Genomic DNA, 72,089 nt, shown 5'->3' with positions numbered 1-72,089 from the left:
TGTGAATTCAATTTCTTTAATAATCAAACCTAAGTCCCTAGCAGCTCCAGCTGTCATGTCTATTTATAGCTTCTACAGGCACTTTATCAGCCTTTACATCCAGAGCTGATGTCACACAAGCTGGTTATTGCTGTGAAAGTGCCCCCAGTTTCACACCTTCCCAAAGGCAGATCCTCCAAAATCTTGCACTACAACATCCAAGTGCCTCTTGACAGCCTCTACAGCAATAAGTAGGCACAGTTCTAGAAAAACTGAATGTATCTTGCAAGCCTTCCTCTCTCATCACATCTGTGTCTTTTCCTGACAAATAGTTCACCCTGTCCTCCCCTCTACAGCCTTTCTCTTATCCATACAAACAACCCCCTCTTTGGTAAAGAAGAGGCTTTCATAATCCACTTGCTGATGAAGGAAAACAGAAATAGAAGTAAGTACACATGCCTTTTTCCTTGCTTACTTTAAAGATGTCATAGACTTTTTCTTCAACTCTGACTAGATTGATCTGAACAATGAAAAGACACAGACAAGCATTTGGGGTGCCTGCTGTAACAAAACAAGCATTGACGGTTAGTGTGGAAATTATGGAAGAAGCTAAGTCACGTTAATTACCAAAACTCAAATTCCCTGGGATTTTACAGGTTTTTTTGTCTCAGCATATGTCATAGTTGAGACAGCCACAATACACGGAGAATCGCTGTAAAATTTCAGAAGACTTTAAGCATCCCCAAACAGAGCAACACCAAACCACATCAGAAGGCTTCAGGCATCTGCCCATACAGAGCAACATCACGTCAGAAGGCTGCAAGCATCTACCCTTCTTGTTCTTTAGCCCAGCCTTTTACACCCCTCATGTTCATGCATTGCACCTGGGTGCCCTCTGTTCCCTTTGGTGATTGGTCAGTGCACCTGGGCACTCCAGGTCTCATTGCTTTCAATGCTCTTTACCTGCTTCTCACAGATGTAGCCCATTAGGAATGAGGCTCGGCCACAGCCCCACTCTCAATGACCACAAACTGTATACCTACATTAAGAATCCTGGGCTACAGGGTGCTGAGCATCTCTGCAAACTTCATTTGCCTGGGAATAGCCAGTGAAAGAGATGAGGAACACAGTTTGTGGGATTAGGCCCTGAGATTGGTAGCACAATGCAGACTACCAGACCAAAAGACTGTCCAAGGCAGTAAGTCTCCTCCTTCAGGCATAGTAAACAAGCTTTAGTACAGTCTGAGATGCCAGGGAGTGGCATCAAAACACATACTTGCCATTAAGGATTTTACACATCTCGCTGTTGCTGTCCAACATTTTGCTCCTGACAAGCCAACAGTTCCATGACCTTAAAGGCATTTGTGAGCCACTCAAGTTCATGAGTCCATGTAGTCCAGTTGCTTGAAAGACAAACATTTGCTGGTGTAAAGGAAGGAAAGGGAAGCAGGGAAGTGGCAAGAAACCCTCTTTCCTATGGGACAATCATTCTGGATTAGTAATGAGTGTTAAAAGAGAAAACTGCATTGCTAGTCATCCTCTCTGGAAAAAAATGAAAATGCACATTCCCATCTTGCTTCTGCAAATGCAGAGCCTGCAGTGACTTTTCGGATTAGGAGACTATAGCCTCACCATACCCTTACCAATTAGCCTCCAAATGATTTCCCAGGTGCAAGGAACCAAAGCAGAGTTATCATTAGCGCTTAGCACTAATACAGCATTTCAGCACTCTAAATGTCTAATAGGAGAAATTACCTAAATAATTATAAGAACAACTCTACTGATTCTTAGCCTTGCTAAAATAAACAGTATGATTTGTTATCTTATTATAATACAAAGACTTTGCATTTCATATTTCATTCTGGTGCCATTTTCCCTTCTTCTAAATGATCATGAGGTCAAGCTGGAAGGAGGGAAAAGAATCTTGTAAAATGCTAAATCTAAAGGAACTGAGGTTGCTTAGCACTCCAGAAAGTGCAGAAAAATTACAGTAAAACAAATAGATACAAAGGAAGAAATTGGAGTTGTTATGCAGTCCTTACCCAGTCTTACTGGTTTCCATTGGATTTTCATCACTGAAAGATTGAACAAAGGCATAAAAGGACTTGCTCCTGAATAGTCACAGAATTTGCAGGGTAACAACCAAAACAATTCTCTTAACATTGCTACTTCCCAAAGTGTTTGGTCACATCCAGCCTGATCAGAAGCAATTCTGCTCACAAATCCCACTGATGATGCAAAAAGGCAGCGCCCTGCAGAAGGATCAAACCCAAAGTGGGATACAAACTCAAGGGCTTGCAGAGGAAAATTAGAAGCTCCACATAAATGAGGCCCAGCTTAATGCCTTGTCTCCCTGGGTGATCAAACTGCAGTTTAGACAGAAGATGAGTGCAGAAATAAGTAGTGAGATTTCTGTGAGAGCAGAAATCTCACTACTTATGAAATATGTTACTTTTTGCCTACACGTGGGTATAAAAGAAAAAGATGGGGAGAGACCAGACAACTATGGGACTTGCTCAGAAAGGCAGAGTGGCAGAAAAACCCATTCACATCATCCTGTGAGTACAGCTCAACAGAAATCTGGAGAGAAGATGGAGATGTGTCCAAGAAACAGTAGTTCTGCACAACCAAAAAGCACTAACCCAGAAACAAACAAGGTTTGAAATATTTTTCTTTCTTTTATGACTCAACCGTGCACTCCAGACCATGTATTGACATTACGTGTAACAGTCTGAAACTACTCTTAAAACTTACCAGGTTTGACCACAGCATCATTCCTGAGAATAAAACCTCAGTAGATTAAAGATCTGAACCCGGTCACCTTTTCCCTGATCACAGGGCTGCCTCCACAAAGGCCACTGAGAGTCCAGACCAGTCTCTGCACCCCAGCCTCATCCTGAACAACTCCAAAATGCCTGAGCATCCAGAAACACACACAACCACATCATCAGAGAAAGTGAAAATCACTAAGTGAAGACAAGAAATTAGAAATGAAGTTTGAATTGATCCTATGATGAATGTGATGCTTTTAAGGGGAGTTTTTTGTTGATCTTTGATATTGATGTGGACTGTTTTATTTGATCATGGTTTTATAAATGACTGTTTTGTCAGTACACATGACTGACTGATTGCAGGGTATTCTATTACACTCTAAAAGGTTATTCCCCACAACAACAGAGATAGAAATTACCTTCTGATGAGATTTAGGAGGTTTTCCCCACTCCCTTTGTTTTACAAAAAATGAAGCTTTAAAGCCTATCTGCTCATGACACTACTAAAAACACACCTACAAAGATATTATTAAAATAACCAAGAGTTAAAAAAATATATATATACAGTTATGAGAAAGAGCAGCACTCAGTTATCCAAAAGGGCATATGGTAATCACCAGCCCAAGTTAACTAAGCGTCTCATGACATACATATTTTCAACATTTTGCTACACCAAGTACTTAGAAAGCTGTTCCTCCAAAGCTTTACATTACCTCACCTTGCACTGGACTAAGTGATAGCTATAAACTTTTCATTCCGACATGGTCCTTGGCCACATACACTCATAACATTTTAATAGTGAAGTTTAACTAAATGTTTTCATGATTTTAAACTCAGTAAGAATGAATTGCTTACTCCTTTTTTTACTCAGTATTTCTGAATTTGGAGTTTCTTGCTGGGTTTGGAATTCTGAATCTATCAACATTTCAAAGATAAACATATTAAAAAAACATATTAATAGCCTACACTGCCCAGGCAACCTGCCTATGAAAAAAATGTCTTTTAAATGGGTAGACTGACTGCTCTCAGGGTTATATACAAGAACTAGATCAAAGTAGACAGACAGGATGTTACTCAAAATAATTTTCTCATCTAACTGTACTCACTACTCAAGCAGGGAATAGTAGGGTTTCTACAGATCGGTTTTTATCTTCTTATCTAATATCCTGCAGGGGAAATAAGCTTTCTGCATTCTTCAGAGTATGGCTATAGTAAAGAGATTTCAAGATATATCTCATGAAAGGATCTCATGGAGGCATGAGAGCCTTGAAGCTGTCTACATTTATGCATCAACATTTTATTTCTTCATGGCAGATGGGTTGTAAATATCTTTATGCAGGTTCAGGTGTGGATTCACTGCTTGAATTATATTCAGACATGATGATTATTATCACATGCTGAGGGTTTTTTCCTTCCTTTCCTAGAGGAAAGGACCATGCAGAGTCCTCAAAGTGTAGGAAGGAAAAAGCATTGTTTGCAAAACAGCTGATGCAGGCTAATATGCTTTTATTTTATAGCATATTTCTACACAAGTAACAGAATAATAAAAAAAATGCAGTGGAAAACGTCTTCAAAAAATTATATAATCCATATTCTGCCCCTTGGAGGCGTCAGCTCTACTTTTATCCTTTTTGACAAAGTCTAGTAGGTCTTCATTGTATTCCAATAGCCCCAGTGCCTTCTCATGCAACATCTCAGTTTGCTCCATTTCCTTGATTATCCAGTACCTGTCCTAAGTCTTTCTCGTTGCCAATTAAACCCGCTCATCTAGAGAAAAAATTATTCCCTTCTTCTTTTAAGAGTGTCATTATTTCCTCATTACATGGATGGCTCATACTCTCCCTTCATCCCTTTCTCAACAGATGTCTGGATAGCTCAGATTCCCTCAAATTCCCTTACCACCAACCTTGTGCTTCAACCAATTCTCCTCATTTTTCAACAAGCTCCACAAATCTTCAGCTATCTCATCTTGGTTGTGTGCTAAGCTGGAGAAGGTCCTCATCACAAAGTTGTCCACGTTCTTCTCCCTTTCCATACCCATGAGTCTAACTCATATTTTGGATTCCAAAGCAAGTAAGCATATGTTGATAAAAGGAGAAACCCCACTTCTTTATTTATCTCTCACTGCTCTGAGCAAGCGATGTTCCCTTTTATCCCAATTCACATATAACTCTCCAAAGAGGTTTCAGATAGGCAGGTAAGTCTTAAGGTTTATCACATATCAAAACTTCCAGTTCCTTTTATTTATTCACTCACTTTAGTATATTCTTCATCTAAGAGACCATTTGTTCCAGGCTTTATTCCTAGCATGTGTCATACTGATAGAAATTTTTCCTTAGGATGTTCAATATTCCATCTTTTAAATAGCTTCAATTTTATGTGACTTGGTTCAGAGAAAGAAAAAGGTTTTAAAAATCTGCCTTGTTATAACATGCTCACCTCCAGTCCACCCTATGTAAACAGAAAGTTATAAAAAGCCTGATTTACACACAGTACTTTTTGTCTGTCTGTTCAATGTCATTACAGAGTTATCATCTATAATGCTGTTGAAAGGCAGGTGTTGCCAGCAATGGGCTAAGTGGAAACCTTAATGTGACAGTTTATTAATCAATTCCATCTCACAAACCCTAATGTAACAAAAAGAAGCATAAATAAATGCCTGATCTGTTAAAGTAATATATGGCCTTCACACTGAGACCTGTTTTAGGGGTGGGCTCACATTGGGCCCACTTTAAATTTCTTGGCAATTTGAAGTTCAGGCTGCTAACACTTTGGAGGATAATATACTAGCTGAAGGCATTAATCGTTTAAAGGTGGTTTGTGTTTACATTTAATTTCAGTGAAGTGCAGTACTGTTGAAAAGTGCTGGATCAATAGTGCCAGTTTTGAGCATATTTATCTTGAACTTTTCCCTATGGTCTTATCCACATGAAATGGGATTCAGCTTAGCTAGTACCTAGTTAGACCCCTGGTTTCTCAGTTTGTGAGGACCAATCCTAATTAAAAAGTAATATGGAAGATAGTAGGAATAAGTCTGTTGACTTACAGGAAGAGCTCAAAAGTAATCCTCCAGCTTTAAGCTGGAATATTTACAGCTCTGTGCCCTCTTGACCATCCTCAGTCCCATGCTGTCCCTTCCCTTGTGCTGACAGACCAAATGTCCATGTACTGCCTAAACTCAGACAGGATGAATCCAGGTCTCCCTCATTTCCTCTCTCCTGTGCATACACAAACTGATGAGGAACTGCACAGTTCAGCTTGGACAACATTTTTGCATGGGGTGAAAGAGAACTGAGTGAGATAAAATCTGTCACATGCCTTGTCATAATCATGCACAGATGTTCCATATTAAAAACTAATATTTACTGAAAAACTTTCAAAGTTGCATCAGAGCTCCTCAGAGTGTGTTAAAAATAAGCACATGCAAAATATTACATTTAGTTGAGAGCCAGATTCCTTCACCAAAACTACAGACAATGACACAACTGTTTCTCTGCTAATACAGTGAGCCAAATCAATCCCCTTCATCTAAACACCTCTGAACTCTGGGACTGGTTTTATTTGAGCCTGTATTTGGCCAAGTAATTGTTACCCTCCAGTGAGTACATGACCACATACAAAAAGTTCATGGCATGATCAGTTTATTACATGAAGAAATGTAATAAACTGTGATTTAAATTTAATAGCCTGAGACAAATTTGCCTGTTTGTTCAACAGAGTGAACTCTCGACCTACACTCATTTACAGAGATCCAAGACTCCTGCACTGCACACAGAAATCCAAATTACACAGCAATTCACAGAATTATAAAATGGTTTGGGTTGCAAGGGACCTTAAGGACTATCTAATTACAATCCACTGCCATGGGCAGGGACACCTTCCACTAGGCCAAGTCGCTCAAAGCCCCATCCAACCTGGCCTTGAACACTTCCAGGGATAGGGCATCCACACCTTCTCTGGGCAACCTGTTCCAGTGCCTCACCACCCCATAAGAAGTATTTGTTTCCCCTAATAATGATAAGTCACAAAAACAACAACAACAATAATAATACAGCACATAGTTCTGGTAAGACTGAACCTTAAATTCCTATTTGTTTAAGAGATTATCATATGACAAATTCAGCAAAATCAAGTATCTGTCTGAAACCCAGGGAAAGTGCTTGATTTACAGCCTTAAGTGGATTGTCTGCCATGATTTTTGCACACTTTGCTATCTTGGCTGACCTCTTCCAGATGTATTTTCTGCAAACCAACAGATTTTACATGTTTTTAAATACGGCGACAGCCGGGAATTCATAAATAATATATCTCCACTGAAATATAACTGCCATGTCTGAGCAGTTCTGGCTCCAGGCTGGATCTGCAGCAAAGCCAGACAGCTCAAGTTTATAGCAGCTCTCCCCATTCTGCAGCTATGCCATTAAAACAGCTCCACTTGCACGCAGCTGCCCAGATATGGACAGCTCAAGCTAATGGTACCTAAATACAAGCAGGAAATCTTGCCTCTTGTCAGGAGAAGTTACAGTCATGCATGACAAATTTAGGTAGGAAAAAGTGCACAAAGTACATCAGACAAAGTGTTTGTGAACACTTTGTTTCAAAAAACAAAGATGAACTTGTGGGATTCGTGTTCATTTCGTCAATTTGTCTTCAGTGTCATTCCTGCCCATCAGATGAGAATGTCAAACAGCATCCATGGACTGGAAGAACACTTCACTCCTGGAACCCAGGCCATGCCCCTTGCACCCATTACACAATACTTTAGGAACTACTCATTTTCTCTTTGGGCACTAAATATAAAAGTCAAGCTTTCTGGAAAGCCCTCTATTCCTTCTTGCTTCTGAAATTGTCTGAACTGTTATCCTGAGTCAAAAATCATAGGAAAAACAAGATTTGCTCTAGACCCCAAATTTGCCATTCTTACCTTCAGCATGAAAAAGTAAAAAATAACAAACATTTCACAGAGGCAAGTACACATTACCAGATACTTTGGTCACCATCTCCCTAAACTATTTTCATTTTCCTTCTGAATGTTTTCCTATGTTTCCTGAACACCTACACTAAAGACGCTGTATGCTGCTTGGGACACCTCAAACCTTCTGATCTGAAATCACCAGTCCCAGACTGACTCACGCTAAAAATCTTCTTCTCTGCCCATACACATACACACACCCTGCACTGAAAATCATCAGAATCCACCATGTTCTGCCTGGTTACAGCCTTAAGGCAGCATCTGAGATATCAACTGAGACCAGACTCCCTTGTTACCCATCTCATATTTAACAGATTTGCAAATAAAAATGTTCCATCTCTCTGCCCTGTAAGATATGTCATAGTTCACACAAGAAATACTGCTGAAAAGCCTAAATCATTCCCCAAACAGCCATGTGAGATAAGACTTCTCAGTATGCATGGAAAATCTTAGCATCTTCAGTATCTTGGGTGCTTGGAGCAACTTATAAATTTACTTTAAATATTCCATGTAAGCACCCATACACAGATGATTTATAACTATCCTAAAAGTTTTTTAAATACTTGGAGAAAAGTTACAGCAGTCACCAAGGTACCTTCACCACAAGCAAGGGCCTGATATTCTGTGGGTGTGAGAGCCACAGCAGGCAGCCAAGACCTTTTGGCACCAAGAAAGGGAATCCTGGGACTCACTTCACTCAAAGGTACAGAAATGAGAGATGGGAAAGTCCAAGACATCTCCCAGCCTAACAAGAAGGATCATTTCCCCGAGCTTTTCCACCCACCAGTTTCCAATTACTCAAGAGATGTATTCTTCTACCTCCCATCCTGGGAAAGTATCTGTTGGTATAATGAATCTTACAGCTATGCACATTTTCTAGTTGCTCAGCTGAAATTTGTGTTTCCTTTGTCTCATTCCATTACTCCTAAAAACCATTCTCAGAACATGCTTCTTTTGGAAAATATATAACTTTCCTCATTAACTTTATTATTTATTTCTTTTAATTAACTCTTCTAATTAATTGTTTTAATTAATTATAATAATAAGCTGTGTAATCTTCCACTTTAGCCAGCACATAGCAAAGTTTTTTTCACAGACTGCTGGGGTTAGAACAGTTTGGGAAAAGCACTGAAACTTTTAAGTTTTGTTAAATCAACCGTGGTATGCTTTCATGAACAAAGCCTGAGGGAGAGATGTATGGCTGAAAACTGCACACCAGGAATGCAGAAGTTATAGACCACAAGGACATGGTGCAAAAATCAGAGATAAAGGAGAGACCAAAGAAGACAGTTCAGCATTTGTACTGAAAACTCTATCAGGGAAAAAGATAGTAAAAAGGCTTAAAATGTGTATCATAAGAAGTGCCAAATCAATAACCAAGAGAAGACAGAATACTAATTAAGAGAATTATGTACTTTGGAACCAATAAACATTGATTTCTTTGTTTGCTAAAGATATACAAAACATGAAAAAGTTTTTAAGTGGGTGTGCATCCAGGTGGAGCTATCACCATGGTGCTGTGAATGAAGTAATGTTTACTTTCTAGTGCCAAAAAATAGTGTCAGAGAGTTGATCACAATGTTTCCAGCAACACTTCTAGGAGGAGTTGTTGATTCCCCTTCTAAACATTACATTTGCATTTCTAATGAATCACACAGTCCATTTCCTACAATGATGTTGTACTTTGGCCATTTCAACCTTTCACTTCTGTTACCAATGATATCATTTCCCACTCCAGCTAAGTGGAACTAGGGGGAAGAAAACTTTGTTAGAATAGGTAGAGAGAGTCTCCAGGTTGTTGCTACACTGACAAGATGAAATGTTCTGCCTTCTGAGAACATTACAATGAAAGGAGAGTACATTTTCCTAAGCACTAGAAAAATTCTGGTTATTTCTCCCTCCTGTGGTGTGTCCTTCCATCCCTATTACAGAAAGAACCATGATATAGGAGGCAGCAATGTGTTGGTAGGACTTGTGGTCTTGTCTGCTGACATGGATATGGATGAGTTAAGGAAATGCCTCTTGGAGTAGAGAGCAAGATGGTCTGTAAGAATTATGCAAAAGCTCAGGGTCATCATCAGATGGACAGTTAGGGCAGATCTGTGAAATTCAGGGAAAGGCCAGGCACAGGGAGTGAGTTACAAAACACTCCCCTCCTCCAGTGAGGGCAGAACAGCTCTGGAGGCTCAGCCATGTGCCTGGCTGAGAGCAGTTAAGTGCTTGCTCATACCCTATGCACAGTGGGAGCTGTAATGGCTCTTGGTGAGATGTTTTCCAGACATGCCTGTATCTTCCACAGTCAGCAGCTCTTATTAAAATTTTAATAAATTGGGTCAATAATTGCAGCCAAAGCCCCAATGCTCTGACATAGTGCTAGGCTGAAAAAGGACAGGGAACAGCACTGATCTGGAGCACATCTCAGTGCTACACAGGGCCACCTCTGCACTTGCAAATTCAGTCAGTCTAAAGGTCTTAGCTATCTTTCTGAGGGATCCCATTACTGTCAGAGTTGCATTCACCAGGGACAGGAATGTTTCATGGTGTGCTCCTAACAAACAGTCAATGAGCTGCCCCAGAGCAGCAAAAGCAGGCAGAAATCCCAGGAGCACAGCAGGTGTGTACAGCCCATCAGCACATCCCCATAGCTGGCAGCTCTCAGGGAGGTCCAAAAAGCAAATGTGCCAGTGGGCACACAGGTCTGAAAGGGCTAGGTCCTGCTCTCCTCTCATTCACCAATGCCTTGTTCATTCCTGTGATGGGCCCCAGGCCAGAAAGACACATCCTAAATCTCATCTTTATCTTGAGACAGACCAATCTAACTTAACATGATAAACTCTTCCCAGCATTGAAACCCTTTTCTTCTGTAGGATATAGGTAAAATATGAATGTGTTTTGAAACAAAAAATAGTTCTTTCTGCTCTTTGAAACCAAATCTTTTCTTCTTCTTTACACAGATCATTCAAAGGAGTCCCAGCTCAGATTGAAAGGCCAGATAATTCTACAGCACACATAATAGCATCAGAATTGGCTGTGAACCTGCGGATAACTATTTGCCCTGTGCTGCACTTCTTCCAACAGCTGTGTTTTGCCTTATTGATCTGGTATATTACCATGCACAGTCTTCTCTGTTGCGTAGCTTCTTCCCTCACTGGCTCTGAAATCAGATGCTGAGGAACAGAGAAGTCTTGAATGTCCAGCCCATATAGATGACTGCACCAGCGAGCACCTCTTCCACAGAGACATTCTTCTTTGATTGAGGGTACAGTATGAGAGGAAAGCTTATGTCCTTACAAACAATTTGATGGGTGAAAGTGTTAATGTCTTTGAAATGGGGCTTAATGTCTCTACTAACTTTGGGCAGCAGGTTCCTTGCAGAGCCCAGACAAGCCTGAATTTCTGAGCTTTGGGGTAAATTAGTAGGTTCAAGGGGGGGAATATGTGGCAGACATTTAGGGAAGGCTGTCCCTTCCTAGTACCTCAGCCAATGGGGAAAGGAAGGGGGCAACATGCAGCCGGGAGTTTAGGATAAAAGGAGGGTGCACCCTCTGAAACCTCAAGAGAGAAAACCCCACCAGCTTTCTCTCTGTGCCCCGGGGAGACTCTCTCCCTTTATTCGAATAAAGTCGCAGGACTCCTCTGTCTCCTTTTTGGACATAAACATCGGGCATTTATGGATTTTCCTGACAAGTATGTCCAATCAAATCTGCTGTCATTATGAAGAGCTAATTGAGCCAATTATGTAAGCATTCCACAGCATTCCACAGAATATTTTTCTTATTTTTTAATGTAGGCAAACATTTAAAATTTTTAAATCTATTCTCCATATGCAAATCTCCATCACTAGTTTGTTTCTTCCATTTTATTTCTTGTTTTTGAGTTTAAATCATTCTGTAAGAAAAATAACTGTTGGTGTTTTTTTAAAGCTAGAGTAGTTCAATTTTATGGGAGGCTATTTTAGAAGTGTACAAAGGGATGACCTGATCTTTTAAAAGTGCACAAAGTTGAGATTTAGACTTGTACCCTCAAAGTCCCCTATCAAACTATTAATCAGTTTAAACTATTTCTCAGACTGTCAAACATCTCTTCTGTGAACAGTTCAGGTTGCAGAAATGGTCAGCCATCTTCTGCTGTAGATTTGCAAAATTTCCACTGTAATCTCACTACAAAACGGGGCAGAGTTCAAACTCTTTGAAGCAACAACCAAAGAACCTCACAAAGAACATCCCTCTGACCAAAAGTTTTGCTTTTCTGAGTATTGCTTCTCTGCAGTGCAAAATACTTCAAAAAGAGTAGCAGAAATTGTGACATCTAAAAAGATAATGCCTCCTGTCAGGCAAACAGTTTTTAAAAAATTCATGCTGTCCAGTATGTTGAGTTGGGGTTTTTTTGTGGTTTTAGTTTGGTTTTTTTTGTTGGCCTTTTTTTGGGGTTTTTTTGACAGAGGAAAATTTCTTTGTTTTAAAGCATCTGATGATGTCTGCTCTCTTTTGTTTTCTAACATCTGCTCTGACATTCCAGTACTTTGGCCATTGTGTGACAAAATTAGTTTCTGACAAAAGCAAAGGCATCCTTTAAGGAAATTCACTCCTTCCATCAAGAATAAAACCAAGCTTCTACAGCTGCAGCTATACTGGACTTTCACCATCACAGACTAAGTGCCCTCAACTGAAATTCTGATTTGGAAGTTTAAAAACAGGCTTATCTCTCCAACAAAAAATGGGTATGAACAAATACATAAAATGTATAGAATAAGTGTATAGCAATGCTTTTTGTGTTTTACTTTCACATAAGCTTCTTATTATCGTAGGACAAAACAGGAATATAGGTTGAAGGCCCCTGAAAACATCAGTGACAAGGATAAACAACAACTCAGTTGCTGGTGATGAGAAAGACATGCAAAAAATAAGAAAAAACAAAACCAAATGTTTTTACTGCAGCAACGTATTTTTTTTTATTTTTGATAGCTTATCAGAAGTTAGTCCAAATAGCAACTCAAATTGTGTTTTTATATGAGTTCTTTTTAGTGATAAGGAGTAAATGGTAAAAAAAAAAAAAGGTAATGTAAAAGAGGTTCATATTCATTCATGTTGGATCACAGCCAAACTCAGCTGTAGACTTGGACTCCAAATATGCCAAAGTTTAGACATAGAAAAAACAACATTATTCATTCTAATTTTAATAAAATTCTTTCTAATTCACTTCTCTGGCTTCTGCTGGGAACTGAACAAAGAAATCCCAAAGTAGGCATGTGCTGTACCATCCATTTATACACTGCACAGGAAGGGAAAATACTATACTGAACTCTGCCATGTGCAACAGGACTGTAAGTCAAAACTGCAACTGGAATCCCAATTCTGTGCTTCCAGACCTGTAGCTATTTTAAATGTGCAGTCTATACACTAAGCTGGCACGAGATTTTGCATTTGTACTCAAACACAACACTATTTTCAGGAGCTGGGTAAGGAAGCAAAAGCTCTCCTGGAGCCTTGCTACTACTGCTTGCCTGTATTTCTTTTGTGGGTAGCTGAAGAAGGGATGTCTGGCCTTGCTGGGCAGGATCCTTGCACATCCCAGCTTTGTGCTGCTCCTCCCCTGCCCCTGCTTCTCCCTGGCACTGCTCATGAGCTCCCGGGCAGCCCCAGGGCTTTCCACCTCAGTTCTGATCCCAGGTCATCCCACATAGCATGCAGGGCTTAACAGGGTTTTGCCATAACAGCAAGGTGGCTTAGGAGTCTTCCTTCCATCCATTACTATTTTTCCAGGGATTCACTTTCTCTCGATATAATGAGCAAGCAGGAAGAATGCAGCTTTTGCAAACAAGGCTGTCAAATCCTGTAGTCATCTAAATGACCACAGCACTGAGCTCTAGGACTGAAAGCCACTCCACTGCTGCCTAAAATAGAACATCTTAGGATCTCCTTTTCTGCTGTTGCTTAACAACTTCCATGAAAGATTAAGTACCTCAGAGAGCAAACCAGGTACAGGAAGGATGATGGAAACACATCCAGCAAGAACCTTTCATACCACTTCCCTCTCCCTCTTGGCATTGAAGCAACCATATGCTCTGTGTTTTAAGGGGGAAAAAATCAAGCCCAAATCAAAACCCCAAGCATATTATTTTCATGTCTCATTTGCATAACAGATTAATAGTTTCTAAGCCAAATTACATCAGTAAGCCCGTTACCATCCACAGTAAGACATTGGGAGGACACACTCCACAATACGAAAGAGGAAAAACTCTTGCTTCTCAAAGATATGTCCCTCCCTTGACCTTGCCTACACTAGAGTAAGGGTAAAACCACACATCTCATGGCATGGAGCAGACACACATCTATGTTCACTGAGATCATTTATATCCACCAGAAGGGTGTCTAGCTGGCAAGGACTGTCTAGAGGCAGGAAAGATGTGACAACTAGAATTGGTGCAGAACACAGGACTTTATAGCCAGCACCTGCCTTCTGAGATACCTGGTGGATACTAAAACATGTTGCATTTGTAAGGAGCTGGGGCTGCTCACAGTGCTGCACAAGCTGCAGGAGGATATAAACTGATACAAGTCAGCATAAAAGTTCTGCTGATTTATATTGCCTGAAAACTGGCCCCAAAGATTTTGTTACCTAGACAACCAGAAGGCAACTAATTCTTCCAGTACCACAGGAATTGGCAAGATTGAGCTGTTTACAAAGTCTGCTCTTAAACAACTTTTTTTTGTTTGTTTGTTTGTTTTTGTTTTTAAATTATTTGGGCCCTTCCATAGTAAGCTGAATTTGATCTATCATGGTTAGCACAGATACAAATCATCTCCTTAAGGAGGGGTACAAACTTATTTTCTAATGAATTCTCCAGGCTTGCTAAGCAAAATAAGGCATTTGGTGCTCAAAGCACGTTACAAACTGTTGTATTGCACTAAATAGTTATTTAGTTGTTTGCACTGGGCGTTTGGTAATTTGCCCTGTTCACATGACTTGTATCCTATGACCACATGGTCTTCCCCTTTCACCCCCCCACAAGTGTCAGTGTTGGTGGTCTCTTCCTGGGTTACCCCTCCCCTCACCCCTCCTCACTGGTATCCCATTGGCTGTGGTCCTCTTCATCTGCCCCCCATTCCCTGGGGATAAATGTCTCCAGACATGAGACAATGCCTTCTTTTCTACCTGGAGTGTCGCCTGACTCTGAGGTGTCTCCTCACAAGTCAATAAACAGAGGACATTTGTCCCCACCTGGAGAAGAGCGCTTCTGGTCTTTTGCTTTTGTCCATGTAAGATTGTGTGGGCTGGGGTCCATAGCTGGCTGGGTTGGACCTGAACAGCCTGCCCAGACATGGAGTCTTACAACAAACAACCCCATGGTTAAAGCATTATCAGTATTGGTCTGTACCAGATTCCTCAGTCTTTTTTCAGACAGACGCAGCTCAGAAGGTGCCTGTTCAAATGCACTGTGTAGCTGGAACATGTAGAGATGGGGCCCTAGAGCTCTGAAGTGCTGTGACATCATGGCCACAACCCAGGCTGCCCCCAAGACAGGGAGGTTTCTGCCTGGGGTTGGTTCTGCTGCAAGAAGGAGGAAACTGGTTTCCTTTAGCTGGCTTTATTTACCAGCTATGCAAAGGATGCCCTGGCATTTCTGAAGCCCATAGCACACCTTGTCCTGAAAGGCTAGACCATGCATTCTTCCACAAAGTAAATAATATGACTGACTTCAGTTGTGCTTCAGAAACTGGAATGGCCTTCTCTGAACTCCCCTGAGAACTCACATCTGCAGACAGTGAAAGACAAGACTTGGCTGGTTCACTCCTCATCACTACCTGACTTCACCTTGTGCCCTTGTATCACCACTGGCTTCAGCAGGGCCTGAACTGAACTGCAAAGAATTCAGCACCTGCTACAAAACTCACAGCAGCCTTTGCATGGGGAGAGGCCAGCTTAGAGTTCTGTGGGATCTCAATGATTTTAGGAGGAAATTCCCCATTTCAGCTATAAGGGACATTGTCCAGCTATCCTGGTCAAAAGATGGGTATGAAAAACACCAATCACTTGTGTTCAAATTTTAGAAGTTCAATAGTAATAAAATAGTAATAAAAATTAGGACAATAAGAATTTGGACAATCAAAGTTAGGACAATAAAAGACAATAAAAAGCAAAGAATTACGGACATCTAGGCACTTTGCTCTGCCACAAAGCATGTTTTGCTAACAAAGGATTAACCTTAAAAGCCATAGCCTATTGAATATTCATATATCTCATACATGATTCAAACATTCCTTTCAACCTAAGGGTGCTTCTGTTTAATGTCTGCTTTCCCCCGTCATCTTGTAAATCAATTGTCTCAGTCCCTACAAAGTCTAGGTTTTCCCAGTAAGGAGGCAAGAATTCTTCTCAGAAGATCCTGGTGTCTTGTTGCTGTAGTCTCTATGCAAAGAATTTCTTGATTATCTTATCCATTCCTTGAGTTACAAAAAGTATCTTACATCACATAGTTTCTATTTTAATATTATGCTATAGCCTGAAAACTATATTTATCACACTACTTAAAAGATATTAATACAGCATAATTTTCTAACAAAACACATATAGTATTCATTTTAATATTTGCAAAGAGATAACCATATAATGTGCATTTTTCACAATTGGGAAAAGATATTTCTAAATTAGTGCCTTCTTAGTCCCTTGCATGCTCATTTCTGGGGGATAAAACAATTAAATCCTTGATATTTAGATCAGTAGTCCATTTTCTCTCTTTCAGTTGAGAAAATACATCATAAACATTAAAAAAAAAACTTCCTTGTGAGGTTAAGGAAAAACTAGAAAATTCAATACTCAGAACAAAAAAATACAAGAAATAAATTTGTTTGTGGGTCTAAGTGGAAAATTAGAAGTTTTCAACTTTCTAGTCCAGCAATAGATCTATCTGCTTTCTGTATTTATACAAAAAAATTATATAAAAATTAAGTAAAAATGGAGAGGCAATCAGAGTAGCACAGTCCCTGCTGGAAAACTGTTCCAAGCAGCCCACAACCTTTACTAGAGTGTCTACACCTTGGAAAAGCAGCTTCACTGTGGAGAAGGCACAAACAATATGCAGCTTGGGAGACCTTTAGCCTCCTGGGGAAAGTCTGTGCTAATTACCTGGGGCATCGGGAGGCACAGCTTTCTTCCTCTTCATTGGGAAGAGGAATCGTGTTTGATATGGACAATACACACTTCACTGAAGCAGTGAGGCTACTAAAATAAAAGTTGTCTGGAGCACCAGCTCATCTTGCTGGCTGCTCCTGCAATTCACCAGGAAAAGTAGAAAAACCTTGAGGAGGCTTTTCATGTGTTGTAGGTTGCAAGACGTAGCTGGGAGTGTGTAGATTTGCCATCTGTTAGAGGTGGGGCAGTTATCTTCTGTTAATTGGGCAGTTTTCTTTATCTCTTCCACAAACCAATCCTCCCTCCAGGAAATATCTTCTGTTAATGGGCCATTGAGTGTCACTGCATGACTGATGAAAATTATATCATCCCATTGTGAGGTGCTCTGCCCAGGAGGAAGAGACAAGCATTCCTACCTTGATATAATCTGAGATATGGAACACCTGAGACAGCCTTACCCACTGGATTCCCAGAGGAGAAGCTGCCTTTTCTACTGGATACCCAGAGGAAGACCAGGCCTGTCTACACCACCACTGGACCTTCAGAGGAAAACTACACCTTTCTACAGGATCACTGCTTCAACAGAACCACATCCACCACCGCAGGAGGACTGCAGCCACCGTTTAATCAGACTGCTACCAACACCCTAACCAACAGGGTATCGGGTCATATTCTGACTCTGTCAGTAGGGGATTTTTTTGGTACAATTGCATTTGTATTTTTAATTTTTGCTAGTAAAGAACTGTTATTCCTATTCCCATATCTTTGCCTGAGAGCCCCTTAATTTCAAAATTATAATAATTCAGAGGGAGAGGGTTTACATTTTCCATTTCAAGGGAGGCTCCTGCCTTTTCTTAGCAGACCTGTCTTTTCAAACATCATTACACCCCTCATCTGTGGGATTGCAAGAGATCAGTTTTCGCTCCCTTATGCCTGTGACACACAGTAGATAACCAGGCCTATGAAATGAGAGGGGTTCAGTGTTCTGATGAACCAGGGTAGTGCTGATGCTTCATGTTCAGGTAGGATGTTTCAGAGACCCACATCACACCACATGAATATTGAATTCAAAACCCCATTACATGCCTCTGTAATGGAAAATTTCTTTTATTGCACAGAACTATAGGGGCTTGAGTGAAGGAAAGCCCAGTTAGTTATAAATAATTCACCCAAATAATGAAGCCATTTTAAGACCTGAAAGGAATGGTTCATGTGCCATTCTTTCATGAAAAAAGGTCTCTTTTTGTTTTTCTCTGCAATTAAGATTTTTTTAAAGCAATTCCTATTTTCTGTCAAAATACCCCATAAAATTATTGAATGCCAAGTTTTCTTAGCCAACCAAAATGCTATTTTTTTTTTTAAGGAATTGGCCCATATAAACACAATCTTTGGCTGACTTTCCCAAAAACCTTTGAAGAACCTATTTTGCTATCAAGATCATCCACTTAAGGAATGGGTGGGAAGCTGAGCAACGTATGCATGGCTTCTACGTCCAGCTTCCCACCACTGGCATTGCTACACTGGGACACACAGCAAGGTCTTAGTTACATGCTGGGCTAGACAAACTCACAAGAATTCACGTGTAGCTGGAATGCCTCCACCCTGATTTCTGCCTCTATGGGACACAAACTAAACTTGCCCCCAACATATTAAAATTTAGGTTCTGTAACACCAAAACTCATAGACTCCGACCCTTGCAACACCCTGAAGAAATAAAATAAACATTTCAGAGAACAGAGACACATTTTTGGCCTTCAGACACTGTTCCTGCAATACAGCAGCTGCTCTGGAGCATCACAAAGCCTGTATTTGTACAGTGCCACCATCTCTGTCCTTGGCACAGGGGCAAAGTCAGGGATAGGGATGTAACTGAGGCATTCTGTGCTCCAGAAACAAGAACAGCTGGATACAGCATCTGCAGGAGCACCCACAGGGGCTGCTCTAATTTAAACTGGCCCCTGAGCAGCTCAGAAACTAAGGAACAGAAGCAGAGATGCCTCAAGCCACTGTTGTACTCTCTTCCTGAAGTTGCACCTTTGGAAGCATGTTAGAAAGTAACAGCAGATTGTAAGAGGGCCAGGAATAAAGCTGGGCAGAAGTCTCCTCACCCAACAGTATCTTTTACCCACACACCAACAACCCTAAAATTGCCCCCTGCTGCAGGTCAGCATTGCTTGCTGTGTCACCTAAGAGGAAGAGGGAAATGCCTCAGCTTCTGCTCATGTTTATCCCAGCTCTAGTACTGACTAATGTCATTTCACTTCCACAGCATTGCTTTGGAATTACCCTCTGGAAACCAGGAGCAATCAGCCTCTCTTAGCATAAAAAACTAATCAAAATTTGAGTTTTGGTCTTGGGATCATACCAGATGGAGCAATCAGGCTTGAGGCTTTTCCTAATCAGAAGAAGAGGGTTAAACAGGTAATGAGCAAAGAACTTTGCTGTCATACAAATAATGAATCTTACTCAAGAAAAGTGCTCTGATAGCAGACTGTCTGATGGATGACATTGGCTGCCAGAGAAACTTCTCTTCCTAAAAATACATGGTCTCAATGGGGAGATCTGGGAAGAGGGAGAGAGAGGGGAGCAAAAGGGAATTAAAAAAGCAATTCAGCATTTATCCGACAGTATGGTGAACACACAGAAGCTGAAGCAGGAAGCAGGGAAGTCTCTCATAATCCACACAAGTTATAAGATGTTCAGCCCTGCAGTTGAAAGACTTTGGCAAAGCTAGACAGGAGAAAAGCATTCTTATCTGCCACTGCTGACTGCTTATATCTGATGGCAGGGCACAAGTTCTAGCTGAGCAGACTTAATTTCTCATCTGGACTCACTCACTTCATATCTGGAACTGGGAGAAATGGGATGGCTTCCAGATATGTCTCCAGATACAATTGAGGTTCAAGTTAATTGAATGTTGAGGATTTTATTTCAAACCAAATCAGCTTCTCCTGTAAATTCAAAAGTGATTCTCTGGAGATACAGGTTTGTGGCCCTAGCTCTCTTCACAGAGAGCAGCAGGCAAAACTTCCCCAGGATTTTTCCTGGGGAAGGCAGTGAGAAAGCTCAGAGAAGAAGAAAAACAATCCTTATCTCTACTTGCTGCATCTGTTGTTTGGCATATGTGGAATGTGTTATGGAGATTGTTTACCGAAGAGGGATTTGTTAATTGGACTCTGGTGATGCAGGTTTAGAGAGCCTTCTGTGATCCATAGCATTTCTGGGAAATATGATGTATTCTTGGGCCTAATTACTGACAGATTCAATCACACAAACAGATCCCTGGTCTTCAAATAATGTTAAACTGAAAATCTTTGCTTATTGGACAAAATGATCTCAAAAACTGAGTCTGCAGTGGTTACAGCGTGCAAATGAAAGCATTTCTCTAACCACCTCTCTTGCCCTTCAGTAGTGGCCACCCTGCCTCTCCTTGCCAGCTACAAAGAGAATGAAAACCTGTTCCTGAGTTTTCAGATATGGAAAGGCAGCATCCTCAACCTCCCTGAGCTGGCCAGTACAGGGCACACTGACCAAATGATGAGAGGGCATTAATAAGTTCCCCGCTGAAACAGGACCGTTCCTAAGCCCACTACACACTGTGTCTGCACACTTGGCCTGGGCTGGCCCATGTCACCTCAGGAATCGCTCAGCAAGTTATTTACACTCTCTGCCTCAGGGGAAGAGAGTGAGTGTCACCATCATATTTTCTGGGAAAATCCCCTTGCCCAGGATTTCGCTCCTGGGAAGCTGAGAAGCCTCAGATAAAAAGGAAAACAATATTATCTCATTTGCTTTTCCTCTGTTTTGCTGCTTTGGAATGTGGTTGGAGATTGTTTATCCAACATGTGAATTGTTTTGATTTAATGACCAATCACAGTCAGGCTGTGTCAGGACTCTGGAAAGAGTCACGAGTTTTCGTTATTATCTTTTAGCTTTCTGTCTACATCCTTACTCTATTCTTTAGTATAGTTTTAGTATGGTATTCTTTAGTAGAAAATAGATCATAAAATAATAAATTAGCCTTCTAAGAACATGGAGTCAGATTCATCATTCCTCCCTTCGATGAGGGACCCCAAAAATACCACAAGTGAGCACACAGGAGCTAATAGCTGTGAAATCAGCACTAAAGCATTTTTCATGCAGCTCATGTAGTCCTCAGTGAGAGGCAGCTTCTCCTACATGACCTTACTTCTGCGGATCCTCCCATTGCTGCTGTGAAGGTAGCCATACACCCTACCTCATGTGGGTGTTACAAGTGCAACAAAGTCTTCCAAGTGCTGTGTAATCAAGTAATCCAGTAAAACACAAGAATTTGTTTTGAAAGCAGACTCATTTGTGTATTTATAACAACAAATGAAAAGAAACTAACATAATGCCAATTTTTATGGTTTGGATTGGAGGGTAGCTAGTAATTTTGCAAAGACAAGAAGGGCAAGAAAGCTGTATTTTAGCCTAATTAATCAGAACTAATGAGCCCCTAAAACCTTGTTTCTCTCAATCAGCACACTATCAGCAGTGACACTATAGTAGCCTGTTCTACTTCAAAGAGCAGCTCATGGGACATCTAATGACACTCAAATGTGACTGTCTCTGAGTTTTTCATGAAGTGAAGTTTGCCTAAATTTCCAGACCAGATGGTGGAACTGTGAGACAAAATGTCAGATGGCTCTGAAGTGTTTAATACAATTAAGGATATGCAATCTGTAAACGCCCTGGGCTCACACAATTTGTCCGCAGATTTCTGTAAAGCTTTCAGAAACAAATCCACACAGCCTCCTTCTGAGCAAGCTTAATGATTTTTTAGCCAACAGCAAGGGAATCAGGGATCACAGGAAGCAAACAGAACCCCTTGCTGATGCCTTCTCACCCCCATAATGGGTGGGGCAGCAAAGGAGCAGAACATCATCTCAGGAAGAACTGCACTGAAAGAGTTTTTAAGCATTTCAATGCTTTGCCCAGTGTGGTGATGGAGTTGCCATCCCTGTGTTCAAGAAACAGCTGGATGTGGCACTTTGTGCTGTGATCTAATTGACAAGATGGTGACTCGTCAAAGGTTGGACTTGATGATCTTAGAGGCCTTTTCCAACGTAAATAATTCTGTGATCAACAGTTGACAAACATCATGAAATAGAATCAGTTTCTCAATAGTAAACATTTTATGCTCATAATGCTTTTCATCTAAGCAAAGGAAACATTATTTCTCTCTCATGCTCCTCAAAGACTTGCAATTACACCACTGCACAGAGAGGGAAACTGAGGCACATTGCTTCACAGCTCATCTCCATCCAGCAGACCAGTGGGAGAACAGCACATACTGGGCCTGCCTTCTCTTTACTCACCCTGTCCTCCCTTTCTTTGCTTTCCATCTACACCAGCATCAGCCTAAGGAAGCAGCTCCCAAACCCCTAACATTTCCACAAGTTCAGGAAGACAGCTTGCCTTTGACACCAAGCAAGACAGAGGACACCCACAGAATAGGAAAAGCCCAAAGCCCACACCTCCCACTTCAGAGCAGCAGGGCTGAGTGGAGAGTGACTGTGAACAGAATCACACAAATACATGGCCCCAGCGACCCTGTCAATTGTTTCACCACACATACATATCCCAGTACCAGGAGCACCCAATAGCAAACGTCCCACATGTGACATTTCTCACTGAAATATTTTCTTTACTCTGGAGTAAAGGGAGAGAGCTACTGCCTAAAACACACACTCACAGGTGGAGGAAGAAAGGAAAAGGTTGGAGGAGAGGCTGAGTTCTGTAGTACAGAAAGCAGAAAATTAGTGCCCATAGCAGAGTTCAAGATCTCCCATTTCCCAGTGTGCTTTGTGATCTGTTAAAGGGCAACAGGGAGATGATCACAACACCGTAGTGGGTGATGTAAATCACAGAATCACAGAATTGTTAGTGTTGAAAAGGACCTCTGGAAATCATCTAGTCCAACCCCCCTGCCCAAACAGGGTTACCTCACATCAAATCCACTCTAAGCAGGAATTTTTCCTCTTTGATGTCCAAACAGAAATACATGAAGGGTTTGAGAGAGCTTAAAGCAACTTGAGGTACACTGTACATAAGGCATATTACCTGTGTTTCCAAAACAAGCAGAGAAAGCCCAAGATATTCAGTTTAATAAAATTTGTGTTAGATCTGGAAAAAATCCTACATATAATTGCATGGCTAAAACTAAAATCTGTGAGTGCCCAGAGCCATAAGCTCTTGCTCCATGGCTACTTTAAGCCAACATAACCACCAACTGCTGCCAAAATTCAACTTTCCCACTTCACACTCTTGTCACTCCTTCCCATTCACACCAGCAACTGGGATCTGCCTCAAGCTGTACTCGTTTATGAATGCCAGTAAGACTGAAGAAGTAGAGGTAGGAGTAAAACTCTGGAAGTAATTGTGGCATTGTCATCCCAAATTAAATTCACCTGCCTTTAAAAGATTCATGTGACCGTTTTTCCTACTCCTCACACTAACCTTGCAGCCCATGTCTGACTCTTCCTGCCAAAATGCTGTGTGCCTCCTCCCTGGGCTGAGCTTCACAGCCCATAACATTTCCTTTGGACCCTGCAGCTCATGGAAGAGGCGGCTGTGCAGCCACACAAGCCCCGTATTTCCTACTGCTCAACAGCCAGGTGGGAAAACATGTCACTGCACAGCTGAAAATTGGATTACTATATTTGCTGTACATGCTCAGATGAACAAACAAAGGCCTTACAGGTAACCTTCAGCTCCTGCTCCACCAACTCCTGGGCACTTGTTTTCACACATTTCTTTTCTGGTTCAGGTATTTGATTGTGATATATTTAGCCATACAGGGAATATACTTTTCCACTATGCAAGATTCCTTATGTAGCTATTCCTCCTTAAATGGCCACACATGCCTAAAAAAGCCAGTGAAAACTTGCTACTACATTTTTGAGTATGTATAATAAATGGAAATTGTGCCTGCAAAAGCAGAGCAGGGAATCTGATGCTAGAGTACAACCAAAGAGAAAACAGGCTGCAAAAAGGTATTTCAGGCTGGAAGACCCCATCTACGAAACATGCCAGAAGATGGGAACTCAGCCAGTGTCTTCTTAATAAAGGGGAACAAACCTAAAGCCTGCAAATGCTAGTCAGAGGCACCTTACAACTTTTAAAACCAGGTGGTTGTGGCATACCAAAACTAAAAAGATCACATGCATTCCTGCCTTAAATATCTTGGTTTCTTGTTGTAGTGTGTTTTTATACTTTGTAATAGTTTTGGTTTTGTATCCCTGTATTTTTCCCAAATGGTTTACCCCAGATTGTACTCCCTCCCTTTACCTGTGTAATCCCTTTCCTTGCTGAGATCATTCCCAAATCTTCACACTAGCTCTCTGTCAATCACTCAGCATCCCATCCCCTCCATCTAGAAGTTTTGGTCCAGGTCATTGAGTGATTAGCCAGAGACTAGGGGTCAACCCCCCCAAGTGTTTCTCCATATGCTGTCCTAAATGTCCATCCCCCAGTATCCATCCCTCAGGGTCACTTATTGGTTAGTAAAATGTTATCTACTTTAGGTTTCCACCTCCCTTTAAATGTAACCTTGGCACCTCTCCCGGGGCTCTCAGCAGGAGGCCCCCTGAGGTGTAGGGGCTCCTCGGAGCTCTTAGAATAAACCTTGGATTAACCTCTGCTAAGAGTCGACCCCTTCATCTTCCACTGTTGTTCCAGCATCTCCTCTGCTGCAGGCGGTCAGCCTAGCTGCCTTCCACACCCCTGGGGCACAGGAGAGTGCCCCCTCCTCCCACTGTTCACCATCTCGGGGCTGGCTGGGGTTCCCTCAGTGGCATTCAGAGGGACTCAGTGGCATTCAGAAGGACCAGAATTTTATATCTCTCAGAAAGCTGGAAGGGTAAGAACACAACTTTGAGGGTTTGGGATGTCAGGCTTGCTACTGAATGCAAGACAAGTGTGTAGGGATGTAACAGGAACAATTAATTATCCTCCCTGCTGCATGTGAGCCCAATCAATCAGGAATTAGTTGGGAACCCCTCCTGCTCAAAACAAGTTACAAGCTGCGTCATCCAAAGAGTGGGGAGAGCATGAGCTCCCTGCCACTTCCTACAGCTCAGATTCACCAGATCACTTGAGCTGGCAGATGCAGCACCAGACATAAGAACTGCAGGAGCCATACTGATTCAAAGCATCGCTGCCCCCAGAAGACTTTTCCATGCTTCTCCTTGAATCATCAACACACTCAGCTGACAGGCTTAAGGGGGTGACAAGTGACCTGCTATGACCTTATACATGAGCATGTGATTCCATTCTTTAGAGCTGTCATGCAGCATAAATTCACAGCTTTCATGCACAGTGTTTGTAAATGAGTTCAATAGATGCTGGAGCTTTCTTTAGTGTTACATGGGCAGTTGCACAAAGCTTGGCAGTGCTTGAGACATATTCTGTAATTTCCCCAATACATATTTGTCATCTTCTCACATGACCTGTCCACACATTGTTCACGAGTTCCCTCTGCTCCACCTGTCAATATCTCACCTTGCATGTGATGTCTGTCAAAAACCTTCTGCACAGCTACAGGTTCACTCTCAACCTGATATACTTCCTCTCTATCCAAGCTCATGAAAAACACTCTCCCCTAGGCACTGTCTTCAAAGTTCTTGTCTAGATGCATTGATAAACAGCCTGTATTACTAGGACGCTATCTGTTAGGTAGTGTAACTGGTAATTCTGAGATCAAGTCTTCTGGTACACTTCCATAATTTTTTCCTACTGTTATAGGAAAACTGTATATCCTACTGTATATCCTACTGATAATAGTTATTACTGGTTATATAATATAATATATTATACTAACCAGCAGAACTACTGATGAAAGTCAGATAACAATGATAAATAATAAAAGGCAAATAAAGTCTTCATGCATTGTGCCATGGTCTTTGTTCCAGAGACAGATGGCAGCCTGCTAATGCTGGGCTTCAATCTGTATGTGACCCAGTGGATCAGTGATGCTGTACATCATCAGCTGCCTGGCCCTGACACAGAAAGGCAGGTGGGACCGCACACAGGAAAGACTGAATTGGCCTCTGGATGGATGGGGTAGTGTGGGGCTTGGCAAATCACTTCATCCTGCTCTAAATCTGCAAGGTAGGACATTCTGGCTGACAAAGACATCTTCCTTGTTTGTTTTTGGACAAATTATCAAATGTGCAGTTTTATATACGCCAAATATGACAGTTTCAGATGATGGCCTTTTCCTGCAGAAGGACAATTTCAACCCCAGTGTGTAATTCAAATCTCATCATTTCATTGGACAATTCCAGATTAGAGCTCTGAAAAGGTCTCACTTTCTTCTCCCTGCTTCTGAGGTGAAAACAAAAACCAGAAGGGAGCACTTGATGAAGATTTTGTTGATAGGATCAGCTACAGCTTTTTTATAGTCACCAAAAAAAAGTGATCACAGCTTATAAATTCAGATATAGGGAATTATTTTCATTAAATAGCATCCCACAAACCGAATGATTTTTCCATCCAGCAGCAGCTATGATAGACAAAAAGGATGTTAAGCATAAGCACTTTGAAATGTAAGCACCTCAAAAGAATGTCCTGTTCTGAATTATATGGCTAAAATTGTCATTTAAAATCATTAGTTTAGACTGTTATAGGCTCAGGCTGTATGGTATAAGGCAGGATCTGGGCTTTACAGCATGTACCATGGGTACACAGCTTGCCCTTAGAAGTAAGAAACTCCATGTCCTTCACTTCTCCTCTGACCTGCTACGCAACTCATGTAAATTGCTCATCCTCCACAAAGTACATCAGCTGGATGTCCCACTAACTCAGTATCTAACCACAGGGACCAGCTCAACTCATGATCAGCCAGAAGAGTTTTGTGAAGCTCAACCTGTCATGGTGCCAAGAGGACAAAGTACCTTCACCTGTGCCTGTCATGGGCACCCAGAATGTAGGGTACACCCACAGGGACTTGCAAGGCAGCCACTGTCACACCAAGTGGTCATCCAAAGTCTGATAGCTACATCCAAGCATAAGGAGCACTCAAGGAAGAAGCTTCCTCAAGGACAATGTGTTGTTGCCTTCCGCTGGTGAGGAGTGATACCAGGAACCCAGCACTCCTTGCACCTGGCAGTGCCCATCAGCAAAATAAAACTGAAGAGGTGGACGTGGAACATGCACTCCTGAAAACATTGCTCCCACCTCTGAGGCTGTATTTGGGTACCACGCACCAGCAGCAACATCTACACATCATTCCAGCCTGGCTGGGCCACAACATGCTGATCCTCAGGATGAGTATTGATCTCACTTCTGCTCCTTTAGCAAGCAACACTTCAAGAGCAGACAGGCTTTAAGCTTCCTTCAGTTGTGTCACTAGAGGGATGCTAAAATGGGAACTGGGAAAATAAGCTTGGAGAAGGCATTTAAAGGAATAACCCTAGGTCAGAAGTATGAGACAAATGTTTTCAGGCTCTGCCAATTCAGCAAAACAATGCTGTGGTCAGGCCCCAAGGGTTTTTTACATTTTCATCTACATAATTTTCCATTTTATTAGGCTTTCAGTTGTTTTTTTCTCTTTGCAAAGGTGCATTTGTAAAAGAAGCAGCATTACAACTAAGCTGGAAAAAGCAGTCTCTCCCTAAGCAGTTTCACCCAAACAGGCACGAAGGACATGAAACACACGTGGCAGCAGCAAATAGCTTCTGGTGTTATCAGTATTTTCTAATCTGTCTCCCAGCAGGTCAGGTGGAAAGAAAGAGTCTCTCTGGGGATTCTTCAGCTGAACTTTGATTGATCAGCTCTAGCTGAACCAAACTGTTCCTGTAAATGCTTCTGTAAACAAACTAATTGCAAACCCCTACTAGACTATATTTAGTTTATGCATTTAGCAGTGACATCTGCACTAGCTAAATCAGGCTGGAACAAGCAAACCTGCCTCTGATACAGGATCTAGTGGAGAAAGCATATTAGACTTCTTTTTGTTCACAGATTTTTGTCTCTTCCCCTCAGCCCAGTGACCCTTTGTGACAAAGATTTATAGAATTAGCAGTCTAAATGGGGTCATTGCAGGGCAAGCAAAAGTAAAATGAAAATGGAAGAGGCAACTAGAGACTAGCTTAAAGTGAGATTCATGTTGTACAAGTATCACAGTAAATTCAGGAGTTCAGAGGAGACAACACTGTGCTGTACTTCTCACTAGGCATGTCAGAGTGATTTAGAAGTGACCATTTGTCCTGCTACAACAACTTAGTCTTGAAAGTGCCTTGATTTGCTACTTGCTGCCTTAAACGTGAGCAGCAACGATGCACCTTCCTCTCTGCACCTCTCAATTCTCATAAGGAAACACAGCTAGGTCTGAGTATTTCAGCAAGATATTTGTAAAAACATCCCTTTGCTGGGACTGCTGAGAAACATTCACTGGGGAAAGAAAAAGGGGAAATGAACACCAAAGAACAGAAAGTCTCTTTGCATTGATTTAACCTCCAGTTCACATTCTTAGGCACTGAATTATCCATCTTCCACATAAAATGATGTATTTATTACTATCTATTTTCTAGACATCCCACAATATATAGCAAGAATTGTTTTTTACAAAGAATTCTCAGCACAAGGATATGTCTAAGGGGCTGGGTACCAGCAAACTCACACTTCTTTGCCTTTCCTTTTCAACTTTGAGCGCTAAATGTTATGTATCTCTCAGGTCTTGTTTCATAGACATGTCCAAGGACACCAAATGTTAAATATAATTATGTGAGCCATAAGAATGGTTTAAGACTGACCACACGCACACCACACTAGTGCAGAAGTAGCTGGTGGACTGGAGATTAAATCAGTGCTTCTGCATTACTGCTGCTTCTTTTTCTGTTCTCCTGAGGACTCTAAAAATGTGTGTATTTATTCTGAGAAGAATCCAAACAAGTTTCATTCACTTATTCTATAAAACTACAATAGCTGAGTCAGTCTTTAAAAGCATGTCTTTTTTTAGTGTTTATCCTTCATGTGTACTTAATCATTTACCATAAATAGGGATGGATGACTTTTTGTTTACTTGAAGATACGAACACTTATATTTTCCAGAACTGTCTGAAAGAGAAATTTCCCAGGTATAATCTCCTGGAGCATATTAATGGGCACTAGTGGCTTCAACCTTGAAGCAACTCTGCTTTAACTGTGAAACTAAATGCAAAATTAATTAGTTGGGTTTTGGTTGGTTTGTTTGTTTGTTTTTTTACAGAAAAGCAGCAATCCACCACTGGCCTGATTTATCCTACTTGTAGAATTGCTTCCACCAAAAGAAAAGCCACAATTAAGCAAAAGGTAAGTGCAATTTTCAGTAAGTTTTTGCCTAAGGTTGTACCAGTAGAAAGGTGACCAGTGCTGGGTCCTCTGTAGGTAGGACACTCACATAATGGCAAAGTAGATCAGGACAAGCCTAACTCTAGGAGCATTAATGAATCAGTCACCTAGTCACCTAAGTGAATTAAGATGCTTAAGCTCCCTTCTTTACTCTCTGGCAGGTTGAGGCATCCTGCAATTAAAGTTTAGTTAGGAGAAGGATTATCAGGCATGTATAAGCTTTGAAACAGACCTGTCATGTATGAAGAGTAGCTGCTGATATTGATGCCCTACGGAGAGGCTCCCTGATTACAGCAGTCCAACATTCCAATTTATGAATTACACTCAAGAACAGTTTATCCCCCCCATGCAGATGTGATTTAATCATATCAGTCCCCTCTGAGGTTCCCAGTGGAGCTTTTAACGCTTTTGGACACATTAGATCATGGAATCAGCTTGACAATTTTGCTTGAGGGGATCTGTCAAAGCCATTAGAGTGCAGACTGGATGCCTGCACAGAAGGATGTGGGATCACCTGCCTGAGCCTGCACTGGGACCTTAGTGATAGATAGAAATGCCCTACTATATAGTGAGCTAATTTAGCAGAGACAAACCTCAAACCAACTGCTTTATACAAAGCTTAATCCAAATCCTCAAGATTCAAAACATTTTTAGTCATTCCCTTCTCATTCATTTTCAGCACTCTGTCATGTGTTAAATTTGGGAAAGCCAAAGAAAACAGACACTACCCTCAGGAAGGCTGTATCCTTAGGATTTCCAAACCAATCAAAACCAGGAAAAATTACAAAAGAGACACAAACCCAATCAGGAAGTTGAACTGTGGTTCCAAGGTTACTCAGAAGAAAGGATGTTCAAGGGTCTGCAGACAATTTGGTCCTTCAGAAGCAAAGAAGAGACTTGGAAACACTCAAGTTACCACTTCGAAAACCTGACAAAACTTTGTCAGCCAAAGCATACTTTGAAAGAGTAATACTGCCTGAAACTCAAGGAGGAGAAATTTTCCATGCTCAGTGGGAGGCTACTGGAAATAATATCAAAGAGGAGCTGATCACTCAAAAGCTGGCCTCCAAAACCTTTCTAAACTGTGCTCAGAAAAGCTTCACAAAAGCAAACTTGGGAGGAGGGGCTTCTACCAATTACTAGAATAAGGCTGGGAGCAGAATCACATTTTTTCTATTCAGTTTGTTCTGTGGCACATGTTGGTCCAGCCCAGTAAACAGGAAGATGAATGTGTTCTCCTGGGAGAGAAGGGCAGAGCTACTGCACATCAAATCTTGTCCACAGAACCACTCACCGGCCTGTATGGAGACAGGGCCTGCAAGTACATCCAGCTTAACCCTAAAAACAGAGAAGGGAAGCTATTCCCATTCCCATTTGGTGTCCAACCGTACCAGGGGGATTGAACACTTGGTCTCCAGTTATTTCTCCAGCTGCCCATCTCAGGGTGGTGAGGGCAGCTCTCTGAACACTTGGAGCTTAGGGCATGGCTCTTCCCAGGCACTTGAAAATGGGGCAGGATATTCTGAACTGACTGCACAGGGGAATAACACACAGACACTTGTGCAACTCTAACCCACAAACTGCTGTCTCTAGCAGCAAACATATGGCAAAATCAGGAACAGAGCTGGGAAGAAAACCACACTTTCAGCTCATTTGCTTTTTCCAGGAGTCACAAATCACCCAGCTCCAGTCATCTTGTCCAGCACTTAAGCAACAGTTGGCTTTTCACAGTTTATATAATATTTATTATACGAGCATCTTTCCTCCATCTACTTTAAGAGCTTCAGAAAAAAACCGAATTTCTTTCTTGATTAGCATAAGGGCTGTCTGCCTTTGGGACTCAGATGTGTTTCACAGGAAAGGGAATGTGAGCACTTGAGGAAGGTGCCTAATGTGTGACAGTTGTGACAGGTCTTTTCTTTTGCCTTTCCCAGTAACTGAAGCCCAGAGCAGACACATTAGTGTCTTGCCTGGGTGACTGCATCCTCAGTGTAGCCAAATATCCAAACCCTTGCAAACAGGCCATGGCTGAGACAATGGCTTCCCATCCACAGCAATGCTGACTGTGCTGGGACACATTCCCAGTTCCCTACTGCCCACTGAACTGCAAAAGGAACTCAGTACCTATAGTTTTACAGCTCCTTGGGAGAAACCATCCCAAAAAGTTTTATTTTGAGACATCCTGTTGCTACATTTTTATTCCATTACAGCCCACTTGAAATATTGCAAGTCTGCTCTTACACTAATGATAATAGGACTTTGCATTTGTGCTACTAACAAACATCCTACCATGCCTCTGGGAGGCTGTGAGAGTGGGCACAGAGTTAAGTAGCAGAATCCATATTGGAGTAGGGATGGGGATACTGGATCTCCTGGTTCCTCTGCCTTATGCATTCCTGAATCATCTGCTTTCCAAAAGAATTTAAAATCTTCCTCGGGAAATGTGATCAGTACATTTTTAGCCTGGTTTTCTCTGAAAAGGGGGTTCATGGAACCACCCTGGTTGCCAACCCCTTTCCCAAGTAACCTTCAAATCTGCCAGGTGACTTTAGACAAATCTGAGAGGATTTACAGCCTCAGGGATGGTCCTTACATTCTTGCACTTTTTGGAAACCAACAATTGAGCAGAGACCTTCAGGCTGTGATGTCCAGAAGGGGAGAACTGTTTACACTCTGCTCAACAGCACAAACATGTTTACATATGTATATACGTGTAATATTCAGACATAAATACACGTGTAGTGACAGGCTGACCAGCACATGCACAGCTCTGGGTCAGCTATTTCCTGCTTTTTTCTTCCTCTTTAAATAAAAAAAACTATGCATCTTTCTATTTCAAATACAAGACTTTTCTTTTTCTAAAACTAAAATAAAATATACTTTGCTCTTTCACTACTTTGCTGAGTTATTTATATTTTTATTTTATCTTATTTGATGAAAAGCTGCTTCCTATCAAACTTTCCAGACCCTTTTGCTGTAATAGATGGCTTTGCCACCTCCACCACTGGGTGCAGTGTGGCAGCTAAGTGCCACTGGATAGGGTATGTGAAGTTGTTATAATAAATAACTTCAAATCTGGTTTGGATCAGAGAAATAATAACCCTGAAGCAAAGAAAATTCAATTATTCCTTTCTAGTTCCAGGAAGATCAAATCATAAAGCATTTGAAGACAGCATCTCTTCTGTTTGGATCCCTTGCATTAAGAAAAAATACAGTTGGAGAGGACAATGAGGCAGAGACAGAACTGCTACCCTGGAATAAGACCTGGGAATCGTGATGCTACTCCACAGAAAACTACTGATGCTCAAATACCAGCAATTGACATCACAACATGAACCCCATGAATGGACACCCATTACATGAACAGAGCTACAAGCAAATAGAGATGAGGGGATTCTGATTGTCTTTACATTCCCTTGTCTGCTCTGTCACCTTTTTGAGGAACAAAACAAACTAAATTTCCACAGAAACATCAAATCCTTTCTCTCTTCAAAGCCACAAAAAAAAATGCTGTTAAAAAGGCAAGATTTTTTTTGTATGTGGTAATGGATGTTTGTCCAAAAAGAGCATTGAGCCTGTTAAACTGCTTTTGGAAGGGCACTGTATCTGTTGCATGTTTGAACTTCTTTCCCATGGAAAGCAGAGTTTCAGGGAAGAGGAAGTGTGCACACCAGAATCTCTCATGCTATTTTGGAGTAGGAGTGCAAGCCATGCACAAACTAAAACCTGTAAAGAGCCTTCACAGCAACTTCCCCAGCCTCTGTCATATATGGTAATTGTTTGTGGAAATACCACAGCAAGTTATTTCTTCTGTTTTAAAAATCTCGTTCTAACTCATGTTTTGTATCCCATGTTTCAAAGACAACTGCATCATTCCTGTATAATGTGAAAAGCAATGATTTTTCTAAGGCTTGATTGGGTCAAAACTGCAAAACCACATGATACTTCCTGAGGCACATTTCAGTCAAACAAGACTTGGAAAGGTTCACATTCAGAAAACAAGGCAGGCTTCAACAAATTGTTGAGATTATTACATGCCTAAAATACCCCATGGACTGCCTCCAAAAGCTACCCAAAATCAGCAGGAAGTGTTTCCCTGATTTTGATAATATTTTATTCAAAAAACCCTTGTATTTGCACAAGACAAAGTAATCCACCAGCACTCGCCAACTAAAATGAATTGCATTAAACTCAGACATCTTTAGGTTACTACAGTTTCTTTAAGAAAGAAAACCAACAGTGCTGAACCTGTCAAACAATTAAAACCCACAGAATGTCCCATTTTACATGAAGACTGAAGCTGTGCTGCAATTCCTTTCTCCCAGAGGTTAAAAAGGAAATGGAAGCATGCCAGTTTTGCTGATCTGTACCTCTGCTGAGATAATCCCAGGTGCACCAACCTTCCCCCAGGACACAGAGTCAGATGCGTGGAGGACAAAGGTGGGCAAGCCTGACAACCTGTTAGGAGGCATACCAGGTCTGCAGAGGAAACATTGGCTGCAATTTGTTTTATACTATTGCAGCCCAAAGCTGCTTTGTGCAGCAAAGAACCGAACCCTGTGAAACACCAGTGAAACTGAACACAGCAGGGAACTGGGTGGCAATCGAGGCAAAGGAGTTTGTAAAAGGGATTACAGCAGTGCACGAGAATTTCCAAGGATTTCCATGGATTTCCTAGGATTTCCATTAATTTCCTTGGACTAGCTATCTGAAGAGACATTGCTTTAGTTTCCCCTGAATGAAAGATATGGCAGTAAAATAATGGAATGTGCTTGGGATTAGTTTACTGAGCTTAACGAGACGGGCAAAAACTCACAGCAGCTCAGGTGACATCTGTGGGTTAACACAGGGTTAATTAAACACTGACTTGTCCAGTGACCACACCTATTCTTACACTAACCACCCTATTTTCTAGCTTGGTGCTCGGTCTGGGCCTAGAGAAGAAATTTTAGAGATTATATATAAATGTGCATCTTTAGATGTCTGGCATACCTTTAAAGGTCAGTCATCCTACAGATCTTTCTAAAAAACCTGCACGGTAAAAATTCACTCCTTTCAGCATTTAAAGTCTGTTAAAATGATTTCTCTAATCTTTTGATGCAGTCCTTAGGTTCCACCTAGTGGCTTTCAACAGTCATGAACAGCAGACTAGACAGGCATTTTATTGCTTAAATGCTTAATTCTCACACGTGTGTGGGTCTAGCTGCAGAAAGAATCATAGAGTCTTCTTTAGATGTAGCTCTGCAGTTTTGACCCAATCGATCCTTAGAAAAATAATTGCTTTTCATATTCCACAGGAATTATCCACTTTGAAACACTAGATACAAAACATGAGCTAAAACAAGATTTTAAAAATTGGAAGAAATAACCTGCTGTGGTATTTCCACTAAATTACCATTAATAACTGAGGCTGGGGAAGTTCCTGTGAAGGCTGCATCGACTCCCTTCACAGCCAGCTGAGGAACAGGCACCTCTAGACCAGGACTCGGATTACTTTTCGTAGAGGTTTACCTTCAGGCGGGATGCATTACATCCCAGAAGTGTCTCATTTCCTCATTTTCATTACAAAGAGAAGCCAAGGGGCTTACTGATAGCATAGTACCACCACCACACCTCCTGAATCCCACCCAGGCTGTCTGACTAAGAAACACTCTGACACAGCCCTTGAAGTGCAGCCCACCGTGTAGGGAGCTCTCAGCCGGCAGCAAAAGGCATCTGGAAGCAGGGCAATCACAACAGTTAGAGATTTGCACCTAAGTTTAAGAGCCCAATAGTGGCAGGTAGCCATGTTATCAAAGAAAACTTATTTCAACACTGCTCTTCTCTCAGAATACATCTTACCCTGCTGCTCAGCTGTGTTAGGCTGATGAAGGTAGGCTTGTCTTATAGCATGAAAAGTGTAAGACAGTTCTGCTCCTGCCTTCTTAAAGATTATAAAACAATCTATGCTTATACTCCAGTTCCCTAAGGCATTAGCAGAACACTCACTACAGACATTTTAGCCCTCTTTGGAAGAGCTATAGTCCCTCTAAAGAGTCACTGTCTTCAAAGGAAAGGGGAAGAACAGCATCCAATGAAATGTGCAACTTCATGAATTTATCAGCTGCCACATTAGAGGCCAAAAGCAGATATTTCAAAGTAATTTTAGTGACCTTCATAAACAACAAGAAAGAGTTCACCAGAACTGATCTAGTTTGTCCACAGAGATCATATCCATTTCTAAAGAGAAGGTGAAATAAAACTCAAGAGGAAAAAAAAAAAAAAGAGGAAATTGACCTTGTTCATGATTTGTGGAGTGTGGGACGGATGAAAGGTCTTTAGCTCCTTAATGTAGCTTTTTCTGTCTATTCTCATTTCAAGGAGCTTTACTTTTGGTCACACACAGCTTGAGGCTTGCACCCAGCAAATCATGTCTGCTTTTCTAGAACATGACTGGTGTACAGCAAAGCTGCTGGATTTGTAACTCCACAGTCTCTCCGCTTCCTTAGCACAGCCCACCTTCTCACCTTCACCTAAGCTTTCATGGAACGTGTGACAGATTGGTTTTTTCATGCAAAGAAAAGGAGAAAAATCCTCAAATGCCTTCAAATTTCCATAGTAAAAATTAAAAAATGAAGGCTCCACACTTCCTGTCTTGCTGTTGGGTTCATACCCCAGTCAAATGAGACGTGTGGTTTATCTGCGAGAGTTAAACCAGTTTTTGTGCAACAGTGATTTCACAAAAGCTGAGGAGAATTTCAACACGGAGCTATCTGCTTAAAGTGACTGTCTCCCCACTCCGCACAAAACCAGATGTTGAGCAGTCTTACCTTCCAAAACCTTGACTCAGGCAGCAGCTGCTCCCTCCCTCTCAGCGTGGGGGATGCCCGGGAGAAACAGAAGCAATTCTCCCCTGTGCAACCGATCCCCTCTGTTAAAAACGCCAATCACTTGTTTTTCTAACTTTAAAAGTTTAATAGCAATAAAATAGTTATTAAAATAGTAATACAATTAGAGTAATAATAATTTGGACAATTTGAATTAGGACAATATGAGACAACAAATACAAAGAGTTACGGACGTCCAGGTACCTTTTTCTGGGTAGCACGAGGCCGAAAAAGGACCCACGTTAACAAAGGATTAACCCTTAAAAGCAATAGCCTGTTGCATATTCATCTGTCTCGGTCTCTCTGCGAGCCTCTCAGGAACCCTGGGCCAGTCTCGAGTCGGCAGACACCGGGGAGGGCAGCCCCGACACGGCCGACAGCGGGGAGACACTCTCTGTGTGTGCCCCGAGAGTACTGGGCGCCTTTGCAGCACAAGAGATACCAGAGACATCGGTAGAAGAGAAAGGGCTGACTCTTAGCAGGGGTTAATCCAAGGTTTTATTAGGATCCCAAAGGAGCTCCTGCACCTCAGGGGCCTCCTGCCGAGAGCCCCGGGAGATGTCCGAAGGTCACATTTCAAGGGAGGAGGAAACCAAAAGTAGATAACATTTTACCAACCAATAGGTATCTCTGAGGGATGGGAACTGGGGGATAGACATATAGGGCAGCGTATGGGACTAGGCCTGGGGGGCTGACCCCTGGCCTCTGGCAAATCACTCGACAACTTGGACCGAAACTTCTGGATGGGGGGGATGGGATGCTGAGTGATTGACAGAGAGCCAGGGTGGGGGTCTTGGGGATGATCTCATCCCAGGAGAGGGATAACACAGGTAAAGGGAGGGGAGTACAGTCTGGGATAAACCATTTGGGAAAAATATTGGAATACAAAACAAAACTACTTCAAAATATTACAAAATATAAAAACGCACTACAATATTCATCCACTTCATACATGATGCATAAATTCCATTCAAAAACAGGATTCTGTCTGGTCATCGTCAACTTCTTCCTCCAAATCCTAACAGCGCCTTTGAGGCGGGAAGAAGTTAATTTCTTCTGATAAGAGGGCCATAAATTCTTTTTCTCTGAAAGATTTAGGTGTCCTGTGGCTGCTATCTCGCTGCGAGACCTTTCTTTAAAAAAAGTATCCTACATAGCATCCGTTTCTATTTTAACAATTTTTATAGCCTAAAACTATATTTAACACAGTACTTAAGAGAATTAATACAGCATTACTTTCTAAAACAACACATATAATATTCATTTTAATATTTGTGAAAAGCCAATCATAAAATACATGCATTGTTCACACTCTCCAAGGCACGTCCACCTTCAATCCGTGGTAGGTGCGCCCACCCCCTCATCAACACGGGAAAGGCCTCCCGTCACCCTCGGGTAACGCCGAGGGCGGGGGGGCGCGGGAGCTGGATTCCCTCCCCCGCCAAGGGCAGCTTTTCCCCGGAGGACCTCAGAGGCTCAGCTCAGGCCTGGGGGTGTTGCAGGTGCGGCGCCCACAGACGGCTCCAAGGGGCTGCCCCGGGCCAAACCCCGGCGGAGGGCAGGGACCCCGCAGCACCGCGGGGGGAGGCTGCCTCGCGCAGGGACACAGGTTGTCGGCAGGAGAACGACAGCTGTGTGGCTCCATAGCTCAGTGGTTAGAGCACTGGTCTTGTAAACCAGGGGTCGCGAGTTCGATCCTCGCTGGGGCCTCCAGAGGTTTTCGTGCGAGTATTTTATTTAATTGTTGTTTCTCCCCTAACCGACCTGGGGGGTTCCGGGAAAAGCGAGCGGCGGGGGTCGCCTTTTGCACGGCGCCTACAGAGGGCGGCGGTGGGAGACGACCGAAACGTCGGAGCTCCAAACTGACGACGTGGGCTCGGCTGCTTCCGGGGATAGGAGCGCAAGGGCGGTCCCAGCTCCGCTTCCCAAATCAATCATTTCCTGGATCTGAACACCGGAGTTGTTACGGTGCCGGATTGTTCTACGCGGGGTTATCCACCGCATAGAATCTGGAGTCGCAGGATGGTTCCTGCCCGTGGCTCGGCTCTAACGCGCGGTTTTGGGGGGTTTGCTTGGCTTCTAGTGCTTTCATTGTGTTGGTGTTTCAGAGTTGCTGGACATTTCCAGCCCTTACTGGACCCTATGAAAGCTGCAGGTGAGCCTTACCTTGAAAAAATATTCATAGTATAATTTAGACTGGAAGGGACTTTAAAGATCATCACATTCCAAGCCCATGCCATGGCCAGGGACACCTTCCACTAGACCACGTTGCTCAGAGCCCCATCCAACCTGGCTTTGAACACTTCCATGGATGGGACATCCACAACTTCTCTGGGCAACCTTTGCCAGTGCCTCACTGCCCTCACAGTGAAGATTTTCTTCCTAATATTTAATCTAAATCTCCCCTCTGTCAGTTTGAAGCCTTTTGCCCTTGTCCTGTCACTACCTGCCCTTGTAAAAAGTGCGTCTCCAGCTTTCTTGTGGGCCTCCTTCAGGGACTACAAGGCTGCTATAAGATTTCCCTGGAGCCTTCTCTTTTCCAGGCTGAACAACCAAGATTCTCTCATAGTAGAAGTGCTCCAGCCCTCTGAGCATCTTAGTTGTCCTCCTTCAAAATATAAAATCTAATTACATTGTCTGAAAGACAACTACTCTTGAAACACACTTTTCCCTGCATTTCAGCTAAATGACAAAAAAAATTAAATAAAGGTGGGGTAACTGACATGTCTATTCTATATTGTTCAATAGAAGATTAAAGTCCTGAAATTTAGAGTCAGATTTATTAAACAGTCATACACATCCAAATCTTACCAGAATGTCCACCACAGGCTCTCATAACCACTTATGTCAGAAAAGGACATCACAGCAGGATTTGGAAGCTAGTGCTGTTAAAGTTTAATGTTCAATAGAACATATGTAGAGACTGCTAACACTGCCATTAACAGGGACACACCTGGGAGCACGGCATAACAAGTCAGCCACAATCTCTTTCATTTGGTCACTATTCAACACTTTTGTTTCACCATTTTATAAGCTACTTGCTTTTTCTGGGACATCACTGAGCTTCAAAAGCTATTTTGCTTGTCTTCTTCACTTTTACCTTAGGTAGGGCTGCTTTCTTTGGAAGAACCTCCTTGATTCTGGCTAGGTGGGAGCTCTTCTCTTTTGGCAAAGGTGGTGCTGGTGCAGTTCTGGAGTTGTGTCCAGTCTTCTTTCCCTTGTGAGGTTTAGCCTCAGCTTTGATTCTCTGTCTCTACCAGATGGAGCTGGTTTTCCTGTTGATGCTTTTACTTTGGTGGATGTGGTCTTTTTGCTTTCTTATAAGAAACACTTGGGGTGGCTGCAGTGAGGGTAGAAGGTTTTTTTGAAGGCATGGTTCTTGAAGGTTCATTTAGCAGCTCAAGGACAGTCTCTGAGTAAAGTAATTAACATGGTTTAGCCTTCCTGCTTTAAGGCAAAAGGCTTATTCAGAGATATGATTGAGAGAAACACTTATTAGACCTATAGTCAAGAAAAAGAGCTGAAATTATGCAAGAAGAAATGCATACTATAAACCTCCCTTCTTCCATCAAAAGACCCTTGTTTTTCTTGGAAATAAAATTATTGATTTTAGAAATTATGAATGTGTTATTTAAGGAAAATTACTTCCAGACAGAATGTAATAAAATCTTGCACACTTCTCTAGTAGACTTAACAATATTAATTGTTCAAAATACACTAATATCTGGAAATCCCTGACAAAATAATATCAACTTGCTAAACATTGGTTTCTACTCAGGATGTAACTCCTGCCCCAGCTGCATGGGACTTAAAGAAAGAACGTGGCTTGGAAAAAGGAAGATTGAAAACTTAGGGGAAAAAAATAATCAGGGACTGGGGTTAAGCAAAGGCACAGCATCAAGTAGACAGCAGAACCTGTGTTTGATTATCACATAAATGTGATAACCAACCTTCGGGATTGCTCCTGCTCAGTAGTTGTTAAGACTCCTGAAGGTTTCAATCACATGCCTGTAAGTTTACGTATATGTTTTGTTTCTCATTAAAATCAAAGCCTGACAACTTACTTGCTCATGGAAGAAATGGTATCCGTTTGCTCTTTGTTTTCATTGGAACAGGCTTGTATTTACACTTCCCTGGTGGAGCTCTCCTTGGAAAACAGAAAGGCAGATGCAGGCATCTGAGAGATTGTTAGGGAAGTTTATTTATTCCATAGGCACACACCAATTCCCTGTTCTCATTTGCCTCTGGTGGAAGAGGCATGAAATCACTTTAGGCACTTGGAATGCAGCACAGGTGGAATTCAAGAGGCTGACACAGGGCTGGCAAGCCATAAAATCCCTGTCCCAACAGCAGCTGGTGAACGTGACTTTCACTGGGATTTTCTTTGGATACAACAGTGCTGCAGCAAGAGGGGTGATAAAGGAGAGGAACAGGCACAGAGGGAGGGAACCACAACTACAAAGAAATGTGTCTGTGTTCCTCTCCTCTGTCCCCTGACAACTCCCCACAGTACAAAAGCACCAAAACAAAAACCAACTGAACACATATTCCCTGAGGTATAAAGATGTTGCACATTAAGTGACAGGAAGAGAGGTACAAAGAACCACAACACACCTGTGTTCTCTGTTACCCACCAAGGGAACTGCTGTAGGACAAATAAGAGCAGGTTCTTCCAATTTGGCATGCTTGACAGCACCAAACAAAGCAAAGCATGACCTAAGGCATCATATTTTCTTGTGATTAGCATTCTCCTTCAGACAATTGCAAGAGCCAAGTGCTTCCTCTACACCACTTCAATTTTTTTTTAAAGGTTACTTAAGCAGAGTTGCAGGTATTGCTTGTGGGGCTTTTTCCCTTCATCTCGCTCCTCTCTGATTTTAAAATGACATTCTAACTCATTTTCTCTCTGCTCAGGACAGAAGGAATTTGGTGCCACCCTGCTGTCTCCAAGAGTACTGCTGCAGAGGCAAGCTGAAGTGGGGACAAAGGGCACTGCTGCCATCAGCTTTCCTGGCAGGTTCCTTGGGAAGTCTGAGTTGCCATCAGGCACATGACAGTGGCCCTGGCAATGTTTTGGAAGCAAGAGTTTGTATGGCTTGCTGTCCGTGCCAGTGAACTTCCTGCCATGTGGGTAGGAGGCAGGGAATGCTGGATTCACTGCCTGGGACTGTGCCCAGCAGAGAAGCCAGCTATCCCCAGGAAAAATCCTATAAACAGCAGTAAAATCAAAGGAGAAAGGTTCATGAGGAGACCAGAGTCACTCCAGGAGCTGGAGGTGTCAGGACTGTGCTCCAGAGCCTGCTCAGGCTCCAAGGAGCTCTGCACAGCCTGCGCACGCCTGCAAAGTGCAAACAGGCCAGGGCAGAGCTGACACAGCCCCATCCGGGCTACGGCAAACAAGGGGAACCGGAAAATGCAGGAAAAGATTTTAAGAGCCAAGGGAGTAAGTGCCTGGTCCTGTTCTAGAAGTGATGGACACAAAGCTTCAAAAGCACAGGGTCTTCATGACACATTAACGAGCGGCATACAGACAAAAAAGATATATTTGTTTTGATAAATAGATCCTGCTCAAGCTCTTGATGTTTATGCATGGTCACATATATATATATGTATATGTATATATAATTTTTTTTTTCGTCCTTCACAGTAAATGCACTTCCTGGCAGATGATAAGCTATTAAAGGCAGAAATCACCTTGAGCAGTAAAACATTCAAGTTCTGTTCCCATCACCTTGGTACATAGTTTGAGTTAACAACCTAGCTTTGGATCTAACTTCTCAAGAAAACATAGTTTGTTTTCGTCATTTTATGAATGTCCAACATCTCTGCAAAAGCACAAACACATTTGTACTGTATCTGTTCTACAGAATGATTTGAAACCATTTAATGTTTTTTAGCAAAATGGGAAAGCTAGGGAGGCAAAAAAAAACCCCATAAGTGTGCTTATTGTTCTAAAAACAGACTTTAGCAGGTATAACTGTTTGATGGGGAAAAACATTTTGCTTGGAAAAACTCAGGTTCGGGCTCCAGTTATTATTTGAGCACTGCATGAACCACCAGGTTTCTCTCATCTTTGTAAAGAAAACTGTGGAGTGCTATTTATTTTTTATTTATACTAATGTGCATCATAGATACTTGATATAATGAACCTAAAAGATATGGACTGTCCGTTTTAAGTCATTGCTTTGCTGTAATTCAGAAATACAACCAAGGAAACTTTCTTTTAATCCTTAACTCTCCCAGATCTTCAAGGAATTTGAACTCTATTTCCTATTTCTCTGTGCACAGATATGATGAGTGAGGAACAAATTCACTCAAAACTGATTAAAGTTGCACCAGAGGTACAGTGTGTAAACAAAACCCAAGGACTGGATGCAGATGTCAATGATTTTGTATCAGTAGTACTTGGTATTCTTTTACTGTGATAGCTGGAGAGTGGTAACTATAGAAGAATTTGGCATGGAAATACATCTTTAATTACAAACCTTGCAGGATCGATGAGCTTGTAGAGCGATCCATGTGGTGTATAGGCACTGGGATAAGAAGTAGACATAAAATACAGTTCACCACCTAAATGGAAGTGAAAAAAAGAAAACTGGTCTTAGATTCAAGTGCCCAAGCTGGATCCCAGTTCTCCATTTCCCTCTTTCCTGGCTTTTCAGTAATTCATGTAGTCAGAAAAGGAAACTCCTTCAGTTACCCCCTCAGCCATGCCTTATGTCCAAGAAATGGCTTTGTTCTCACCCTGCCCTGTGCCAGTGGGCTCCCAGAAACACCAAATGACCTCCTGGCTGCAGCAGGGTTCCACACAGAACCAGCAGCTCTCTTTCAGGCAGCACCTTCATTACCTCACCTCTGTGGCTCTGTAAAGGTTGCTTTCCTCTGTATAAATACATATTTCTTGAAACTTGTTTGTACCAAAGAAGCAGCCAGAAACTACAAATAGAGGGGAAGACCACACAAAAAATATATTTTCCATTTCATAATCATACCAAAAAGGAAAAAATTCAGCAAGAGCTACATTAGTTAATCTGTGGAAGACAGAAACTTCTCATTTCTGTCTGGTAACTGTGGAAGACAAATGCTCCTTGTGCCTTCCCTTCAGCACTCACTAAAACAATATCCAGGGGAAAGGGAAATTAGAGTATCTTGCAAGAGGCAAAGCTGTTGTTTTCTTTCAAACTACATAACACCATGTTGGTTTCTAAAAGGCCACCAAAATAAGAGACATTTCACATTCACTCACTCCATATGTTAGAACAGTTAAAAACTGTACACATTTTACAGCAAAGCCTGCATCTCCATGCAGCTCTGACAGAATATGCTAGGCAGAAAATCTAGGATCTTTTCCTGGCAAGCAAATCTCTTTTCTGCTGAATGATCAAGTGCTAAAATGCACCTGTGCTTTCCAAAAACTTGCAGCTTCTTTTTGTATTACATAGCTCTGTCAGGACGCTGTAGAAAAGCAAACATTCATGTTCATTGATACTTCCACCTTGGTGGGATGTTGTGGTTTGCGTTTGGTTTGTTCTGTTCTCCCCTCTCCTAGCTTGGCAAGTTGGTCTGGCTCAAACCCCCAGTTATGTCAGTCACGGTTTTCCCCTCCTTCTTTTCCCTCATTATCCCTTATTTGTCCTTGTACCCCCTCCCCAGGCCTTCTGCCAGTCACCGGCACCCCACCCCAAGTTCCAGAATCTTCCAGCTAGGGTGTCGAGTGATTGGCTGGTAGGCCTGGGCTCCTCCCCTGACCTATCCCCATTGATCCACACCACCCATCAGTCTTCAATGTATCCAAATTTTCGTTCTATGATTGGTTTCTTGTGTACCCACCCCTTCCCTGTAAAACCCGGTCCCCGGAGGGGCTTGGGGCTCCTCCTCCGCTCGCCACCTTTGGGTGGCCACCCTGCACTTCCCCTACCCTGGATTAAACCAAGTTATTTCACCCAGCAGAGGAGGGCCGTCTCTTTTCTTCACTCCTGCGGCGCGGTTGCTTTAATATCGGTGACTGTTTCCTCTCGCCCCACCCACGGTCGGCACATGCCACTGGCTTCGTGCCAGGGGAGTGCCGGTGTAACTGAAGGTGGCTGGTCTCTCTAAATCCCTTCAGCCGGGCCCCCCCTTAAAAACAGTTACAGCTTCAGTGGGAGATCTGGTCTTTGTGACCTTAGTAGTGTCCCATGTGCTGAGGCCTTTACTTTTAAATGAGTGGCTTTCCTGATCCCCAAATAAAGTCCTGGTCTATGATCCACAGTGTGAATTGTGGATTGTTGTGAATATGACTGAGGAATTTATACTAAGGAAGCAGGAGAAGTTCAGAGAAGCTCTAAGAACTCAAGTGAGGATGGGATGGTATAAATGAAAAAGTGAACTGCATTGATATGGTCTTTTGATTAGTGAAAGAGTACAAAAGACCAACAATAAAAGGAAAGTTTCACATGAGATTCGGTTTCTTGAGCTTTTCATCAACCTGATCTGCAACAACTTCACAGGGCAGGAGACCTCCCTGAGCCACAGACCAGCCCCCATGCTGAGCCAGCCATAAACCTCTCTGCACTGCCTGCTCTCCAGGCATCCCTCAGGAACCACAGAACTTTCCACATTTTCCATACAGTAGAGAACAGATTGTACAGTTTCCATTGAAAGTGTGGCCAGCACGATACCCACCTGCTTCATCCTCAGCAAAGGAGATGATGAATTTGCTGTAGGAACTGATCATTCCAGGGAAAGCACAAGCTGTTGTACTGCCAACACAGATATCCTGCTTCTTCCACTTATTTGTCTTATCTTCCTGTAAAGCCATAAGTTGACTAGATGAAAAATAAACCCCTGTGTTTTATGTCTCATCATCAAAATTAGTTCCTGTCAAAATCATGCATTACTGAAACAAAAAAAGCAGTCAGTGAAGACTGTGACTGTTGGCTGGATTTTGGAGAAACAGACCTGAACAAAAGCAAACTTATCCTAAGGATTCTGAAATGGAGAAGTTTAAATTCCAGCAAAAATGTAGTTGTAATAGTCAAACACAGAACTTACTCTATATCCAAGTTTCTCATCCACTCCAGCCCAAAAGGTTTTGGGATGGTCCAATAAACTTATTTGCCCAGACAAGGAAAATGTGGGTATAGAATGGGAGCTGCAGAGGAAACAATCAGACTCACTTGCTCAGGAAATCACCAAAAATATAAAGACCATTCAAGTTGGGTGATTCACATCCCCTGTAGACAAAGCCTCCAGGAACTGACTTGCCCACACTGCAGCCATATGCAAATATTGGCAGAATGTCATCTGTCAAACACACAGAAATACAAAGTAAAAAAGTTTACTTTCAGAGAGCATCAAAAAGCAGTTGCTCAATGACACTGACAGGTACAAAAATTACTAGAAGGACCAATACAGTTTAACATTAGTGAAATTTCAGTGGTAATTAAGCAGTTTACTCTGGGACAGAACAGATCCAGGGCCTTTAAGGACCTCTCTGTGTCGTTGCTTATCAAGGCTTAGTCATGATGAGCTTCCATAAGACAAAAACCAAGATTCTCTACATCAAGAAGCAATGCATGAAGGCATCAGCCTGCAGCAAGTGTTATCTTATTTATATGTGACTGTACCAGTCACTTTAGCAGGGATCATCTTTACCAATTCCAGTATTTTTAGAGAAGGGAAAAAGATCAAAACTGTAAGTGAGCTCAACATCTTCATGGGTTCACTGACACAACACAGAGCATGAGTGTGAAATGAGTGTGCTCTCACCATTTTATGTCATGAGACTTGTAAAATAAAGACTCTGCCTCTGGCAATGTTAAAAGAATTCAGTCCTTTCTCGAATTATCAGATTCCACAGAATTTTATTCTTGTCCTCACTTTTTTCTCTGCATTAATGTCAAGAATACATACTCTACACTTGTCTTCTCATCCAATTGTTCCAGAAACATCTGCAGGACCTTGAGACCAGGTGTCTTCACCAAACAGCTGAAGGAACATTATTATAATACTCAGTTTTTCTACCATGCTTTTACCAAGAGCTTTGCAAAGACCACCAATTTCTGTTTTTTAAAGGCAGCAAGTGTGTTTCGTCCATCACACCCACAGTCAGACCCAGAGCACAGCTTTTGGGCATTCTGCTGCAGCACTTTGCTGGCTGGGACACACTACATCTGTCACAGGTTTGGTTCAGGATTTCAGCATCAGCCTGGTCCTCTGTCCTTAGCCACAGTCATGGCTCAGAGCTTCTGGAGAAAACACAGTATCACTTTCTACTTAAATAAAATCCATTGTCCTCCTGGCTTTACTGGGAAAACTGTCCACAAAAGATACAGGCTTTGAATTTAAACACCTTGTCCAGTGTAGTGTGGGGCATAGAACTCCCTGCATAAGTAGAGCATCATTCCATAGCAATACAGCAGGGCTGGGGAAAAGGGATTTCTGATCTTAAAAAGCAGACAAATTCCATTTAATATACAACACTGGATTATTTAGCTTCACTGAAAAAACAGTGCTATAGTCCACTAAATATACACATATAGTAATCTTCTACAAGAAAGTTCTTCCTTACCCATGGAGGAGTTGTGGCAAAGCTTTGTGTCGTAGCATTCAAATCCCTCCTTTGCTCTCCAGCCATAGTTCCCTCCTTTAACAATGAGGTTGAGGTTGATTTCCTCAAACCTGTTCTACCCAACATCCCCACAGAATATCCTCCCTCTTCCCTTTTTTGTGATAGGGTCCCCTCTGTCCACTGCACAGCACCATATTCCTGACTCCATAGGCATAAACCTCTGGGCAGGCTTTGGGATCAGACACGAATGGATTATCAGGAGGGATGCGGTAAGGCTTTCCATTAGGGTTTCTTCCATCCACATCAATCCTCAACACTTTCCCCAACAAAGTGCTCCTAAAGGCAGAAAAAAGAAACCACAGCATGAGAGCCATCTGAAAACACAAAAATTCCCTTCTTCTCCTTGCCCATTTTCAAAGGATATATTATCTGCCTAGAAGAAATAAACCAGAGGCAGGTATGTCTTGCAACCCACTTAAGCAAGAAAACTCTCTTTTCTCTAAACAACTTGACTTTAAACATCTCAAATGTTCATTTTTGAAATACTGCTTTGGACAGATTTGCAGATGCACAAGCATTTTCAGGAAGCACTCTTACTCTATTCTTCCACATTTTCTCCTTTCCAAACCTTGTATCTTGGTGAACACGCTCAAAGCTTTCACCTGCCCTCCTACTTACTTGTTCTGAGCATTCCCAAATTTTCCAAAAGGGTCTCCAGCTTTCCCTCCATCTCCTGTGAATACATACAAATAGCCATCCACACCAAAGAGCAGCTGCCCACCGTTGTGATTTGCAGCTGTTTCCTCAAGCTCCAGGAGAATCCTTTTAAAAAAAAAAGTAAGAACTAGCTTTTATCTTAGCATGGGTCAGGGCAAGTGCCCACATGACTGATAAATAAGAGTATAGTACTGTCATGAAACACCCTCTTCTACGGTACAAACCTCATAGGGCAGATGTTAATTCCATAATGAATTAAAGGCTGTTACTACTCTTTAGAAGACAAGAGTACAAGATGGAGAGAGAAGACAACCTTATTTCTGAGTCTTTTCAATCCATTTTAGTTTTCTGTGTGACCTTGAGCCAACCTGATTCTGGTAGTTCCATAGCAGGCCAGTCACACACCTGAACCAGAATGACTAGGAATGTGCAGGTTCTGCCAGTGGAAAGAATCATACCATCACAGACTGACTTGAGTAGGAGAAGACTTAAAAATCATCAAGTTCCAACCCCCTGCCATGGGCAGGGACAAATTCCACTAGACCAGGTTGCTCAGAGCTCCATCTATCCTGGCCTTGAACACTTCCAGGGAGGGAGCATCCATAACTCCTATGGGCAACCTGTGCCAGTGCCTCACCATGCTCTTCATAATACCTAATCTAAACCTTTCCCCCTTGTCCTGTCACTACATGCTCTTGTAGATGGACTCTGCCCATCTTTCTTGTAGGCTCCCTTCAGGTACTGGAAGGCTGCAATGAGGTCACCCCAAAGCATTTTCTTTCCTAGGCTGAACACTCCCAATTCTCTCAGCCTGTCCTTATAGGAGAGGTGCTTCATTCCTTTGATGATCTTAGTGGCCTCCACTGAACTCTCCAACAGATCTGTGTTCTGTGCTGGGGACCTCAGAGCTGGATGTAGTACTGCAGTTGGGACCTCCTGTAAGTGGAGCAGAGGAGCAGAATCCCTTCCCTTGGCCTGCTGCCATAAATCTTTGGATGCAGCCCAGGATATATTTGGCTTTCTCAGATGCAAGCTCACATTGCTGGATTATATCCAGCCCCTCACCTACTAGCACCCTCAAGTCTCCCTTGGCAGGGCTGCTCTCAATACCCAGCCTGTGTTGATACTGGGGGTTGAACAGGGACAGAGAAAAACGATTTCTCATCATGGCATACAGTAGTATTCAACTTAAACTTTACCTTTCAGAGCTTGGGTCAATTTTGTTGGCATCAGATGCCAAAACCTTCAATTCACTGATCCTGATCTTTTCCACTCAGTTCTTAGCCATGTGTGAGTAACAGATATAAAACTCCCCATTGTCCTTCTGCTTGGGGTGGAAGCCCCTCTTATCCCCTAGCCATGGGGTAGCCAGCCCTAGGCTCTGAATATCCAGGAATGGCTCCTCCAGCCAGCTGCCATTGGGTAGGTACACCCAGACAAGGCCCAGCTGCTCGGCTATGAAGACGCAGTGGGTCCCGTCAGCAGTGCAGGCAATCAGCACTGGGTTCCTCAGGCCACTGGCAACCTCAGCCAGGCACAGCTGGACACAGCCCCCACACTCCTCCAGCACCAAGCCCAGGCTGCAGCTCAGGGACGAGTTCTGCAGCACCTGGGGGAAACAGTAGTCCTCATCCTGGAGCTGCAGGAGGCGGCAGAAGTGGGTCCTGTTCGTCTTGCAGCACTCCTGGATGTGCTTGTCACCAGTCAGCAGGCAGATGGCAGAGTAGCAGTGGAGGTGAAACTCAGAGCAGTAGTCAATACAAAGTCCTGGGAGGCTTCTCAGCGGGGTCTGTGGGTTTTCTGCATCATAGAGATGTGCAGCATATGGAGAACATTCATAGAAAATAAAGGAAACTAAAGATGTGGCTGTGGACACTCATCCAGGAGAAGCTGAGACCAGAAGGGGAGCAAAGTGGTTAATAAAATGAAAAATTATCAATGCAGACAACATAAAGTCACCTATGAAGTGCAGCTGTTAAAAGTCACTCAGAATATGGCCAAAATGGACTTAAACATCAGTAGTAGTTTCCTTTATCAAAGCACAGTCAGCTACATGTAAATCCTTCCCAACAGAAGTACAAATGAGGAGGTTGTGGATTTTCCATTCAGTAAGGTGGGACTGAGCAGTCCAAGGGGGAGGTGATCAGAGCAGGGAAACAGTCTAACAGAGCTCTGGAAATATCACAAATGACATTGAGAAGATGGAAAAGGCTCACTTTCCCACAGAAAAAAAATGAGGGAGTATCAGATGAAGGCAATAGGAGCCAGGTTAAAAAAAGCAAGTGAAACGCTGCCAGAAGAGGCTGTAGCTGCTAAAGATGTACATTGATTAAATATACAGGCTAAATTAATCTGATACATGCACGGTATTACTGAAGCAGACTGTAGGTGAGATTTAAAACTGATTCAAGTAAATGTAAATACCATCTCATGCAATTCCTGTAGATATCATTGACTCTACCTCTGATCATCAGGAAAAAAAATACTGCAGGCAACATTTTCATGTGTTACAGATCTAAAATTATGTTCCTTCGAATACCTTTAAGTGTTTAGCTGTGTAAAATGTAGTATAAATTTTGAAAATCAAGCACTGTGTTTGAATTTGTACCTAAATTTAAACTCATCTTGCGAACATTCTGGGCCAGAACTTCTGTAAAATGTTTCCATTAAGATCCCACCTCTATTTTAATCAGCACAAAGTTGCAGAACTTAAAGCAGAAGAGGCTACATTCTAGAGAAAAATTATTTTGCTTGTTTTCATGCCAGCAGCCCAAAATCAATCTATCCAGAACTTTTATTTGATGGAGATGGAAGAGGGCAAGTACATGTACAGTCCAGGAATGTAACTATTACATTAGTAACTTTTCTGCCTCGTTAAACAAGTTAGCTTCTGTTATAAAAGATCAACAAAAAGCCAAATTAATGAATGCAAAAGATTTTATTTTCGCAACCAAAATACGGTCCTCAAAAACCACAGTTAAAGAGACAGCATTGAGCCCGGGATCAGCTCTGGGTGAACCTAGATCTGACCTCTATCGTACCGGATCTCCCCCATTCACAAATGTCATCTCCAGCGGGACTGTTTTATACAGTTTTTTATGCCTGAGGCAGAGGTGCCCCGATTTCTTTTGTAACCCTGCATATGTATGAACGTTTCTTTCACTGTGCAGGGCTGGACAATTGCTGTTTCCTGGGTAATGGCAGGTGCTGATCATGTCAGGGGGTGTCGTGTATTCAGATGTATGTTTCTCGAGGACTTCGGGTATCTTAATTGATGATATCTATCAAGTGCTGGTTGTCCTTGGGTGTTCCCTGATGGTTCTGGGGGAAGTGTATTCAGATGTATGTTTCTCGAGGACTTCGGGTATCTTAATTGATGATATCTATCAAGTGCTGGTTGTCCTTGGGTGTTCCCTGATGGTTCCGGGGAAAGCCCATCTCCGTGCCAGCCATGTTCTTTTATTAGTTAATGAGGCATTCTTCTCCTGCAGCCACCAGGAATTTCCTAATTCCAGTGTAGTAATCTGTCTCCAGGTTGTCCATGGTCAGAGGCTTGCTGGATGTTAAATTAATTTTACAATTTTTATTTTATACATCTTCCCCTTAAGCATGAATTACTTTACATTACATATTACACTTGTTTAAACAGAATTTTAAAATCTGGGCAGTTATACAAGCATTGAAATTAATTTTTTTTTTTGTGTAAGTAGCAGCCTTTCCAGGATATCTAATACGAAGACTACAGACCCTGATTCCAAACTTCACAAGCAAGTTGTTCTCTTTGCTCACAGCAACACCCAGGAGTTTTTGCCCAGAACAGGTATCACTTGTAAAGAGTAAAGCCCCTGAATCTTTTGGATGGTGTAGGAGGTTTCTCACTTTTCATTGCTGCCATTTGGTTACCAGAAAGCAGCACAGAATGATCTGGTTTCTGTTGCTTCCACATCACATCTGCAAGGAATCTGTCCCTCTTCCTAAACCTAAACTCTTCAGCCTTGCAAAGGGGAGCCAAGTCCCCCAGGCCTGTCCTTGCAGTCTGACCCCAGTCCCAGCTGGCAGAACCAAACCATTCCTTGTTGCAGCATGTCAGGGTGGTAGAAACACTGCAGCCTTCTTGAAACATCTCCTTCAGAAGCCTCTCAGAGTAAGGCCACAAGAGCAGCCATTTCAAGTCCATGCACACACACATGCCATAGATAGCTCAGCAGAGGAAAGACAGGAAGGATCTTTGCATGCTATATAGCAGCGAGGGTTTACTGCATCCACCACGCCAAAGGGACAAGAGACAAAAGACTAAACCATGTGGTCTGCATGACTTAAGAATGGGGTCAGTGACCAGTAACCTGAGGGCACAGGGGCTGACAAAGGGCAGAGCAAAGGGCAGCAATCTGTAGGGGGGAGGAGGGATGAATAATTGGAGTGGGCAGTGTCAACTGGCCAATGGGAGAGGCAATCTAGTGTAGATTGGCAGTAGTGCTGCAGAGCACCATGGGCTGAGTCCCCTCTAGCAGCACAGATGGGCAAAACTCTATGATATATTCTTCCAAGGCAAGGCCCTGGGGATTCCCCTGAGGGGGAAGCACCGCAACTCCCCTGTTTTTCCTTACTATGAAAACTTCCCCATTGGACCTCTGCAGACACTTAACTAAACAGGAAAACATAAGTAAAAACAATGATTACAACCCAAAAATTCCTTAAACAAACGATGAAACCCACTCTGTCAACCCCCATTGTCCAAAAAGTTAATTGATGTAAACTGAGTTCTTAACTTTTAACTGAGTAAACTGATGTAAACAGAGTTCTTCTTAATTTTACTTGCTCCTTCAGCTTCTGGATATTTGCGTGGATAGATGCTGAGTATGTGAAAAATGCCAATCACTTGTTTTTAAAATTTTAAAAGTTTAATAGTAATAAAATGGTTATAAAAATAGCAATATAATTAGAGTAAATAATAATTTGGACAATTTGGATTAGGACAATATGAGACAATAAAAACAAAGAGTTACGGACTTCTGGGTACCTTTTTCTGGGCAAAATAAGCCTAAAAAAGGACACTCGTTAACAGAGGATTAACCCTTAAAAACAATAGCCTGTTGCATATTCATACACCTCATACATGATGCATAAATTCCATTCAAACAAAGGATTCTGTCTGGTCAGTGTCAGCTTCTTCCTCTTAATCCTCACGGCATATTCAAGGCTGAGCGGGGTGGGAAGAAGTTAGTTTCTTCTGATAAGAGAGCAATAAACTCTTTTTATCTGAAAGATTTAGGTGTCCAGTGGCTGCTATTTCCGTGCAAATCCTTTCTTTAAAAAAGTATCATTCATAGCATAGTTTCTATTTTAACATTATGTTATAACATAAAACTATATTTAACATACTACTTGAGAAAATTAATACAGCATAACTTTCTAACATAACACATATAATATTCATTTTAATATTTGCAAGAAGCCAATCATAAAATACACATTTTTCACAAGTACAAAGAAAGGTTAAAGCAGTACATCTTTTCAAAGTTTTGACAGCTATGTCCAAGGGTGAGCAGTGAAAAGTCTATTGCTGCTTGGTTTTATAATGATACATGCATGGTGTTATTAGCATTTGTTAGCAGCTCACTCAATGCTTAGGGTGTACCATTGTTTTGCTTACTTAGCTAGCACCTTTAATTCTCTTAGCATTTATTGAGTTTTTGTAGGAGCAACCCCAGGGGCCAATACTGAGGCTGCTATTTTCTTTTTTTCTACCTCAAGAGTCAATTTCGGTTTTGCAGTCAGATTTAAACTGATGGACAAATCTGCTGTGCTTAATTTTTTGGTCACAAATTATGGCAAAGTCAGGTGCTAGCACAGCAGGCTTCCCCAAAGTCACAGGGTGTTTTGGCCATGGAACCGTTTATTTGCTGGTGGGGAGTAAGATTTCAAAGAGGCTGTATAATTTAGTAAAGAGTGAGTATTTGCAAATTTCAATTTCATAGATTTGTTACGTCCAAAGTACATAGAGAGACAAAATTGTATTTAATTACACGAGTGCTGCACATCTCTTAGGAAGGCTGTTAGAGGCTTCTGCATCTTTGCTTTTCAACAGCTTTAAAGACTCATTATTCTTCAGACAAAATTACTTGGATTTTATAACTATCCTTATAAAAAGGAGGCACTGTTGAGCTGTTAGGATATAACAGAATTTTGAAAACTGAAAGCATTCTTAAAATCTCACAAGAAATAGCTATTAAAAAAGCTGCTTTTTTTGGTTTTTTATTATTATTATTATTATTTGTGTGTGTTTGAGCAATTGGATGTTGGTATATATCCTTACATGAAATTCACACATATAAAACAAGGAGTCTTATACACTTATGAAGTAGTGGAGGGACATTTTCTTTGATGAACATCTGTGATTACAGTCTTTTTCTTTCTTTTCTTCCATGCCACATGAGCTTGGGTTTTTTTGCGGTCTCGGAGGCTCAGGAGAAGGGTCTTTGGGTGCTGTATTTGGCTGTTCGATGGACCTCTTGATGCTTATGCCTGTAGATATTGAAGCATACACTGTCTCCGAGGTTATTGATGGAGAGGGGTTATTGATATCTGAAATGGGTGTGTTTTGATCAGGGTCAGTCTCACTTCCAGCATGGGAACCGGGAGTGACCAGATTGGAGAGGAGTGGGGGCAGGGTGCCGGCGGGGGAAAAAAGAACCCAGCCTGGCAGCGGCGGCCACAGGACCCACAGCATCTGAGACGGACAACATGGGAGCCGAGCCAGGCACAGGCAGAGCGGAGCTTGGCTCTAGAGGGACAGGAAGATCAGATGCAGGCCCAGGGCCAGGAGGACACAGAGCAAAGGCAGGCAGGGGTGGAGCGGGACAGAGAACGGGCCCTGTGCCCCCCCACCAGGGGAGTGAGGAAATTTGAGAGGCAGGGGCAGCTTCATTAACAGGTTGATGGGAGACAGGATGGGTGATTAGAAGAACTGGAGGAGAGAAACAGGAGGGGGGAGGTGCCACATGGGTGAAGACCACGGGGCAGGAGACGGGCCCACTCCGCAGGTACAGCCCTCACCGCGGGAGGGACTGGCCCCGCGGGAATGGTGTGGGCCGCGGGGTAGCTAGGCACCGCGAGGAGGACGGGCACGGGGCCAGAACCTCCTGCGGGGGTAGTGGTCTGAGGTAGAGGAGGGGAAGGGACGGGAGGATCCCAGACGCCGTATTGTGTGCTAAGGCGGGAAAACTATGCGCCACAGCATTCAAACTGGGAGATCCGGCCATGTAGCAGGTGCCATCTTGTCTAATAGGTGTGCATGGAGGTTTAGAGTAAAGGAATGTAGGAAGAAGGGTTGGGTTAGAGCCCAAGCTAGTATGGCGAGTACTAGCCTGGAAAGGGCACAGGAGAGGACTGAAGGTGGCAGGAGGCAGGTAGCTCTCCTGCGCCTTTTTTAGGCCGTTTCCATTTCCATACCTGTCCCAAGGGGACAGGAGCATGAGGATGGAATGCCAGAACTGGGGTATTAACTCGCATTACACCTCTTTAGGAATATTACAGTTGTCAGAGTTTCATACTCCGTTTTTAAGCTAAATTCTAGAATTAGAATTTAGAATTTAGAACAATTCAGCTGAAGGTCAGACTCTAAAGCTCTAAGTGCTTAGAACAAGTGTAGGTAGCTAAAATAGACCCAGATCTTGCCAGATGCAGACTGAGCTCTACCAGCAGAGCCAAATTGCTTTACATGCCTCATCTAACTGATTCGAGACTCATATCTGAATATTTGGAACTGAGTAAGCTAAGATTGCTCTGAAAAGACATAATGGGAACAAGGCAGAGTAAGGAAGTTCCTAAAACCAGCCCATTAGCATGCATCTTAGCACACTGGAGAGAAATAGCAGGCAAAAGAAAATAAAAAAAAGCCTAATTAAATATTGCTCTCGTTGGTGGCCATTAGGTCCTCGCCTAGAGGATGGGGCAAGGTTGGCCTCCTACAGGTACATTGGAATATAATACCCTGTTACAGCTAATGCTGTTTCTACGCAGAGAAGGGAAATGGGAGGAGGTTTCTTGTTGCCATATGTTTTTCTCCCTCCGAAATAACCCTGACTGGCAAAGGGACTGTGGCATCAGGGCCCCCTCCGACCCCCTTGTTCTGGCTCTTGAAAGAGAAAACAGAAGCAAAATGGGAGAACATAAACAGTGCTGCTTGGCCTGTAGCATAAGACAGAGATGCACCAGGACAGATAAAGATTATCGTGCAGCATTAGAGAAAGAACAAGATCTAGCTGACCTATTTAGCCCTCACTTGGGAGGGCAGGGGGGAAGGGGTAGGGACTTGGGAGGGGCACCAGCACCACCTCCCCCACCTATTCCTCCTACTACTCCTACTCCTACTCCTTCTCCTCCCTTGGAGAAGACACCAGCTCCAACCCCTCCAGGCTTCCCAATAGCATCCCGAACCAGAGGACAAATACTGCAGGCCCCTTTGCGGGAGACAGTAATACCAGGCGGAGAAAAGATATTGATTAAGGTGCCCTTCTCCACCCTTGATTTGGAAGCATGGGAAAGGGTTGTGGGAAATTACCGAAATTACCCAGTAAACACTGCTAAACATCTATGATACATTATGAAACAGCACAATCCAGACTGGGGTGATATTCAATTGTTATTAGATGTGTTCACTGAAAGAGAAAACCAGCTGGTTTTAAAAACAGCAGGGGACCTGGTAGCAGACCACTTTAGACAACAACAAGTGGATCTAAAGGAACATTTTCCACTTCAGGACCCAGGCTGGAACCTGAACCTACCAGCAGAAAGACAGAGGCTAAAGAATTATCAGGATTGGATTATACTGGGAGTGGAAAGAGCAATGCCTAAAACTATAAATTGGTCAGCTTTATATGCTATTAAACAGGGACCCTCAGAATCCCCCACAGAGTTCCTAGACTGCCTGAGAAACGCAATGCAACGCTATACACCACTGGACCCTGCATCTGACGTGGGGATACAACAACTAATTAATCCATCTTTGGGACAGTCCACAGGGGATATTAGGCGCAAGCTCCAAAAAGTCCAAGAAGAAGATGATGCACAGAATTTAGAAACTTTATTGGGGAAGGCTTGGAGAGCCTTTAGCAACAGAGAAGAGGGGTAAACGAGAGATGAAAAACTTAATAGCAATACTGCAGGAGGAACAGAGAGAAAAACATGAAAGCGGGCAGGGACCACCCAAGCAAGGCCCTCCTCGATTAGGCAGAAATCAATGTGCAAACTGTAAGAAACAGGGCCATTGGAAGAGGAATGTCCAGAATGGAAACAGAATGGTCAAGGGAATAAAGGAGTGGAGGGATGGTTGCCCATGTGCAAGAGAATTAGGGGAGACCAGGGGAGACCCCAGCAGGCCCTCTGGTTGTAAAACTGAAGCTGGGAGAAATGGAAAAAGAAGTCAAATTCCTAGTTGACACTGGGGCAACGTACTCGGTTCTAAATACAGCCCGGATACCCATAGGGGATGATTATGCTATGGTTACAGGAGCGATTAGCAAAACTGAAAAGGCATTTTTTTAGGCCGCTAAAATACAAACTGGGAAAGCAGTGGGGAATCCACAAATTTCTATATATGCCCAACTCCCCTGAGCCACTTTTGGGCAGAGATTTGCTGGGACAATTACAGGCAACTATTACATTCAAAAATGGGGAAATGACTCTGGAGGTAAATGAACAAAAGTATGTAGAAATATTGAGTTTGATATTAATCACTAGCAAAGTCACAAGGGAAACTGAAATCGATGAAGAGATAATGAATCAGGTGTTCCCTGGGGTATGGGCCTCTGATGTACCAGGGAGAGCGAAAAACGCTCCTCCTATACAGATCAAGCTAAAAGAGGGAAAGCAACCTGTCAGGGTTAAACAGTATCCCCTGAGGAAGGAGGATAAGGAAGGAATTAGCCCAGTAATTGAGAACTTTTTGCGTCTAGGATTTTTAAAAGAATGTCAATCTGATTTTAATACCCTTATCCTACCGGTCCTCAAACCTGATGGGTCATACCAGTTAGTACAGGATGTGCGAGCTGTGAACAAGGTAACTGAGGTTCTGTATCCTGTGGTGGCCAATCCATACACGTTATTACCTTGCTTAACACCCGAACTAACTTGGTTTACCATTTTAGATTTGAAAGAAGCCTTCTTTTGCCTTCCTATCCATGAAACCAGCCAGAAAATTTTTGCATTTGAATGGGGAAGTCCTAAGAGCGGGCAAAGAACTCAACTTACATGGATAGTACTCCCACAGGGATTTAAAAACTTACCCACTTTGTTTGGAGAGCAACTTGCAAAGGAATTAGAGACCTGGGAAGCCCCTCCAGAAGCAGGGAAGCTGCTACAATATGTAGATGACATCCTGATAGTCACACGGACAAGGGAGGCATGTGTGGCCTGGATGGTAAGCCTCTTGAACTTTCTGGGGCTCCAAGGGTACCGGGTATCAAAGAAAAAGGCTCAAGTAGTAAAACAGAAAGTAACCTATCTGGGTTACGAAGTCAGTGCTGAACAACATACCCTGGGCCAGAGCTGGAAGGAGGCAATAGGCCAGAGCCCAAAACTTCAGACTGCAGAAGAACTACGAACTTTCCTGGGGATGACGGGGTGGTGCAGGTTATGGGTCTATAACTATGGACTGTTTGTTAAGCCCTTTTATGAACTTATTGCAACTGAAAGCAGGGACATCCAATGAACAAAGGAAGCTACGCAGGTCTTCCACCAGCTGAAAAAAAGGCATCATGTCAGCTCCAACTCTGGGATTGCCAGACGTGAGTAAGCCTTTCCTTATGTTCTCCCACGAGAAACAAGGAATCGCCTTGGGGACATTAGCACAGGACCTCGGGCTGTATCGGGCAGCAGTTGCTTACTTCTCTAAGCAATTGGATGCCGCAGCTAAAGGGTGGCCTGGATGCCTCAGAGCTGTTGCAGCAGTTGTACTGAATATCCAAGAGGCACGTAAATTCACCCTGGGCCAGAAAATGATTGTGCTCGTATCTCACACGGTGTCCGCAGTGCTAGAGGTGAAAGGCAGGCATTGGCTTTCCCCAAGAAACAAAGATTTCTGAGATACTGAGCTATTATGGTGGAGCAAGATGATGGGGACATAGCGGTGACTAACATCATCAATCCAGCCTCCTTCCTCAGTGGAAACCAAGGAGAGCCAGTGGAGCATGACTGCCTGGAGACTACCGAGGCAACCTATTCCAGCCACCCTGACTACAAGGACACCCCTTTCAAGAATGCATAAATCTGGTTTACTGATGGAAGCAGTTATGTCATCAGTGGAAAATGACGTGCCAGGTACACAATTACTACCTGCAAGGAGGTAACAGAATCTGGACCCCTGCCAACAAACATCTCTGCACAAAAGGCCGAGATAATTGCTCTAACTCGGGCCTTGGGATTGGCAAAAGGGAAAGAAATAAACATATATATAGACTCAAAGTATGCATTTGGAGTAGTGCATGCTCATAGAGCCCTTTGGAAAGAAAGAGGGCTGCTGAACTCTCAAGGGAAAAACATTAAACATGCATTAGAAATACTGCGACTCCTAGAAGCAGTGCAGTCACCAGAGAAGGTGGTGATCATGCACATTAAGGCATATCAGAAGATAAACTCAGAATTGGAAGAAGGGAACGAGCTGGCGGATAGGGACGCAAAAGAAGCAGTGAAAAATGAGGTAATAACTGAGGTGACCCTGATTCCAGATGGGCAAATTTCCCTTGAAAGTAAGCCAAAATACAACAAATTAGACAGAAAATTGATCTATGAGCAGAAAGGAGCCTATAACCAAGAGGGATGGGCCACCATAGAAGGAAAATTAGTTATACCCTCCTATTTATTACGGTCCCTAATAAGGGAGGAACATCAGAAAACACACTGGGAAATTGATGCCCTACATAAATATCTAAATGAAAGGATCATTGCTAGAAATTTACGAGCTGCTACCACCCACGTGACTTGACAATGTGACCTTTGCCTCCAGACCAAACCCAAGAATATTCCCAAACCAAAACTTGGCCAGATTGGGAAGGGCCATGGACCTGGGCAGCAATGGCAAATTGTTTCACGGAATTGCCAAGAAAAGGGGGGGGTGTAAGTTTTTACTGGTGCTAACAGACACCTTTTCTGGATGGCCAGAAGCATTCCCCACCTTTAGAACTTCTAAAGCTCGGGAGGTAACTAAGGTATTGGTACAGGAAATCATACCACGCTTTGGAGTCCCGGCCACAATCTCCTCAGATAGAGGACCACATTTTATCGCAAAATTAGTGCAACAGGTTAGCCAATACTTACTTGGGCATAGACTGGGAGCTTCACACCCCATATAACCCACAATCAAGTGGTCAGGTAGAGAAAATGAATCATTTGATCAAACAACAAATTAATTATACGACTGGGACAAGAGGCTAATTTGCCACAGGCTCACTCCCTCACTCCCTCCCATTAGGGCTGCTGTGGATTCAAACCAAACCCAGGACTAAGGAAAAACTAAGTCCCTTTGAAATACCTTACGGGAGACCATATGGGGCGCAGAAGGGAATGTCTGCCCAGGACGTATCGCTAATCTCCTACATGATCGCTCCGACCAATCAACTTTGAGCAACTGAAAAATATGTGGCTGGAACTCGGGGTATGGGGCTCAATGCACCCGTACATGACCTACAACCTGGAGACTATGTATATGTTAAGTCTCTTACAGAGAAAGCCCTGCAACCACAATGGGAGGGACCGTACCAAGTGCTCCTTATTACCTTCACTGCAATCAAGATTAAGGAACAAAGTGCTTGGATCCACCACAGCCATGTTAAGAAAGCTCCAGAAGCCCCTTGGAGAATAACACTGGGTAATGGTGAACTGAAACTGAAACTTACCCGGACAAAATGAATGCATCATGGTGGGTGGGGATTTTTGCGTAAGGGTTGTTTACAATCATAGTTGTATGTCCAAGAATTAGAAAGTACTCCTAGCCAGAGCAATGCTGAATGGCCTTGGTCCCAAGCCTTTTCTCAATACACTGGATCCATGGGAAAACCTTCCGATATAAAAGGTTTAAACCTAACAACTGTGGTCATGCGCAAAAACCAAATATATAAAAGGCAGGAATGGCAGAAACAGAGGTTGTGGTCACTTCAAGGGACCATAGGGGAGGTAATTAAGAGAGGGTGCCAAAGTGTTAATGAGACTACCCACAGTAAAGCAGCCCAAATCAGTGTAAATAAGCGCCGGAAGATTTGCAATCATCCAAATGAATTAGACTGTTGGTACAACTCCACATTAAGACAAACTGTCGATGTGGTTTGCCTCTGGGCCCGCAACAGTATTGGGCTGTCTTTCAAATTTAAAATAAATGCTATAGCTAAGCCCGTTACAATCCACCCCAGCACTCAAGTACAAACCCAAAATATGCCATTTAGGCATGAACCTAGGGTTTATGAAATCGGCCCATGTGTAATAAGGAATACGGGTCAACTGGTATTTAATCCAGAACGTCCCTTAAACGTGTCGAACTGTCAATGCAAATTAGTATCTCGACAGTTTATCCAGCTTGTTCCCCCTTCCTAAGGTCATCCTTCAAGAGATGGACAAGATGGCTACAAAAACAAGTACACTTCAGAGACAGAATGCAGAGGGATTTAACTGGGATGGTAGCGACTGGGTTAGGGGTTTTGAATGGGACTGACTCAGAAATATTCATTAGCTGTAGCAACCAGCAATTGGATATAATTAAAACAGCCTTTACAGTCATCTCTACTGGCATTGGGAAATAGTCAGTGGCAAGTCTCGAGGGTGCTGCCAAAATGGAGAGAAAGTAAAGATCAAGACCATAGCTTAATAGCAGATGCATTAAAGGGGGCGCAGGATAACATATCTTTAGCCCTTAGCTGTATACAAACACAATTATGGGTACAGTCAACAGTTGCTTTAATCATAAGAGAAGGAGGTAAAGGGGTGTTTCCAACTGAAGTGCGAAAGGTTGTCTGGGACAGTGCTACAGACTTTGAGAGAGATTTCCAATCTTGGTGGACCATGGTAAATTTTACGTATAATCCCACCACTAACACAGCCACTGCCTTTGTGCTCACTATACGTAATGCCACAGTTCACGCTATTCACCCCATTGTTGCTTTAGGGTTAAATCACAAGGAGTCGGTATTATACCCCTCGGAACATAGGGTATGGGCCTGGAAAATCCAGGGGAAATGGCAAACCGTAAACTTGGAGCTTTGCATTGCTCAAGAACAACAGGAATTCATCTGTGAGAGCAATTAGATTAGTGCTCAGGACATATGCCTTGACACTGACCAAGGCATCTGCCACTTCAAGATCCACCCGGATACCAACCAATGGACTGTACTAGTGTATATAGGTAGTGGCTGTGTGTGTTTAAGGACTGTGTGTGATTTCATAGAAATTGATAAGAGCAAGGTACCCTTATCTGTTAAGAATCATTCCAATTTTTGGATTTGCAACTTTATTAAGGTTGCTGGGTGTGACTTTGTATATTCAGCACCAGTCATATCCCACCAGTTAATAAAATCAAACTACACAACGTACAACGAGTTACCACCCACACCCATTGGAATGAATTTAACCCTAGTGAAACAAATAATGAAACATCAGGATCTAATCAAAATTGTAAAAGAGATTCAAAAGAATGGGCAGAGAACTCTAGTAACTGTCCATCATGAGTAACAGAGTCCTGCAAAGATTAAAACAAGATACAAATCATAACTGGTGGGATGCACTATTTGGATGGTCACCAACCGCAACTGAGATCACGAATACTTTATGTCACCCCATTATAGTTTTATTAATTTTAGTTACTGTAAGTTTAATGATGTCTATTTTAATACTCATGTGGAATTGGAGAATGTTGAGATGTGTGGCCATTTTGACTTCACTCTCTAGAACTCATGGAATCTTGCTGAAGGAGAACTGTTATTATAGCAGGTCAGAATTTAGATCAGGGCCCCTGTAGTAAAAGAGTATACTGTATTTTAAGAAAAGAGGGGGACCAAAATGGAGGTTTTGGGGGTTCGCTTAAGTTAGCAATATGAATTAAGCATTTAAATTTTAGCTTGTAGAATGATGTGTTAAATTTTAACCTTTTACTTAAGAAACCTCTGCCATGGTACAAAGGGCATAGGAAAATTTCTGAAGCTTCTTGCAATAAAGAACAATACTGGGAGAAGACCAAGGAATGCAAGAAACCTAGATAAAGGAGCTCCTCTGTCTCCAAGCTGTTCAACATCAACAGACGTACTCAGATAGGCACCAAGGGACCACAGTGCACGAGCAAAGAAGTTCAAAAGTTCAACCGTGAGGAAGACCATGGCCTTCAGCCTCAAAAACCACTGAAAGACCCCTGTGCAACCACCACTGTGAAGAAGGGCATGGATTTAATAACCATACGAGGCAAGGACAGGCGGGGCCAGGGATTGAATATGCATGAAAAGGTTGTACAATGTAATGTATATGGAACACCTTTGTGAATAAAGATGTGGCCCAGATCGGAGCTCAGGGCACAAGTTTTCACTAGAGCTATCTCACTTGTGCTGGGCACTGACAATACATACCCACTTCATAACTACATCATGTTGTGGAGCCTATTCATTCCGCTTATCGCTTCAGTACTGAAGAATGAGTCTCCTTTTTATGACTGTAATTAGTTATGAGTTATTTAATGCTTTCTTTTACTTTTTTGCTTTAATGTCATATATGACTAGGAAAATATAATCCCAACTTCTTAAGAGAATTTCTACTGATATATTAAGTGGCGCTGATTATGCTGTTAATTTCATGATGTGAATTCACTGAATTTACCATAACAAGCATTACTTTTGTCTATGGTACCATTGACTAACTATAAATGAGAAAGTCAGCTACTTTACAAACCTTCACTTATTGTTGTATAGCTATTCATAAGACATATATTATTTTTCTAACTACTAAGAGGTTTCTAAAATATATTAAAAAGACTCTTCCAGTTAAGAGCCTGGACCCCAGCCAAGTCCTGGCCGTAACTAGTAGAGAAAATTTTCTGCACCAAAATTATCTTCAAGTAATTCTGACTTACCAAATTTGGACCTATAATAGCCAAACCTCCTTTTAAGGTGAACTTGGAAGTCTTACCCGGGAATGATTTTCCAAGCCCTCACTTTAAAAAATAAGGCTTGCCAAATATTACAGACTCTAAGTAATAGTACAATAGTAAAGAAATTTATAAGGCATTGTTTTAAATCACCATTCTGGTTTTCATATGCCACTAATTGTATCTATTATCTGATTTATTTTTACTTAGTTTAAGTTTATTGTTATGTTACATATTGTTTTGTTTTTATGTTACCTTCATGTTCATAACAAGAAACATACATGTTATTAAAAACAAAAAATCAGGGGGGAAGATAGCTCCTCCAGAACTTGACACTAAAAAAATTTTTTTTTGAAAGCAAATTAAATCATATCAAATTGAATCCCACACCTTCCTGAAACACCTTTGGAACTCCAAGAATTAGAGTTCCTGGGTTCTTTAAAATTGGATTTTTGTGTTAATTTTAAATACATGGGAAGAAATCAGTCTAAAGCTTGGGATGTTTCTCCCTATCACTCCATCTATAAGAATCAAGCCTTTTGGTACAATTACACTTCTGGCAGCCTTTCTAAATCCAGTAATGCGGCTGCCATCAGGAACGTTTATAAAGATCAAGCCTGAGCCTTTTAGTGGCTGGAGTTTTTAACTAAAATATTCTTTTTAGGATAGGTGTGTATATGGTAATTTTGATAATAATTGTATTAATCATGATACCTTTCAATGTGCAGAGATTAATTAATAAGGCCATTAAAAGAGTATTTTTGGTCAAAAGGAAACATCTGTCTTGGGCGACACAAGAAAGATGATGGACTTTGGACCTGGTTAACATAAGAGATTTGATAACAGGATGCCTTGGCAAAAACAAACGGAACTTTAAAAATTAGACCTAGACTGCAAGAAAATTAAATCAAATGGGTTTACCGGAAAAAGAAAATTCCATTAAATTCTGCAAGCAAGGGATGTTGTTATATGCATAAGTTTGTGTATGTGATTTTAACCTAATCATTGTAGTACACATTACTAGTCTCCCTGAAATTGTATATAAGCGTTTGTATCCCACAATGAAATCAGATTCTGATCACCAAGTCAGTCTCCCTGTCTCTCTCCATTGCCGACATGGTACCACATACCTTTTGTTAGTCTTTCAATGTGTTTCTGAATCTCAATGTCCACATTAAAATGGACATATGTGTCCTCCTTCCTCAAAGCCACAGGAGTATCCTGCACAGGAGTCAGATCTATCCCATTCAAATCTGCAGGAAAGAAACAGTATGAGAATAGCAGAAGCTTCTCAGACTTCAAGGTTCAGCTTTAAGAGATTTAAAAGTTTCACCAAATCCTGCCACACAAAGTTAATCCACACCTGGATGTTTCCACAAAACCTAAAAAAGGGGCAATCATAGCCCTTCACAATCAGTGAAAAAAGGGGCAATCATAGCCCTTCACAATCAATTTTCTTTTTGAGTACAACACGAAAGCAGCTAAAGTTCTAGCAGTATTTCAGATAAAAAATTGTAGTTATCCCTCTTTATATTTTTAAGAGTGCATTTCTTTCTGCTGTCAGCAAAAGATTCCATTCCCTGTGCACAAAGGACTCTAGAAGAGCTCCAGGCCAAGTGGGATACACACCAAAGACAGCTGTCCACACAGAGTCTGCAGGGCACAAGTGGCACAACTCACACATCCTGTGTGTGCCCTGCTTTGTCCCTAGACACAAGGACTATTCCGCTTGGGTTTTCCACAGAGGCATTGTAGGGCTTTGGGTTGACTCCAGCTCTCAGCACCAGCCCTGGTTTTGCTGCTCTGGCATAGCCAATATTGTTTCTCACTAAGCCTCTGCTGTTTCCAGGGGTATATTTGTCCTGTCTTTCCTCTTATTCCTGATCCCTTTCCCTCAGGCAGAGGAAGTTGCTAACAATGTGGCCAAGATTACAGGTATGGAGTGCACATGTTGTGCTTGGAGCTCAGGCTGAGGCCCTGGAGCACCAGTGATTCCCTTCATCCATGATACGGGCTGGGACTGCCAATGCTGCATTAGGAACATGGCCTCCTTCTTGGGTTCTGCAGGGCCAGTGAACCCAGCTTCCTCTGGGTAACTCAGCAACCCCCTTATTACCAGCAAGATTGTCTGACTTTTGCTGGGTTTTGGCACAGAAGGAACACACCTGACTGAATGAGCTGCTTTGTTACCACACATGGCTACTGCTCTGATCTCCCCAAAATATGCTTCCTTTGCTAAATCAGAGCAGCTACTATTCAGGTTTATTAATAAGCACCTCCACCACTTTCTTACAATTTATTTTGTTCCAAACTATGAAGATGCTGTGGAGGTGGCAGAATGGAATTCCATCCCTTCCATGTAAGTTCAGCAGCAATGGGATCCAGCAAAGTGACTTCACTGAAGCAAAACCATTTGGTAGAAATTTGCTCTTTTCACTAATTCAACAGGCAAACAGTATGTGCCAGAGAACCCAATCATATTTCTGTGGTTATTACCAACTTGACCAGGAAGAGCAACACATATCACAGTCACAACTCCTCCTCAAAGATTCAACAGCAATCTTACTTTAAAAAACAGGAAAAGAGTAATAGCTTATAACTTTGAAAAGCTGTAAAAAAGTATGGGTGATTTGGGAGTTTCTTTCCTACAAAATGCACTTAAAACAAATGCAAAATTACATTATACCCTGCAGAATGAGGAATCAAAGAAACAATAGTAATTTTATAGTCTTTTTTCTACCTGAATCATGTAGAAAAATGCTTACAACATCAACACCAGTTTTTCTGTTAGAATCTATAACACATCTTTTGCTGGTTTACCAACTGTAAAATAACAGAGAACTCTGCTGCTACTTTTTTTCAGCCCTAGTGCTGAAAAGGTGTATCCTCCACCCCAAGGAGATGCCAGAATCTTGCCAGTATCCAAAAAGAGTGGAAACATTTTGGTACATAGATAACATTTTAGAGCTCAGGTAATATTAACTACAAGAGTTTTGTATGGTTTTAGAAAGACTAGTTATGTCTTTTGGCTGCTTTGTGTTTTGGCATGCACTGAGTGGAGCTTGGTGTGACTCACAGTTCCTAAAAATGCAGGTGAGTCCTGCCCTCTGATTCCAGGGATGCAGGGGAGCTCAGACAGAAAAGGGCCTTTAGTCTTTCCTCCCTGCACACTTTCTACAAGCCAGGTGGGCAGTGGGGAGATAGGATTGGTGAAAACACTGTTACTGCAGCCTCGGGACCTTGCAGCAGCTGTGTGAAACCACTGTCTGGGAAATTTTGTTTTACTCTGACAAGCACAGCATTTGGAGCACCCTCAGCAGGAACACAACGAAAAAACATCCTCCCTGCAGGCCAGAGATCCAAACACTTTCCCTGTAATTCCCCTATCATTTGATTCTGTAGAATTTGTAATCCAACATGTTATGGTTTGATGCTGGCGCAATGCTAGTGCTCCTATGAAAATATAATTGTTTTAGTAGCTGCTCTGAGATGTGACTAGAAATAGAGCAAAGCAGGTTTTAGCTTAGAAATAAAGGAAAAAACTTTATTAACTTACAATATGTAAAAAGGAACACACACAGAACTCAGAATGAAAACTTTTTAAAGCATTTTTTTTTCTAATTTCTACACAGCACAATGAGATAAAACTTCAGATTCTCAATCTAGTTACCACTTTTCAGATAATCAACTCTTAGTTCATTACTACTCTTTAGATAATCAACTCTCAGTTCATTAAGGAGAGAGGAGTTTTTTTGTACTAAAGGTTTCTCCAGGAAACATAGTTGAAACTTCTTGTGTTTTCATGTCATACATGGCACTAACTTGGAGAACATTTGCCTTTGTTTGTGATTTCTTTTTTCTATGTTTAGTGCTCTCACCACTGTGCATGGACTAGAGCTGCTTCTAGTGTTTTTCTTTTAAGGGTGTTTTGTCTAGTTCTAAAAAAGCAACAGTTTCTCACTTTTGGGATGCCAGTCCCCTTCAAATTTACTCCTTGGGGCTGAAGGGTCTCGAGAACAGAGATCTTCTTCACTGAAGACAGAGGGCACTACTTCACCCTCCTCATCGGCTTCTGTTCACACTACTCTTTCACATAACATTACTGCACTCTCTTGGCTCCAAGCCATTGCTTCCTCTTAAATGGAGTTTCTGTGTTTCAGGGAAAATGGTTTTGTCTGTGGCTATATAAGAAAAGAGTCTAGCTAAAGGTTACTCTATCATCTCCTCCCACCTAGGATTCTTCTCAATTTCTGACATCTTTCACTTGCTCAGACCTTCACCACACTTGCCCATTTTTTTCTATTTTGTGTCAGTCTCTCTTCTAGGAGGGCTTAATGTACTGCAAAGTTTTTATTGTCCAAGAAAAGGGTTAAAATCCTGGGCTCTGCCTACCCAGAACTCCCACAGCGGCCGGGCACCTTCTCACTGCACCCTCCCCTCCTCTTCTCTTTTTCGGCCGGCCGTGCTGCCAGCACAAGGTATTGAATTTTAAGGTGGCAGGCTCTCTCTCTTTCTCTGGAGAGGGAGCACTCTCTCTCTAGAGCTGCCCAAAACATCTCAGTAGTTCCCCACCCCTCCGTCCTGCAGGGGCCTTCAGTCCCCTTCTCTGTCCAAAGCTCCAACCTACTTCAACCGGGGGAGATACGACCTCTTCAACTGACGAGAAACAAAAAAACCTTCTGAAAGTTCTCTGCTTTTTAACCCCCTGTGTTCTCAAAAGCATATCCATGAATTCAATAACCACACCAAGTACTAATATTAAAATCTGATCACTGATTGGTTTAGCTACAACTTCCCAAAAAACCTCACTCCCTTATCAACCCAACACACAGCACCTTGCAGTTCCAAGCAGGGGGTAAAGATTGATCTGTAATTCTCTCCTTCATTATGGGAAAATCATCATTGTTACAGATGGATAATGAGATGATTTGCTCTCGTAATTAAAAGATTAATATAGTGTGAATATTAAGAGAAGCTTTATTGATGTATAGTTATGTTATTGTAGTTTAGATAACCTCTGTTCTCCCCATAGTTCCATTCTCCCCTCTCCCCCCCGCCTCATCAGACAGCCTCGGTTGTCTTAGACAAGTAGAAAGAAGGTGTGTACATGTGCAGTTGGGAGTGGAAAAGCTTCTTGCTAAGGGGGCGTGGCATGGTAACACCTTACCCGCCAATCAAGTTACAAGAAAGCAGTCTCCACCAATAAACAACAAAGAAGAGCTGACTGACAGACTTTGGGAGGGGCCAGGGTTGGCTGATGCAACCCCCAGGATGAGCATCCATCTTGAAGACGAACCAGCCGCGTGGTAGGCAGCGGCAAAGGCAGTTCCCAGTGCTGAAAAATTTTCTTTATTTAGTCCTTTTGTTGTGTTTTTGTTAAGGTTTATTAAACCTTTTAAATTTTTTAAAGTGAGCAGTTGTCTCTCACAGTCATCCTCACTGGGCAATGTTTCCATAAACCCTTATTGCTAGCAAATGTCACTATATATTCCCAGATTACAGTGATGGACCTTACACAAAGCACTTTGCAAAATGCCTGCTGAGGATTAAGTGCCATTCCCCTGCCAGCCCAACCATTCCCTGCTCCCACACCTGCCTTCACAGTAGCACAGCTGTCAGAACCACAACTGACCTCCAAACCAGCTCAAAGTGTAGGATACAAATATTTTTCATCCTTACCTGACACAGGATATCTTTGATGTATGTTCCACACAGTTTATGCCCCTGGGGATCCATGTAATCTATGATGTCCCAGTATTTTGCTGCAATGCTGTTGTCTCTCTCCTGGTCACAGCAGCTAAAGTTTTCATAGGTAGAGCAGAACTCCAAGGGCAAAGGGGGCTGGAAAGGCAGCCCATAATACAGACACTGAGGATGTCCCAGCAGAGTGCCCATCAGGCAAAACAAGAGGCAAACACACACATGTGGGCAAGGAAAAGAAACACCAGAGCTGCTGCTTCACTTTCCAGCCCATGGTCAAGCATTCACTTCCTTCAGCAAAGGTTTCTTGAGGTCAGATGTATAAAAATCCTGGACTTCTTCATAGCATGGTTCATTCATCTTCTCTGTTTTACTAATCACCAGCCCCAGAGCTCAGCATTCCCTGAGGTTGGCTTATATTCCCTCTTGCTTTCTCTCTGAAGTACTACTTGGGCAGCAGAGACACCCTCCAGGCTGCCTTTTACATGTCACACATCACAGGGCTTAACCCTACCCTCTGGACATTTCTCCTGCCCCTAGAAGCACTCACAAATCAAATCCCTACATTTTAGGTTAAGTTGGCTGAGAAATCCTTCACTGAGAAATATGAATAATAAAAACATGAGATGTGATACCTGTACACAGAACTTGATAATCTTTACAAAACACAAGTGAACAATTTTCAGTTCCTAACTACCATTTTTCTCAGCTTTTGCAATGCATCAAACTGGGGCCTGGTTTCATAAAGACTGAACAGGGATCATAAAATACAATCAAGTTAAGCCAGCAATTAACCATAGGAACAAGTGACTTCATAGATATTGCTGTTACCCACAAATTCAGGTATACATTCAGGGTTAAAATGAGAAGAAATTTGGAATGAGTGAAGGAGGAAAAATTCATTTAAGGCACCAGCACAACCTCAAGTTGACTGTGATATTCTGTGGTAAGCCTCTACTTCAGCCAATTAATTTTTGTGGGTTTGATCCCACTTGACATTTAACTGATTTAAAATGCACAAAACCTTTGCACACTTTCCCCTCTGGTGAATAGTGCTTGAGCAAGCCCTTCCCATGAGCTACGGATGCAGGTGTTTGTACACATTGTACTCAGCCTGTGCTGGAGGATGACACTTCCTTAGATTTGCTCTTCCATAAACAGCACAAGATAATTTTGATCACAGCCACATGGAAAGGGAGTTACTTCTTTCATGCATGATAAAAAAAAAAAATCCTCACAGAAGCTCTGCCCACAGGAAGGGGAGGAAAATTGATAGGAAAACCAAATCTAGAGCACAGAATTCAAAGCCAAAGATGACCATTCCAATCCACTAAGAGTTATCACATTCAAAGTACAACACACAGGCTTGAAAACACAGTACATAGAGATTTCTCTCTGGATTTGTGATTTGCTGGTTTGTCTCAGGTCCAAGTACTGTGGTGTCAGGAAACAGCAAGTTTCTTGCAGGACATGGAAGAGCAATGCTTGGCACAGTTACACAAAAGCTGTGACTCAGCTCTTGTACTTGCTGACTGCAGCATTATAGTTCTAGCACCTGGAGAGGACATTATCCCCCAGAGCAATCCTGCTTCCAGAGGTCACAGGAGAAAGCTGGGAGCACCAAATCGGATTAGCAGATTTTTCAGACATCAAGTTCCTCTTTATTCTCTCACTCTCCTTATTCCCACTCCAATCTCTGATGCTTTGTTCCACATTTCTTCCTCAGTAGAGTCTCAGCTGCTGCAAGGCACACACATCTCTCACAGGAAGCTGAGGGAACAAAAGGAAATTACATGGGAGCTCTCACCAAGTACCAGGGCTTCCAGCATTCAGCTTTTATACTTGGGTTCATGCTAAAATCTCCGGTGCATACTCACAAAGGAACACAGGCAGATAATGGAAGGGGGAAGTCCAAGTAACACCCTGCTGGGATGCTCTCGGCACAGGAGAGTCATCAGCCTATCAAAGTCCATCTTTGCAAGTTCAGGGGAGCAGAGGGGCACAATAGCAGGCAAGAAGCCAAATGAAAGACTTCAGTGAAGGGACGCCTTGTGTCTGGAAGGGGAGAGATACCTGGTGGCCTGCCAGGGCTGTCCCAAGACAGCTTTAGGCCCATGTCCAGGCATGAACTCCAATGAGATGGACACTGGGAGCAAGTCTGGATCATCTCTCTCACCTAAGGAGGAGTTGCTTCCCAGGGCTGAGGGACACCTTATGGGGAAGAACATTTTGAAACTTCACAATCTAAATTAAAATAGTCCAAACCCAGTTGAAAATCTCCAACACAACCCACTTATTACCAGATATCATATATGAGCTTGCTACCAAGCCCTGGGATCAACTGACAGGGGCTTCTCCCAGTCAGATCTCTTATGAAGCTACAGGTGGTGACCTCTGAAGTGATCGGGACTCAGCCATAGCCTGGCACAGAGCAAAGGAGACAGACAGCAAAAAGCTGGTACAGTGTTCAGAGCCAGATTATCAGGCATAATAGCCAGAATTATTAGGCATAAAAGCCTGGAATAATACAGTCTGAGAGCTGGGAACGGCATAAAAGCTGGAACGGTGTAAAAACCAGACTTTCGATGAAAAACCGGGACTCACTGGTCAGATAGTGGTAAAAACCCCCTCAGCAGTTAGCAGAGAGTGCTTCGAGGGTTTAAAAATCTGTTTTGTGGACTAAAATCACAATTGAGACCATGGGAGCTTAGGTATGAGGACCAGAAAACTCCATTATGAAGGTACTGATTTTCTGCTTTCAATAAAGAGGGATTATTTCCATGGGGAGTGGGGGAACCTCGGCAGATGCCGGCATTATCCAGGGAGCCGGCAGGATGGATTGCGAAATCCAGCCACGTAGAGAGATGGCAGCCACCACAGTCCCGGCTTCTCCGGGACGCCGTGAGCCCTCCCCAGACTGCAGTAATCATTA

The 72,089-nt window shown here is 42.4% G+C and overlaps 1 protein-coding gene and 1 non-coding gene across 2 annotated transcripts; one reads left to right on the top strand and one right to left on the bottom strand.

The window, feature by feature from the left end:
- Positions 1-37,711: 37,711 nt before the first annotated feature.
- On the top strand, positions 37,712-37,784 carry TRNAT-UGU (transfer RNA threonine (anticodon UGU)). The gene has a single exon. It is a non-coding gene; the product is annotated as a tRNA-Thr (tRNA).
- A 2,358-nt stretch (positions 37,785-40,142) lies between these two features.
- On the bottom strand, positions 40,143-69,352 carry HHIPL2 (HHIP like 2). Its single transcript, XM_036404624.1, is given in 9 exon segments — positions 40,143-40,221; positions 42,560-42,644; positions 44,739-44,881; positions 45,233-45,359; positions 46,627-46,820; positions 46,822-46,962; positions 47,305-47,448; positions 48,543-49,180; positions 69,137-69,352. Coding segments are annotated over 9 exon segments (1,767 nt in total).
- Positions 69,353-72,089: the final 2,737 nt, after the last annotated feature.

The sequence above is a fragment of the Molothrus ater genome, chromosome 3 (assembly GCF_012460135.2).
Source record: "Molothrus ater isolate BHLD 08-10-18 breed brown headed cowbird chromosome 3, BPBGC_Mater_1.1, whole genome shotgun sequence".
In the NCBI taxonomy this organism is placed as follows: Eukaryota; Metazoa; Chordata; class Aves; order Passeriformes; family Icteridae; genus Molothrus; species Molothrus ater.
Note: the sequence above shows the minus strand (reverse complement) of the source record. Positions and strands in the feature narration are given on the sequence as shown.